Genomic DNA, 72,089 nt, shown 5'->3' with positions numbered 1-72,089 from the left:
TAGACATATATAAATATATTATATATAATATATAAATATATATTATTATATATATTTGACTTGATTCCATAAGATCCTAATTCTCCCCTTCATTTTGCTAGATCTAGCCTTTTGGGGTAGCGTGGAGGATCACAAAATTTTGAAAGAGAAGGAAATTTCTAATTAAGGAGGGAGCTGCCAGGTGGCCACTAGCAGAGGATAGAGTGTGTCACTGGAGCAGGAACATGTCCCTGCTGTCAGAGAGGTGGCACAAAGCTATGGTACCACACATGCTTTGTCCTGGGTCAGCCCACATTGAGGCTGGCAGGCAATGTGGCACTGGCTGATGAGTCTGAGGCTGGTGTCGGGAGTGGGCCTGGACTCAGGGTCCCAGACACCCCTTCTGGGCTACTCACTGACCCTTTACAGTGGGGGTAATCCTGGGTGGAGGTGAGGTGAGGTGCAATTGAGAGCCTTGGAAGATTAGCTGTTTACTGACTAGTACTGAAGTATTTCAGACTTTTTACAACCTGTTTGGTCATACCAGAGGACATAGGCAAACATCAGCCCTGATACCAAAGCTTCTGACCAGAATGACTTCTGGGTTTTAGAGAAGGACAGAAGAGGGCTCATTTGCATAGATGCTCTAAGAAGCCAGCTCCTAGATGGGGTTTGCAGTGGACTCCCTATCCCGTAGGTCTCTCTCTTCCTCTTTCCTGAATGTTGATCCTCTCTGGTCTCTGCTACTTGTTTGACTCTTATCAGGTATCACATGTTTTTTTTTCCTCTAAGTGTCCGGTCAACCTTCTCAACTAGACTGTACCCTTGTGTTGGTTATCTGTTGCGGCATAACAAATTACTCTAAATGTAGCAGCTTGAAACAGCAAGCATTTATTATCTCACATAGTTACTGAGGTTCAGGAGTCTTAGAGCAGCTTAGCTGGGTGGACCTGGCTGGGGGAATCCAAGCTGTCAGTCAAGGTTGCAGGCTTCTGAAAGCTCAGCTGGGGCTGGAGAATCTGCTTCCAAGCTCAATCACATGACTGTGCCAGGAGACCTCAGTTCCTCAGTTCCTGTCTGTTCCTCACCATTTGTGAGTCTCCACAGGGCATCATGGCAGCTGGCTTCTGTGAGTGAGTGACCTGAGAAGGGGGGCGCAGAAGATAACCTAGACTCTGAAGTGACACACAATCACTTCTTTCCGATTCTATCAGTCACCCAGACCAAATGTCTTAGTCCATTTTCTGTTGCTATCAGAATAGCACAGACTGGGTAATTTATAAAGAAAAGTTTATCTGCTCATGGTTCTGGAGGCTGGGAAGTGGTGCTGGTGTCTTGGGAGGACCTCCTTGCTGCATCATAACATGGCAGAGGGTATCATATGGTGAGAGGACAAGATTGTGCATGTCAGTTCAGATCTTTCTTCCTCTTTTTATAAAGCCACCAGTCCCAGCCTGGGGCCCACTCCGATGACCTTATCTAATCCTAATTACCTTGCAAAGGCCCCACCTCTATCAACATATGCATTTTGGGACTGAGGTTCCAACACACAAAATTTGGGGGATGTTCAAACCATAGCACCAACCCTGATACAGCATGGGGGCGGGTACCATGCAAGCATGTGGACATCGGGAGGTGGCATTCTGAGGCTTGTTGCAGAGGCTGGCTACCATAATGCTTCTCTGAAGGACGGCTGATTCTTACACACCATTTCATGGCCAATATTTGACATAATTCTGGGTAGGTAGGAGATACCCAGTGAGGTTCGTTGAAGGTAAAGAAATGCTGAGCACTCAGTAGAAGCTGGAATTAAAGGTAAAATACTTCTGAGGATGGGTCATTGTCAGAAATATTTCCTAATGAACACAATTGGTACCTCAGAGTATTTTTTTCTGAATATCTATTGTTTTCATTTGTATCAATGAAGTAAGCCTTGAGCTAAAACGGAATACAATTAAATGTCTGGGGAAGATCTGAAATGGGCTCTCACTGATTATTTCCTTTCTAACCACCACGGTAAGCAGTAATTTTATGAAAACCACCAGAAAGATAAGCCCTCATTAGAGAAAGGTGAACTTCATGCAATTCTTTTCTAAAGCATTTTTTGTTTGTTTTTTTACATTCTATATTATTCCAAATGGATTTAAAGAAAACCTTCACCATTTTTTATTCTCAGGAAACTAACGTTGGACTCCTAGAGAAGAATAATAAATCCAAATTCAACAGCAAATAACTAAGGATCTGTTTATTTACATAGACTTGAACGAAGAACAACATCTTCTTTCCTAACTTCTTTGTTCTTGATGAGTTCTTAATCTCCAAGACTAGAAATAAACTGAAATATTTTTAGGGTGAGGTTGGTATGAAAAATGCCCCATCATTTTTTCCACTGTTTTCCAATTTACAGAAAAAAAGCTGAAGTAGAAATAATGACAGCTACTGTTTATTGTGTGCTTGTAATATGCCCTGCACTGTGCTTTTTTTTCCTTCCATATTTTACAGTGAAGGGAACCCAAGACTAAGACAGGTAAAGTGATTTGCCTGAGGTCCTACATGTGTGTGCCATACCCAGGTCTCTTAGCTGCTGTGTTATCCATTACAGTCTACAAAAACATAAATCTTGCTTCAAGAACAAATGGCATTGAACCCTAGAGTTTATTAAAACTTTATATGAGAAATGACTGGAAGTTATTTTTTTTATTTTTATTTTTTTGTCTTTTTCATGACTGGTACTCAGCCAGTGAGCACACTGGCCATTCCTATATAGGATCCGAACCCACAGTGGGAGCGTTGCTGCGCTCCCAGCGCCACACTCTCCCGAGTGCGCCACTGGCTGGGCCCATGTTTTTAAGGATAACTTCTAGTATATTAGGTCTCACTATTCAATGTTTTAGAAAGGATAACCATACACTGGAGTTTCTCCTATTTAGTCCTTGGTTTACTTCCACAGAACATATTTAAAAAACAAGTTTGAGCAATATAGATTCTTATTTAACAAAAGCCTGCTCTCTTGATAAACTTGATGTTATTAGCTTGAACTATACTGAAACTCTAAAGCCAAAAAGACTGATTGTCACCAGAATTTGGCTTACAAGTGGGATTTTGGGTCAGTCTAAGTATATCAAAAGTAGACCTTGTGAAGAAAGACAAACAGAAATAAAAAAAGTGCATGTACTCGTCAGCTCCGTGTAAGCACAGCACAGCAGCAGAGCAGACACTATCTGATCTGATCATTTCCACTGTGTGACCGATGGCCGCTCAGTCAGCTTTTGACTGGCTGACCACTCATTCTTTCAGTCTTCAACAAGTATTTGTTGTCCGTGGTCTACTCAAATTACTTTGTCCCCGTAGAGCCTCTCACCTCCCAGCCACATGCACCAACACTCAGCAAAGAGTCTTTTACTGTAGGAGTCAGGGTTGGGTGTTCTTGTTGGGAAATGGCACCCCTAAGTTTAAGGAGCCAGTGGAAATGTCTAGAAGATGCTTCCCCCAAAAGTGTTCCTGCTTGACCTGCTGAGCTCTTCTGTGGTCATCTCTGAGCAGGAAACCAATTCCCTGAGCTGAAAAGAGATTGGACACTGCTTCCTCCTGCCCAGGACCTGTCTGTGACAGGGATAGTATATGGGAGGCAAGGGCCTCTTGGGGGGGTCCTCTCTCTGGCCTAGAACATGTTATCAGAGGCCCCTGAAGCTATTTCCATGGTCATGCTGATTTCTGGACTGGTGGCTCCTCAAGGTGAGAGGTGAAGAGCAAAAATACCTCTGGGTATACTGATTCTCATTATTTTGTGGCTATTCTAAGAAGTTCTCTGATTCTATAAAATAAACAGCAGTTTCCATCACTAGTGAGAGGCAGGCAGGTGGCGACCAAGGATGTGGGCCTAGGAAACAGAGTCACCACGTACTTAGTAGCTGTGCCTACTCATGCTAACGTGCCTCAGTTTCTCCATCTGCAAAGTGGAAAAGATACAACTACCTACCTCATTAGGTTATTGTGAGAATTAAATGGGATGATACATTTAAAAAACTTAGAACAGTGCCCAGCAAATACCTAGTGTTCAATCAATGCTAGTGGTTTCTTTTGTTTGTTTTTTCATGGTTGGCTAGTATAGGGATCCAAACCCTTGACTTTGGAGTAACAGTACCACACTCTAACCAGCTGAGCTAACCAGACAGCCAGTGTTAGGACTATTTATCCATGTGGCTGAGGGCATTTCATTTAATCCTCATGAGTTGGTGAGTTAGGTATTTTTATGGTTTCATTTTATAGATGACCAAACTGAATTCGGAAGGAATTCAGTCACTGGCCCAAAATCACGTGATGGTAGGAAGAAATTGAGAGCTTTGAATCCAGGGCTATCTGACTCCAGAAGCAAAGTTCTTTTTTTTTTAAAATTTATTTATTTATTTATTATTTTTTTTAAAAATTTTATTTTCTCGATATACATTGTGGCTGATTATTGCTCCCCATCACCCCAGAAGCAAAGTTCTTAATGGAGGTGACACCTTCCCTCCCAGTGATGTGACACAGCCATGGGATTATTAGGAGGCAGGACTCTATACTAGATCAAATGGACTTGATTTGTTCCTTCCTTTTGTTCATTCACTCATTCATTCATTTAGCATACATTAAGTATCTACTGTGTGCCAGATATTATAGTGGACACTGGGAAGTAATGGTGAATGATATGGACACACACATGCCCTCAGAGAGCTTACAGTTGGTCAGCAGAGACAGGTCACACATCTGTAATCACACACATCTGTAACTATCTAGATTCCCTTGATGAGGGAAGCAAAGGGGCGGGTGCTGACAGTGTGGAACTTGACCTAGCCTAAGGAGTTCCTTCCCTGTTTTATTTTTATTTTTATTTTTTTTGGCAGCTGGCTGGTAAGGGAAGGCATTCATTTCTTGAGGAGTGGTTTTTGAGCTTAATCCTAAGGAAGAGGAGTAAATAGGTGGCAGGGGATGCCTGAAGAGAAGAGGGATTTTGGGGCTAGGAGTCCCAGCAGCAGGGGGCATGCAGACTGTCCCAGGCACCAGGAGCAGGGCGGGAGGCTGCGGCTCAGAGACCCAGGGGAGAAGAAACTGGAGACGGGGCTGGAGAAGAGGCTGGAGATGGGGCTGGAGATGGGACCGGAGAAGAGGCTGGAGATGGGGCTGGAGATGGGGCTGGAGAAGAGGCTGGAGATGGGGCTGGAGATGGGGCTGGAGAAGAGGCTAGAGATGGGGCTGGAGATGGGGCCGGGAAGAGGCTGGAGATGGGGCTGGAGATGGGGCCAGAGAAGAGGCTGGAGATGGGGCTAGAGATGGGGCCGGAGAAGAGGCTGGAGATGGGGCTGGAGATGGGGCCGGAGAAGAGGCTGGAGATGGGGCTGGAGATGGGGCCGGAGAAGAGGCTGGAGATGGGGCCGGAGAAGAGGCTGGAGATGGGGCTGGAGAAGAGGCTGGAGATGGGGCTGGAGATGGGGCCGGAGAAGAGGCTGGAGATGGGGCTGGAGATGGGGCCGGAGAAGAGGCTGGAGATGGGGCCGGAGAAGAGGCTGGAGATGAGGCTGGCGATGAGGCTGGAGATGGGGCCGGAGAAGAGGCTGGAGATGAGGCTGGCGATGAGGCTGGAGATGGGGCCGGAGAAGAGGCTGGAGATGAGGCTGGAGATGGGGCTGGGATGGTGGCAGAGGCCAGGCCGGGGAGCGGGGGGGCCCTTCTCAACCTTGTTAAGGACTTTAGTCTTGAGGTGTTTTAGGTAGAAGGATGTAAGGATAACATTTGGGAGTTTTGTAGGATCACTCCAGCTGAAGTATGAACGGTTTGAGGGGTGCCCAGTACATGTTTTGAGACCAGCTCACATCTTCAGCTTTCTACTCATCAGAATCTTCGTCCCATGAGCTTCCAGCCTAGAGTAAAATCTCGTCCCCCAGTGCTCATCTTCAGGGTCACCGAAAATGCTCAAGGGGCTGTGAAGTGTGCACCTCTCCCTCAACTCTGGCAGGCGCCCCTCCCCATCCCGCCTCTCCCCTGCCACCCCTACTGTCCCCCACATCTCTCTCCTCACTTCTGCTCTTTTTTTAAAAAAAACTTATACAGCTTAGTCTTCCTGGCTACTCACATTCATCAATATGAAACTCATTGTCTCTATTTGATTTGTTAGAGGACTCATGCTCCATTTTAACATTTCTTGAATTAGAAGCATTTTAATAAATGATATTTAAAACACTAACACAATATAAAAATAATTCAATCTCTTAACACTAGTCTTTCATTTTTCTTTTAACATGAAATGGGAAGTATCCTCTACGAGAAGCCCCTGGTCCCGGGCTCACCCTCTTTCCAACCTGTAATCTCACTGTCATCACTATCATGGGTGACACTGCGATGCATTTTTTAGTGAGAAATGACAAAGTGCTTTTCAGTACTCCCCTCCTCCCTGACACAAGCAGGGGGCGGTGAGCCCTTCCCGCCCGTCTGTCCATCCTTCTGCTCCTCCAAACAGTCGCCCTTCCCGCTCCTGCCTCAGCCTGTGGTGTGGACCGTGAAGTAGGCCGGTCTCATGTTATTCCAGAAGAATGGCAAGGGGTTGTCCTCTGTTTTAAGATAAGCATCTGCTGAAAATACTGTTTCTTTTCTTGCAGTATATTGAGAAATAAGCATGTGTGTGTAAGTGTGTTTCATTATTTGGTCTGAACATTACATCTCAAGGTACTATTATGGGTTCCGTTATCCTGGAAACTGATGTCTGCTGAAAGTGACATTTCTGATGATCTGTCATTCCACTTTGAGGAATTCTGACACAGGGGCTCTGGCATGAAGTTCTAAAGCATTCCCACCTCTACCCCCACTCCCCAGACAGCACTGCCTGACCGTAACTGTATGGTGTCCTGGTGCAGGGCAGGACTTGGTTCCTTCTGCAGCAGGCAAGTAACCAAGGAAAAGATGTGGCCACCCTGTCCTGCCTGCCCTGGCTGGGGGCCACCAAGCCCATGAATGTGCTGTGTGCCCTGTGGCCACTGTCTAAGCAGCAGATGGCCCAGGTCTGTCTGCAGCTGTGCTTGTGACCCCTCGAAGGGTGATGGCTCTTTGCTCACTCGGCCCATGACTCTCACCTTGAGCCACCTCTGGTCTGTTGCATTTGGTGTTTGTCCAGGAGCTCCTGTGTCTGAACCTCCCCTGGGAACTTTGGCTTACCCTGGCTGGGCTCTGGCTGTCACATGCTAATTCTGGTAACATCTTGTTCCTGCTGGGAACAGAAACTTCTCCTCATCTCCCTCTACACACACACACACACACACACACACACACACACACACACACACACACACACACACACACACACACACACACACACACACACACACTGCTGGCCAACTGGTCACTCCACCGAACGAGGAGTCTGCACCTTCTTACGGGACTCTGAGCTCAACTTTCGTTGTTCCAACAGACTCGAGCAGGGCAGATGGTCATGCAGGGCATGGTATTACACATCGCAGATCTCAAACCTTAGTGTGTGCAAGAATTCCTTGGAGGGCTTGTGAAAACCCAGACTGCTGGGCCCCGGCCCCGAGTTTCTGACCCAGAAGGTCTGGGATGGGGTGAGAATTTGCATCTCTAACAAGTTCCCAAGTGCTGCTGCTGCTGCTGCTCAGGTGCTGGAGGTACAAGCAGGTAGCCAGTCAGTGGAGAGGAGAAGGCTGGCCACAGCCTCTGTGACCTTCAGTTGGAGCTGTTCACCTCCAGCGTGCAGACCCACCACCCGCCCTGGGCCACAGAGCACCTTTGAGCAACCAGCAAAAGACCTGTCCAAGATGTCATTCAGCACATGGGTGATGAGGTTGAAGCCTCTTGGGAGAGGAGGCTCTTTTGCTTGGCCCAAAGACAGAGCCACATTTACTGTATGGCCATGGAAAGAACACAGCCTTTGGAGGCGAACAAGCCTTGGTCAAAAGCCTGCCTCTGTGGTGTAAGATTTGTTTAGCTTCTCTGGACCCGCAGAATAGGATGAAAGTATCTGCCCCATAAGGTTGTTGCGGGGCTTGGATGAGACACATCCGGCTCATAGCACCAACTGGGGTGGAGAAGGTGCTCGTGGAAGGACAGCTGTTACTATTAACAGCCCCGCATGGACATGTCTTTCCAACCTGCCCTCTGTGAGTGCAGAGCTGGAGGCCTTGCACACAGGGTATTCCTCGTTACTCCTCCCCACCCAGCAATTTCCAGTAGAAAATTTTCCCTGATGGGCACTGAGGAGAAATAGAAACCATGTGACAGTAACACCCTCACAGTGCTGGGAGAGAGGGGAAAGGCAGCCATGCTAACTGGATGCCTACTGCTGAACGTTGTCCTATTGAGGGAGGCATTTTGTTTCCATTTTACAGATGAAGAAACTGATGTTAATGACTTGGCTCTAGGCAGAAGCAGAGCTCTTGGGTTAGCTCCAAGCCCCACGTTTTAGAGATGAGAAACCAAAGTTGAATGATTTGCTCAAGGACCCACAGCTGGTTTAGGAATAGAATTGGGGCAAGTTTCAGCTCCTAAAAACTGGGCTTGTCTCACTGTATTGGGGTCTCATCTTTCCTCTTTACCCGGAACAGTCAAACCAGGAGAAAAGTGAGCATTGGAGCTCTAAGGAAATTTTTGTTTTTGTTTCTGTTTCGTTTTTAACAAATTGAAGCTGGTGTTGGTTTTCTCTTTTAGGAAGAGTGGGGAATCTCTCTTGAGGAGAGACTTTTGAAGTGTAATCACTGTTACCCTGTGGTCATGCTACCTCTGAGGAACTATGACCGGCTAGGGACCCTTGCCCAAGGCAGCTAGCTGTTGCTTTCGAGAAATTTGGATCCCCAAAGCTTTGTGAGATACCCTGCCCCCAGAGACGTTGTTGTTATAGACCAAATGATGCATTATGCACGGCAACTCCAGTTCCCGGACAACGCTAGAGCTTGGTGGAAGGTCCACGTGATCGGCAGTTCGGGAAGAGAACTCGGCTCTGGAAATCAGACGTGCAGAGCAGCCTCAGCCTCCTTGTTAATACAGAGGGTTCTTCTTCTCAATTCTGCTCCAGCTGAATAACCCTCCCTTCTCTATTTCCTCTCTTTTTCTTTGCATCCTAAATAGAGTCCACATGATAAGGTTTCAGAATAAGTAAATTATTCTTAAAATAAGATAATTGAAGTGTGAGCCTGTGCAAATGTTCGGGTCTTTTATTTTTAAAAAATTTAGTAGAAAGGCGTCTTACCTAATTAAAAACCCCCATCACAATGTAATTTCATGTTTTCTCTGTTTGAAATTTATTGCACAAATATTCATTGAGTATCTTTTATGTCACAGGGGCAGATTTAGGTACTTAGTACACCCGTGAAAAGAACATTGACTCCTGTCCACCTTGTTTGAGCAGTGGGGAGAGACACAATAAGCAACAGGCTCAATAAATGAGTACAGTTTAAAAAAATGATGATACGTGCTAAAGAAAACGGAAAAGACAGAGCAGGGTAAGGGGGATCGGGAAGGCTGCAGGACATGTGTGTACGGATATGTGTGTATGGGGGTGTGTAGGGTGTGTACTGTGGTGTGTGTATGGGTGAGCATGCATGGGGGTGTGTGACCGTGTATGTGAGTGTGTGTAGGTGTGTATGTGTATGGGGGTGTGCACATGCGGATGTATATGGGTGTGGGGGGTGTGTATGGGCACTTTTAAGTAGGATGCTTAGGATAGGCCTCAGTAGGAGGAGATGCTTGAGCAGGGACCTGAAGGAGGTGACGAGGTGAGCTGTATGGAATATGACACTGGAAGGGGAACAGATTTCTGCCCAAGGGATTTCTGGTTCTCATTCCAAGTAGTAACTCTAGAAGTGGTGTTGGAATGAGGCTTCTTGCTCATGGAAGCACCTAAAAATTCTCCTGTTTTCTTGGTAGGCCTTGCTTCAACACATCAGCTGCTGATATTGAATGGGATTTAGAAACGTGACTTTTCAGAGGTGATCAGAGCCGTGCCCAAGTACCAATTTGGATGCACTATCTCAGGGTGGCTGTGCATGGAACTGGCCTCTGCAAAGGTGGTGCAGGCTCTGGGCTTGCAGGAGAAGCTGTTGCTGGGATGGCTTTAGTCTGGCTGGAGCAGACTCCCCGGTGGCTGCTTGTAGCCAACAAGGCCAGGGACAAGGACTGGATAAGGGCTGCAAACAGAACCGCTCCAGGGGGCATGGGATGGATGTGGAGGAGGGATTATACCAGCGCCTGATGGACAATAATATCCCTCTCCCTCCCCACTCCCTTGGAACCTCAGATTTGGCAGTTGTTGGGCTCCTGTGATCTCATCCTGTTCTGGAGAGGGTGACACAGCAGCCAATGTTTGCTTTTTGTGGGAGGAACTGCTTTGTGCATTGGATGTTGAAATACATGCAGATCCCCTGGGCCCGGCTCCTGCTGGGGGCAGGCCAGCTGCCAGGCCCAGCCCAGCTCTACCCTGTGGACATCACCCCTGGGAAGGGCGGCTCTCTATGGGTCCGTGCATGGGGAGGTAGGTGTCCTGCCTCAGGTGTGCAAATTCAGGGTTTAGTCAGCAAGTTTAATCGCGAGCCCTCCTTGCTGGGTGGCCAAAGAGCACAGCCGGATTCTTCATCTTGAATGATTCACAACTTGCTGCAGCACCCACAGACACTAGCGTGGCTGACACAAGGAGAGAGGCAACTTTACACATGGTGTTGGCAATGTATGTGTCTTTCTTCAGGGCTGTGGAAACCAGGAGCTGTTCTGTCAAGTTCCAATTACCACGGTCTTTAATGTCATCACTGGTGGAAAAATGGATCCTCTTAGCTTGACTCCCTGCTGTTCCTAACTTGAAAGATACGCTTTAAAAAATTCCTGCGGTGACTGAAAATTCCATAGTGCCTTACATACCATTAGAATAATCATCTTCAGCCAAAATGCACAGGGGATTCTTCAGAAACATCGCAGTGGTGCATGAGACAGGAAATGCCAGTGGATCACATCAAAGACACTCAACATGCACTTTGACAGCCACTGAAATCCTTTCTCTTTTGATATTCAATTCTGAGTTTAATTACTGCCCAGAGAGATGTTTCTGAAAAGTTGTGGGAATACAGAATGTTTCTACCTCCAATTCTTTTGCTACCTTGACTTATAAAATAGAGTCAGTATCCGCCTTTGTTCCAGGCAAGCGAGATCCTGCCTCTGCCCTGTCTCTGGTGGCTGGGAACGAGTTTTGTCAGGGTGTGGCACCCTGAGTCTGGCCTGAGACCATGTGGGTGTTCCAGTCCTCATTTCTCCCTTTTGGGATGGTTTCCAACCCACCACTCCCCACCCCCTGCATGTGGGGTCGACCAGATGGCCTGGAGTGCTGGGCCTTGCATAGTTGTGTCATCCTGAAGGGTTTGCCTGCAGGCAGATCACTCTCACTGCTGGCACAGTCCCTCTTTCGTGGGATTACATGAAACTGGGCAGTCAAGTCATTTCTGATGGGCTAATGTTAAGTGACTCAAATTGTTTATGTAGATAGGGACCCCACAAAAGACCGCCCTTCCCCCCAGTAGGTGTGCATAGGGCAAAATTTCTGATAATTTGGCCAGCCAGGTGACAGTTTGACATTTGCCTTTATACTATTAAATGTAAAAGTGGTTTGTTAAAAAAACGGTGCATTAAACACAATGATGGAGGAATGGTTGACAGACTAAAGAGAAAAAAAGTACTTTGAGAATCTTTGAAATTCCTGTCTACAAATGATTGATCTGAATTTTAATGGTTCCCATCAATTAATTATGGCATGTGCCACCATAAGCATTAGGCCTCACAGTCAGCTGAGCATAAGCACAACTGTGTTAACCACTTCCTCACCCTGCCTCCTGCCCCCGTTCCTTCTCTTAAGCAAAGTGCTTTCTGAGAAAAAGTGGATTTTATGCACAACAGAATCTTGGGCAAAACAGGAAAACCACAACGCTCTTGCAAAGTGCTGAATGCTCAGAATAGCTACCAAACCCCTTCCCCTAATTCAAACCCTTTAAAACCTCTATTAATCTGTACAGGGGTGGGAACTGATCTTTCAGTCTCTCCTCTAGGTTTGCTGGAAATAAATTCCCTGACGTGGTAAGCGTTTGGCTCAGAGTCCTTTGATCCCTTTGTCTCATTGACCTAACAATACGTAACTGTGTATATTTAAAAGTATGAACTTCATCCCTTTAAAATAATCCCTTTGGACTTTACCGACTTTTGTGTTGCCGTTCCCATACTGATATGTCAGTGAAATTGTGTTGAATTTTTAGTAATCCCCTCTCTTCAATTCTGATGGATTGCCAGATGTTACTGATATTTTTGCTTAATTTTTGTCTTCCCCTCCCACTCTCCCCAGTCTTTACAGACAGGCAGTATTGGAATATTAGCAAATGCTATAGATGGGATTAGAACCTGTGACTTCTACTTCTACCTCTTTATTTCTCTGTTCTTCAGTGTCCTTATCTGTGTAACAAATGATGTTACGGTGGGTCCACGGTTTCTGAAAATATTTTAGCCATAGAATCCTTTCTCCAAACCAACCTTACCTGCAAAGCCCAGTACAGATAACAGAGTGAGGCTGCTGATTTTTTGTTTTTGTTGTTGTTTTGTTTTCAGTAGTTTTTGAAGTAGGGGGTGGGGGGGGTATCTCTGCAGAGAACGCCCCCCCCCCCAGGCTCCATGGATCCCAGTTTAAAAACCACTGGACTGAATAAGGTCCTTCTCTCTCTTAATTCCTCTGATGGATTGAAAGCTGCTGAGGGAGGGAATTCTATGGTAAAGAATCCTCGATGCCTCCGAGGGAGTTATTATAAATTCAGCTTTTTATACATGAGTTTCTTTAAAATAAAGTACACTTGTGTAACTTTTGTTATAACATTTACTCTGCAATCATAAATCTTTCATTTACAGTGAGTAAAATGACTTTAGTGCTTGTGATGAAACAGTCAGCCTAGCTGGAAGAAATTTGCATAATGAAAATCCCTTACTGCAGCTGTGGAAGAGGACTCCTGGAACTCAGAGGTCAGGGGAGTGCCCCTGCAGCCAGCCCGTTCCCCACCAGGGCCCGAGTGCTTGGTGTGGGGTGCAATACTGAAGGAGCAGTCTGGTCCCTGTTCCCTAAAGGGATCAGGCTGGAGGAGGTCTCGAGCCTTCAGATTGCTCCTGAAAGTGTGAAAACGTGTAGCAGTATCAGCAAAAGTGAGTTAGCAGACACGGATCTGAGAAGTGAACAGATGCCTCTTGCAGATTTCTCTTATTCTGCTTCAGAGACCAGGATGGGGTGGAAATGGTGTCAGAACTGGTTGTATCTTATGAGGCCTGGGGTGAGCAAGGAACTCGAGGGGTCTTTGTATGACAGGGTGATGGCATGACAGAGGAAAAAAAGAAATACAGTAGGCAATAGAAAGAAATTAGACTCTGTCTCTCTCACAACAACTCTTCAAAGTATTTTTTATTATTTTTGTATTACAACAATAGAAGTAAGCTCAGCAGCGTGCTTGGCATGCAGTCAGACACTGATAGGTGTATTTTTCATTTCATTAGAAACAAGGCACATTCTCAGACTAGAGAAAGACAGATGGCCACGTGCATGATCCTCACAGCCCCGAGCTCGTTCTCTTCTTGGTCCCCACCTGTCCCAACCTGGCAACAGGCAAATCTGCTGACCCAACTTGCAGCTCTACCAGACCTACCAGACTCCCCAGACCTCACTTCGGAAGGTCCCCCAGTCCCACAAGCAGGTGGACCAAACCGTGAGAAGGAGGCTGGGGGCTGAGTCTCTGAGTGCAGTTTCTCAGACAGGATGTCAGGATGTCGGGAGGAGGGCGCTTGCTTCCCTACGCACCAGCCCCTGGGAGCAGGGTTTAACTGTGTGCCCCTGAGCTGAGGCAGGGACCTGGGGAACGTGGGGCTGTGGGAGCAGTTGAGCAGGAGTCCAGAGAGTGTGGATTCTGTGCTGACAGAGGCCGAGCCAGTGCTCAGCTTCGTTTCTTCAGGCTTGCCTTAAGGGAACCCACGGTGCAAAATCTATGGTGGTGCACACAGGGTCTTCGGGGTAGAAACCTTGTCTTCCCATAAGCTGTCACAGGGGCAAAATTCATTCAAAGATTGGATGGGCTCTCAGAGGTCCTATAGGTGTGCCTGGCCATTGAAAACTGGATGGATGGGTCCACTGGAGGTCACTCTCTGGGAAGAGTCTGGAGGGAGAGAAGAAAGTTCCCCACTGCCTGGATGTAGCCAAAGTGCAACGAGGAGCTTTCAGGGAAAAGAAATCGAGGCCCACAGGTTTAATAGGAAGCCACGCAGAAACAGGGGAAGGGGCGCCTCCCTCGACCCAGGAGACGTTCTGGTCAAGGCGCGCCAGGCCTCACAGTGTATACAAGCAGGAGCAGCTAGGTTGACATGCTCCGAGGGATGGGAGGCCACCTAGATCTGAGGCTTTCCTTCCTCGGGTGGACGCGGCCCACTTTTCCTGGGCACCTCAGCCAGGGAGAAGGACGCTGGGGGCGATGAGGAGGTTAGTGGCCGGAGGGGCTGTGTGCCTGCATTCCTGTGAGTGACAGAGGTGATGCAGGGCCACCGTCCAGACGGTGGTTGTCACATGGCGGCTGGTGAGCTCAGAGCGCGGTTGGCTCAGGCTGCACCCCATCCGTCCTTGTTACTCATGACGCTGGGATCCAGGTCCCCTCTCTCAGACCGGACTTCTCCCTTCACTGCAGGACACAGTTCCCACCCGGGGGCCCGTGCTCACACTGCCCACCCCCTCCCCAAGACTTGCCAGTGTGAGTCTGATGAAATGCTTGACTTCTCCCTCTGCCTCCTGAGACCCACACTTAGCAGAGTCTGGGCAGCAGGAGGCAGTTTACAAAGAGCGCTCATGGCCACATGCTCCTTACAACTGCTGGGCACGGAGGGCTCACGGATTCTCTGAATCACATGGCCTCATGTCTGCCCTTTAAGATTGTACTATCTTGTGCGATGGACTGATGCTTTCAGGTCTCTGTCTTATGTTTTCAACGGGACTGTAAGATCGCTGAGGGCAGAGCCTTGGGTATTTTTGCTAATTATGTTCATTATGAATCCTCAGGCATTTGTGAGCCTCCTCCACCTGCCCCAAAACAGTGATTCCTAGATGAAGTGAAGGAAATGAACTTTTCCAGATGGATGCCTGGCCTTAAATCTTCTCTTTCTTGGAATTCTATCTCTAAATTTGTATTCATATGTAATATTGTATACAATACATATTTAGTCATGAGAGCAGAAGAAATCAAAACAGGGATATGATGCAGAATAACGAGAGTTTGCAAATCCTTTAAAAATATAACAAATATCTGGTTTTTCAAAGTCTCCCAGTCTACAGTAGCAGTATTTTTCATGCCCAATTTGCTCAACCTTAAGTTTATTGTAATTATCTTGTGTTAGTCGCAGAGTTCTCCTCTGAGGATTTTCCTATATTTATGATTAAGCATTTTTTTTAAATTACAAAAATAATATATGCTACAAATCAGAACAATGGCTGCCTATAGGGGAGGATTGATTGGCACGAAGGAACTGGATTGCAGTGTGGCTTACCTTGGTGTAGATATTTGTCAAACCTCACGAAATTGTACACTTAGATCAGTGCATTGCCCTGTAGGTAATTTTACTTCAATAAAAAGAAGTAATATGTGTCTGGAAAACACAGAAACACACAAAGGAAATATTTGCATAGTATCCACATAAATGAAGACTTCTGCAGCTGAAATTGAAAAGTTCATTTTACTTTAAAAATATTTCTTTATTGTGCAAATACTTCATGTTCATTATTTTAAAAATAAAATAACTTTTTCCACTCAGTGTTTTATGTTACCTTTCCACATGCCTAGGTAAAGAACTACAGCATTATTTTTAGTGGCTAACATAATTTATTTAACCAACTCCCCCAAATTTATTGCTATTTCAAACAATGCTTTGATAAATATCCATGCATATAAGTCTTTACATACTTCCCTAATTATTTCTGTAGGCTAATTCTTAGAACTAGAATTGCTATGTCAAGTACTTTTTAAAAGGTTCATATATGTTAAGTTCCTTTAGTTTATACTACCCTCAGCAGATGTGTGGAGAGCTCTTACCCACAAGCAGACAAAACTGAACATTATAATCCTATTCAATATTTCCAAGGTGAGATTTCTTAGATTAATGAGGAGATGTATAATTCTTTAGTCTGTTTAATGGGGATTTGGGGTTTTTCCCAATTAACTGCCTTTTAAAATTCTTAGATTCTTTATTGTAATTTCCATTTTTTCTTATTGACTTGTAAGAACTCTTTATAGAGTAAGTATACATCTCTTTGTTGCCTGTGTATTCAGATACCTTAATTTCCCCCCAGGTTGTCATTTGTTCAACTTTGTAAGCCTTGGGTGGGTCAGTCACTGTTGGTTAGCTAACTCAACACCCACTGCCATCCCCTTGCCCACTGTCTGCCTTCCTCTCTGGAGACTGCAAAGGGAAATCCTAGTTTTTCCAGTTTTTCTTATATCTAGGAGAGGCCTTATGACACAGGCCTAGCCGTTGAGACATAAGCAGAAGTCAAGGCCAGAGAGGGTCCTAGAATGTTTTTTGCTCCTTATTAAAAAAAAGTTATGGCTGGTGCTGTTCCTTCCTACTTATTCCTACTTTGAATGTAGATTTAATGGCTGGGGCTGTGGCAGCCATCTTGCAACATGAGGTGACAAGCAGGAGTGTGAAATGATCACACGTACAGGATGGTGGAGAGGGAGATGGAAAGTGCAGTGTCCCCGATGGTGTCAGTCACTTGCTCCACCAAACCTGGGACCACGTGACTACAACTTTTTATTATGTGAGATAATGAAATATCATTACTACTTAAACCATGGGTTGTCCAGTAACTGTTACTTGTCATCAAAAGTGAGTTTGTTTTTTCTTTCATTGTTATATTTGGGGTGAAGGAAAAATGATTGGCATATATGATTTGAGAAATTTATGTAGCTAATCTGTTAATCTTGTCTCTGTGCTTTATAACAGAGAAAGTACTGTTGTAGCTTACCAGTTTTATGTTTAATTTATTGACCCATCTGGCATTTATTTTGATATGTGATAAAGAATCTAACTAAACTAAATGGGTTAAGCAGTTGTTTCCACCCTATTGAGAGGATATAATTTTTATTTATTAAACTCATCTTCATTTAGGTCTGATTCTGAATACCATTCCATTTCAAGATCATGCTGTCTTCATTATTGTAACCTTATAATGCAAGATCATCTCATTGCCTTTCAAAAAAAAAAAAAACTAAACTAAAAACTGAAAACCTAAGCTCTTTGAGTGCATTTAATTTTTAAGATAAACTTTACAAATTATTTAGTTAAGCTTCTGCAACTCCCTCTTTTTCTCATCACCAAAAAACAAAAACAAGACTTTCAAAACATCAAGATTTTGATTGGAGTTATATTAAATTTATGGGGAAAATTGATATATTTGCAGTCTTTGTTTCTAGGAATATTTTATCATTCAATTTATACATCTTTTTAAAAAACAACTCGGTAAAATTCTGTTATTTTCTTCACAAAGATTCTTATTTTTCTGATTAAATTTACTCTCATTTTATTTATCACTGGTCTATAGGAAAAGTATTGAAGTCACTTATTTATAAGTAGAAACAGTTTGTAAATTGATTCCATTAGGTTACCCAGGAGACAATTATTTCATTTGAAATAATGATGCATTTACCTCTCTCTTCCACTATTATCCCATTTCTTCTTGCTATCTTGAAGCATTAGTTAGTGTATTTAGGACGACCCTTTATCATAGTGCTGGTAGTAAGTGTCTTGCTTGCCCTTGACTTTACAGGGAGTGACTTATCTACAGGGAATAAGTTTCATGCTTCCTATTGATTTCAGATAAATAATCTGTATCATATTAAATAACTGCTATTTTACTCCTAGTTACTTACTAACAAAGTTTTAAATGTTCTGTTAATTATCAGCTATGGAGGTTGAATTTCTGCAAATAATGTAATGATTTACATTATCTTCTTCTTTGAGAATGACTTTTAACTTTTGTATTTGGGTTTATTTGGCATATCTGTATTTACAACATTTTTAGGCTTATCCCTATTTTAACTGATTTCAGTGTTCACTGCAAATCTTTTTGTATCCTCGTTCTTGAGCTTTTAATTTGACTTTATCTCTTACCTGGTTGAATACATAATGGTATATTCTACAAGCTGTGTATGTATGAGACTATCTTTCCACTGTCTTCCCATGAAACAATTTGACTGGGTGGGTAGTTCTTGGGTCATAAATGTACCTTTCAGAACTCTGTAGATGTTGCTTAACTTCTTTTAGTACATAGTATTTGTAGGTTCTGAGTCTAGACTGATTTTTCTCTAATTATATTTATATAGTTTTTTTTCTTCCTGCCAGAGAGACTATAGGACTCTTTTTTTTATTTTCGTTGTATAGTATTTTCCAGGACAGACGTGACTAGGTTTGGTCTACCCTACAAAATGATAGTCCTGATTACACCTCTATTAAAGACAACAGAGTTTTCTTCTGCTTAGTATCTCTCTCTCTCTCTCCTGTCCTGTTTCATTTGATCTGGTTTTTCCCTTAAAAATATGTACATTGGCTCGCTCTACATCTGCTTTCTCCATAAACATCATCTTATTTCATGTTTCCTCTCTTTGTCTTTTCCCTCCATGTTTAAAAACAGCTTGAGTTTGTCCACTGCCTCACTGATCTGATTTTTGGTGATATTGCTTATGCTTCCTACTGCCTCAGAAATCGATTCTACTTCTGCTCTTGTGGGTTTATCTCCTGTAACCCTTCCCAACTGCACCGTCTTCTTTTAACCTTCACCGGGAGTCTCCTGCTGTCTTTCTTTCCAGCCTGCATCCCCCTCACACATCTCTGCTGGTGTCGTACAGGTAATGCCTCTCTTTTTGAAGTTTGGGTCTGTTTTGTTTGTTTTAATCCTTTCTCATTGGGAGGCAATTTCCAGCTACAGACAAATTGATGCCCAATAATGTGGACTTTAGCCCTCCGTGTTAGAGTTTCTGATATTATTTTTTCTATCTTTTATGCATTTAGTAGTTCCTTAAGGTTGCAGAATCTCACAAAGTTGAACTTTATGGGGGATAAAATATGTAGAACCAGAAAGATGTGATGAAATAGCAAAGCCAGAATTACTTGGGGTCATTACTGAGCTGGCTACAGTTTTTCCTTATTGATATGTATCAGCAAATTACCCTATGATTTATCAGTGGGGAGTTTGTCTCTCTTACCCTAGAGAGTCTAATTTTTGTTTTGAAAACCTTGAGAGCATTTAAAATTTTTGGAAAAACTATGAGCCACATTTTTGGAAAAAAAAATATGTGAAATAAATTAGCTCTTGAATTTAAATCTTATCATTTACATCATATGAGGCTAATTTCTTGATTTCATAAGATGACATAATGCATTTTACCTTAATGTGCTGTTTAAACTGAAACTCACCTGGCTCTTCTAAGAAACATCATTACATAGGGGAAAATGCTAAGGAGGAAGCAAAAGAATGTGGATTGGCTCCTGCTGCCAATTCATAGCTGTGCAACTTTGGATGATCTCCCCCGCCATCTATGCAGCTCTGGTAATGCTTAGCTGATGTATCCTATGGTTTGGTGAGAATTAAATAAAATGACTGTGAAAGTTTTTATTAACTGGCAAGATCCGTGCCCATTTAATGGAGCATAACTGCCCTCACCATGTTGCTTCATTGTACTTTGAAAGGCCTCTAGCATGCGTCGTTATTCAGCAAGTGGCAGTTGGTAGAAATAATATAGAATTTTGAATTCAATGCAAGGAAAATGCACCGTCATCACAACTTATTCAAGATTTTTGATTCCTGTCCTTGTTTTGGAGGACAGTGGTAGTTGTGGACAGGTCCTCAATGTCATGAGCCTGTAGATGCAGGAAGAAAGCGTGCACTGATTTAGTGTCATTTGAATCATTGCAGACGTCCTTCCTTTTGCTTTTACTACTCACATGCAGTTTTTAAAAAAATCTTTTCATTATGTTTATCAAAGTAGCACAGCGTGGAAGAGTGTACTGTATCCCCATACACCCATAAGCTTTAAACATGATTAACTCATGAGCAATTTTGTTTCATTTTCTCCACCCCTTCATGCCCCCTCCTGTATTGATTTGAAGCAAATCCTAGAGACTTCATCATTTAATCTGCCAATATTTCAGTACATGTCACTAAAAGAAGACACACTGTCACTATGCCATTATTACACCTTTAAAAAATCAAAACAGTCCTCAACATATCATCAAATTCAAATTTACAGTCAACTGACAGTTGACTCATTCAGGTTGGTGAGTCCTCATGGTCTTTGACAGTGTCCTAGCTACCTGGACAGACAAAACGGTCCAGGCTCACCTTGTACATTCTCTGCTTCAGACCCTAGAGTCATCCATTTCTCCAAGGAGTCCCGTGGATTTGCCTTTCTTTGTGTTGTGGGGAGCAGTATTTCAAGACCAAGACCATAATCTGGGTGCTGGAGATACTCCTTGCTCTGGGTTGGGCATTGTTTCTGAAACATGTCAGTGCACAAAACTATATATATAATGTATAACAAATTGTTTAAAATGTATCATTTTAAAATTATTATTTAACAGACCAACTTAAGGCAAAGATAACAAGCTAGTAGTTATGTACCAAATCTTGTGAGGGTTTCTTCACAAAAACAAAAGCAGTTACAATTCTGATGCTCTGAAGCAGCAAACTTTGTAGCATTGTCTTTTTAAATTTTTACAGATAATATACATACCCTTGATTCCATCTCTACAGGAAGATCTTTAGTTTTTAGTTTTAGACATCCCTGACTTATTTGTCTCCCAGAGAAGAAAGGAATATAGATTCATACTCTCTATCCATGTGTTGAAATGAAGTTGCTTTGTTCAATGTGAGAGCACAGAAAAGTACATAAAAGAAAATGAGTGTTTGCTCCTGGAAGGTTTTCCCATGCTAATGAACAAGGTGATAAAATAAAAAAGAGATGAGCTTGGATTTTGGATCATTTTGTTGGAAAGAACATGGCCAGGCACTTGGATGTTTTACAGCTTTGTGTGGGCAAACATATTTTTACTAACTAGCTTTGCTCTATTAAATAGTCATTTTGCATTCCTATTAATGATGAAAAGACTGGTGATGACTACTTGTAATCCTTTTTGGTGTGTCCATAGTAGGACGGCACAACCCAAGAGAGAAAAGTTCAGGTGACCAACTTGTCATTAGTTACACCAAGTGGCAACTGTTGTACTTAATGACTTTCCAGAAACAGGGGCTCTGATTTGAATGACCACCTGGAAACAGCTCTCAAGGAATGTAGATAATCTCCCTCCAGCCTGGAAGGACTATGCACATACCACTTTCACCACGTGTACCACTAAACCCCTAACCACTCATTGTGGTTCTGAACTTTGGTTTTTCTCTGACAGAAGACTTTCTCCTCTGCTAAAATGAGGATAACTGGGATGCTGGAAAGATGAATGTACTGTTTCCACTTAGGTTAGAGGATTAAAAGCTGGCCTTTCTTCTGCCTTGTTCTAACGCCGGGCAGACAGTAGCTGTTCTCTCGAGAGTATGTGTCCTAGGAAGAGGGGAGACAGACACTGGCAGGAGGTTCAATTTTGTCTCTTCGATTTCTTTTTCTTCTTCATATTTCCACAGCCTTAGATGGCTACTCATTTGTTTTTCTCTGCTCGTGCTTTATTCTTTAAATGTATCCTTCTTTGGTGACCTGATATGTTTTAATGCCCAGAAGAAGTAAAAACATTTTATTTCTCTACTGTTCCCCACCCAGACTTAAATCTAAGACTATTAATTTAAATCACTGGCTCCTACAGGTAATGTAGAAAAAAATTCCTTCACAGATATTTACAGGAAAACATTCATTCATTCTACAAATATGTGCCAGGCCCTATTCTAATATCTGGAATTCATCATGAATAAAACAGAACAAAATCTCTAACCTCCTGGAGCTAACGTTCTAGTACAGGGAATTAGGGCCATAAACAATAAATATGATAAAGAAGTAAATTATGTTGTGTGTTAGAACAGTGCTTCTCAAACTTTAATATGCCCGTAGATACAGGCCCCCCCACCAACCGCCCTTAATAAAATGCGAATTCTGATTCAGTAGGTCTGGGGTGGGCCTGAGGTTCTGCTCCCAGGCCCCGGTGATGCTATCCTGCCTGCCTGTGCTAGAGCCACACTTCTAATAACGAAGGGCTGGAAAGTGTGCATGACAGGGAAGGGAGACTGCAAAGGATCAGAAAAGTGGCCTCACTCTAAGTGGAGGCCTCAATGAAAAGAGAATTTGAGAAGATTTGGAGAAGATAAGACATGAGAATATTCTGGGAGGGTGTCGGGGGCTTCCAGGCTGAAGGCACAGCCAGGGCAAAGACCCTGAGAGGAAGACATGCCTGACATGTTGGAGAAACAGCGAGGAGACCCTTGTGGCAGCCCTGAAAGATGTGTGCAATCCACACCAAGATATGTACATGATTGTCCACAGCAGCATTATTCATAATGACCCCAAACTTGAAACAATTCAATTGTTTATAAACTGGTGCACAGATACAATGTGATCTATCTACAGAGTGAAGTACTATTCAGCAGTAAAAAAGGAACAGACTAATAATCCATGCTGAACATTGTGCTATGTGGAAGTAGACAGACGAGAAAGACTACATATTGCACGATTTCATTTGTACGAAATGTCCAGAAAAGGCAAATTTATAGAGATGTACAGTGGATTAGTGGTTGCCTGTAGCTTGGGGGTGGGAGTAGGGATTAATCTGAAAGAGGCACAAGGGAATATTTTGGGGTGGTGGAAATGTGTGTGTTTTCTTATGATTGAAAAGAGAAACATTGGAAGAATAAGCCAGAAACAAAAGAAATTTCCTAAAATGTTAGAGATGGAGAATCAGGATATTAAGTTTAAGGATGAAAGCAAGACCTCTTTGAGTTTACCTTTTTTATATATCTTTTATTTTGAACCATGTATTCAAAAGCAAAAAAAAAGAACTATTTCTAAAATTAAAACAAATAGAAACAAATAAATCCTAATTGTATATCAAATTGATAACATAACTGGAAAAGAATGGTTTCAAGTGACTTGCACACAGTGATTGAATTTAAATAGAACATGCAAAGGAATATTAAACTTCATTCACTAGTCATACTGTTTGTAGGAATATATTTCAAGATTAAGCAAATAAGTAATTACAATATTTTTGGAACGAAGATTTTTCAGTTCAAAAGAAAAGAGGTGAAAGGATAAAATCAAATACGTTTTTAAAAAAGTTAAATTTGAATTAAATACACCAATATGAACTCATAATTAAAATTGTTTTGGCAGTATGTCAAATTTACAGAAAAGTTGCAAGTACAGAAAAAAAAAAAATTTTCCTAAACTTTTTGAGAGTAGGTTGCTGACATGATGTCCCATCACCCCTCCATATGTCAAACAAGGAAATTCTTTTACAAAACCACAGTATAGTAAAATCCATGAAATGAACACTGACACATTACTACTAATCTTCAAGTTCCACTCCGTTTGTTAATTATACCAGTGACATACTTTGTATCAAAGGATCAAGCTCCTGATCACATGTCACATTAAGTTGTCTCTTTAGTCTCTTTTGATCTAGGGCACTTCCTCAGTCTTTCCTTGATTTTATAACTGACGGTTTTGAAGATTAAAGACCAGTTATTTTGTAGAATGTTCCTCAATTTGTGTTTTCCTGTTGTTTCCTCATGATGAGCTTCAGATTATATATCTTTGGCAGGAATACCAATGGTATTTTTAAAATGTATTTTTAGAAATATTTTTCTAGCTCTATCCACTTGAAGAGCCAAGAAATGACACCTTAGCAACAATGAGTACATTTCACCCAGATTTTGTTATCCAATTGCTCACTATAAGAAATCAGGATTTCATGGAAAAGTAGCTAACTCCATGTCCAGGGAAGGAATTGTACAAAATGACACTGGGGCATCTTGTTGTACCAGAAAGTGGTATAGCTCTCAGAGAATATGGTTCTGTCAATAGGACTGAAGACCAGTCTGATGAGGTCAAAAGTTGTGACAATGTGAACAATAAAAAAAATAATTGCTGCAAATGAAGCACACTGAAAATATAAAATCCAAAAATTCATAATAATACTTAAAAACTAAACTGAAAAGAAAACAACACTATATTGTTTGTCTGGAAATGTCTTTATTTTTCTCTGGTTCTTAGAAGATAATATTGTTGGATAAAAAATTTTAGGATGGAGAGGAGTTCCAGTGAAGATGGCAGAATAGATGGTCCCCAGAGTCACACTGTCCCACAAATCAACCAATTTACAACTATAAAAATGTAACATCGGCCAAGCTGGGGCCACTGGAGCTCAGGGGAAGAGGAAGAGAGACCTACAGAGTTCATGAAGGCAGGAGAAACCAAGACAAGAGAAGGAAAAAACTGCTCTGAGCATTTTGGGCAGCCACTTTAATGCTGGAGCTGCTGAGAGCTTGGAGCAAGAGCCGGCAGAAGCTGCAGCTGTGCCCTTCAGATGGAGTTACTTGGAGGCAGCAGGGGACAAGAGGACCTTGGTGGCTCCCAGGACAGCAAGACGACTAATAGGGTTCCCGTGGACCCACACAAGAGTGAGGAACCAGAACAGCTAAAAAAAAAGGAGCCATTCAGAGGCCGGTGAGTCAATGTTAAGGACTGGAGGAGGTCCTGTCTCGTGGGAAGTGTTTGGAGCACAGGCAGTGGGGGAGACAGGCCCACCAGGAAAACACTGGGACACAGCAAGGACAGCCGATCTGCCCCCCAATCAGCACAGGACCACTCAGAGACTGGTCTTCCCAACAACAGAATTGCATGGGGTGCAGTTTGATGAAAAAACTCAGGCCAAGATCAGAGTTTCTACACAACCCAGGTGCACTGAGTCCCTGGGGAGCCGGAAGTACCTATAAGGTCAACTATTAAACCCTGAGGTGCACAAAAAGCCTTCCCTAGGGCAACAGCAGCAAAGCAGAAATTTAGCTCAACAGCACAGATCAAATACTGGTTCCCACAGGAAGTTCACCCATGTTAGAAGTAAGCAAAGGACAAAAAAATTAGTTCCAGTCCAGGCATACCACCAGTGCTTTAGGGCCTGCTAGGGGACATGAGGCATGGATCCAGGGATAGGACCCCCACCCACAACCACTCACACCACAAGCACCTTGGGGCCTTCCCAGGGACCCAAGGCATGGAGAAGGGGACTGGACCACCCTCCCACAACCAGGCACACTGTGCCAGTGCCTTGGGACCTGCCCAGGGACCTGACTCATTGATCTGGGGACCAGACACTCCCCACAACCTGGCACAGAGCCAGCACCAAGGAGCATGCCAAAAACATCACCTCCATGTGGGTGGCCCACCACAGCCAACACAATAATCATAGCTGCCATGAAAGTGGCTGGACACCACAACCACCATGCAGATGGTCTGCCAGCCACTGGAGTGCATTGACACAAAGAGAGTCACCAGCAGAGATAAAGGAAAGAAGAGGACATCTCTCTCCACAAAGCCCGTTTCAGAGTGACAGATGAAACATCTGCTCTATGATAATATTGGGGGACATGGCCATGCCTCTCAGCATTGGACAGATCATCTAGGCAACAAATCAAAAGAGTAATCAGTATTCTTTCAGAAGGAAAGAAGAAATCTAGGGTAATTAGAGGGGAGAGAAGGGAGGGAGAGGGAGATGGGGAGAGATTGGACAAGGGGCATAAAGAATAATTATGATTTGTAACAATATATATGCTAGTAATATTGATTTGATCAACATATCTCAATGTTGATCCCCAAAATATGTATCATCAATTTTGATTCAATAAAAATTAAACAAACAAACAAAAAATTTTAGGATGATGAGTCCTTTTCTCCTAGCACATGAAAGATATTATTTCATTGACTTCTATTTCCATTGTTCTTGTTGAAGTGTCAGCTGTCTATCAATGTATTCTGCCTTTTCTCTTAGGCTGTTTTGAATTCTTCTTTTTGGTTTTGGTATTCTGAAATTTTGCTATGATGTGCCTGTGTGTGTGTGTGTGTGTGTGTGTGTGTGTGTGTGTGTGTGTGTGTGTGTGTGGTGTTTGTGTGTGTGTGTGTGTGTGTATGTTTAATAATTATTCTGCTTGGAGTTTGTTGCAGTTCCTGCATCTGATGGTTATTATTGTTTATTCAATTTTGAAAATTTTCAGCTATTGATTCTTCAAATGTTGCCTCCTTCTCATTTTCTTTCATTTTTTTTTCCTTCTGGAATGTTGAGTAGACATTTTAAAATCCTTCTTCTTCCTTCTGTGTGGCTTAATTTTTTATATTTTTTCAGCTTTTAGGTATCAATGTTAAGAGGGATGATCTCCATATTTAACCTAAAATACAAGGGGTCTTCAAAAAGTTCGTGGAAAGATTTGTATGTATAATCTTTTGAAGTGCCCTCATATTACTGGAAACAGTTTTAAGATTTTTTTAATCCTTCGTATTCTAGATTTTCATTACATAATATCTACATGTAGAATTAGTTTTTTGTTTTTTTTTTTTTGTCTTTTTCGTGACCAGTACTCATCCAGTGAATGCACCAGCCATTCCTATATAGGATCCAAACCCGCAGCGGGAGCGACGCCGTGCTCCCAGCGCCGCACTCTCCTGAGTGCACCACAGGGCTGGCCCAGAATTAGTTTTATATATCCTGAGTGATACAGAAGACTTCTAATCAGAGGACTCATGTCTTTCTTTTGTTTTGGAAAAATTTCTGCCATGTTCTGTTTGAATATAACTTTTCCATCATTTCCTATATTTCCATTTTTTTTTTTTTAATTTCATTTATTTATTTTTTTTTAAATTTTATTTTGTCGATATACATTGTAGCTGATTATTGCTCCCCGTCACCAAAACCTCCCTCCCTTCTCCCTCCCCCCCTCCCCCCCAACAATGTCCTTTCTGTTTGCTTGTCGTATCAACTTCAAATAATTGTGGTTGTTATATCTTCTTCCCCCCCCCCCCGGTTTGTGTGTGTGTGTGTGTATGTGTGTGTGTGAATTTATATATTAATTTTTAGCTCCCTCCAATAAGTGAGAACATGTGGTATTTCTCTTTCTGTGCCTGACTTGTTTCACTTAATATAATTCTCTCAAGGTCCATCCATGTTGTTGCAAATGGCAGTATTTCATTCGTTTTTATAGCTGAGTAGTATTCCATTGTGTAGATGTACCACATTTTCCGTATCCACTCATCTGATGATGGGCATTTGGGCTGGTTCCAACTCTTGGCTATTGTAAAGAGTGCTGCGATGAACATTGGGGAACAGGTATACCTTCGACTTGATGATTTCCATTCCTCTGGGTATATTCCCAACAGTGGGATGGCTGGGTCGTATGGTAGATCTATCTGCAATTGTTTAAGGAACCTCCATACCATTTTCCATAGAGGCTGCACCATTTTGCAGTCCCACCAACAATGTATGAGAGTTCCTTTTTCTCCGCAGCCTCGCCAGCATTTATCGTTCATAGTCTTTTGGATTTTAGCCATCCTAACTGGGCTTAGATGGTATCTCAGTGTGGTTTTGATTTGCATTTCCCGGATGCTGAGTGATGTTGAGCATTTTCTCATATGTCTGTTGGCCATTTGGATATCTTCCTTAGAGAAATGCCTACTTAGCTCTTTTGCCCATTTTTTAATTGGGTTGCTTGTTTTCTTCTTGTAAAGTTGTTTGAGTTCCTTATATATTCTGGATATTAATCCTTTGTCAGATGTATATTTTGCAAATATTTTCTCCCACTCTGTTGGTTGTCTTTTAACTCTTTTAATTGTTTCTTTTGCTGTGCAGAAGCTTTTTAGTTTGATATAATCCCATTTGTTTATTTTTCCTTTGGTTGCCCGTGCTTTTGGGGTCGTATTCATGAAGTCTGTGCCCAGTCCTATTTCCTGAAGTGTTTCTCCTATGTTTTCTTTAAGAAGTTTTATTGTCTCAGGGTGTATATTTAAATCTTTAATCCATTTTGAGTTGATTTTAGTATACGGTGAGAGGTATGGATCTAGTTTCATTCCCCTGCATATGGATATCCAGTTATCCCAGCACCACTTGCTGAAGAGGCAGTCCCTTCCCCAGTGAATAGGCTTGGTGCCTTTGTCAAAGATCAGATGGCAGTAAGTGTGTGGGTTGATTTCTGGATTCTCTATTCTATTCCATTGGTCAGTGTGTCTGTTTTTATGCCAGTACCATACTGTTTTGGTTATTATAGCTTTGTAGTATAGCTTAAAGTCAGGTAGTTTTATGCCTCCAGCTTTATTTTTTTTGCTGAGCATTGCTTTGGCTATTCGTGGTCTTTTATTGTTCCATATAAATGTCTGAATAGTTTTTTCCATTTCTGAGAAAAATGTCTTTGGAATTTTGATGGGGATTGCATTGAATTTGTATATCACTTTGGGTAGTATGGACATTTTCACTATGTTGATTCTTCCAATCCAAGAGCATGGAATATCTTTCCATCTTCTTGTATCCTCTCTAATTTCTCTCAGCAGTGGTTTGTAGTTCTCATTATAGAGATTTTTCACCTCCTTGGTTAACTCAATTCCTAAGTATTTTATTTTTTTGGTGGCTATTGTAAATGGGCAGGCTTTCTTGATTTCTCCTTCTGCATGTTCACTATTGGAGAAAAGAAATGCTACTGATTTTTGTGTGTTGATTTTGTATCCTGCTACTGTGCTGAAATCATTTATCAATTCCAACAGTTTTTTTGTAGAGGTTTTAGGCTGTTCGATATATAGGATCATGTCATCTGCAAAGAGGGACAGTTTGACTTCATCTTTTCCAATCTGGATGCCCTTTATTTCCTTCTCTTCTCTGATTGCTCTGGCTAGTACTTCCAACACTATGTTGAATAGGAGTGGTGAGAGTGGGCATCCTTGTCTAGTGCCTGTTCTTAAAGGAAAAGCTTTCAGCTTTTCCCCATTCAGGATGATATTGGCTGTGGGTTTGGCATATATGGCTTTAATTATGTTGAGATACTTTCCCTCTATACCTAACTTATAGAGGGTCTTTGTCATGAATGAGTGCTGAACTTTATCAAATGCTTTTTCAGCATCTATAGAGATGATCATATGGTCCTTGTGTTTGAGTTTATTAATATGGTGTATCACATTTATTGATTTACGTATGTTGAACCAACCTTGCATCCCTGGGATGAATCCCACTTGATCGTGATGAATAATTTTTCGTATGTGTTGCTGTATTCTGTTTGCTAGTATTTTAGTGAGGATTTTTGCATCTATATTCATCAAGGATATCGGCCTGTAGTTTTCTTTTTTGGTTATATCTTTACCTGGTTTTGGTATCAGGATGATGTTTGCTTCATAGAATGAGTTTGGGAGATTTGCGTCCGTTTCAATCTTTTGGAATAGTTTGTAAAGAATCGGTGTCAATTCCTCTTTGAATGTTTGGTAAAATTCTGCTGTGAATCCATCTGGTCCTGGGCTTTTCTTTGTTGGGAGCCTTCTGATAACAGCTTCAATCTCCTTTATTGTTATTGGTCTGTTCAAATTTTCTACGTCTTCACGGTTCAGTTTTGGGAGCTTGTGTGTGTCCAGAAATTTATCCATTTCCTCCAGATTTTCAAATTTGTTGGCGTATAGTTGTTTATAGTAGTCTCGAATGTTTCCTTGTATTTCAGATGAATCAGTTGTAATATCGCCTTTTTCATTTCTAATTTTGGTTATTTGAGTCTTCTCTCTTCTTTTTTTTGTTAGCCATGCTAATGGTTTGTCAATTTTATTTATCTTTTCAAAAAACCAACTTTTTGATTCGTTGATCTTTTGAATTGTTTTTTGGTTTTCAATTTCATTCAGTTCTGCTCTGATCTTAATGATTTCTTTCCGTCTGCTAACTTTAGGTTTGGATTGTTCTTGTTTTTCTAGTTCTTTAAGGTGAAGTGTTAGGTTGTTCACTTGCCATCTTTCCATTCTTCTGAAGTGAGCATTTAATGCAATAAATTTTCCCCTCAATACTGCTTTTGCAGTATCCCACAGGTTTTGGTATGATGTATCATTGTTTTCATTAGTTTCAATAAACTTTTTGATTTCCTGCTTGATTTCTTCTTGGACCCATATGTCATTAAGTAGAATGCTGTTTAATTTCCATGTGTTTGTATAGTTTCCAGAGTTTTGTTTGTTATTAATTTCTAGTTTTAATCCATTGTGGTCTGAGAAGATACATGGGATAATTGCAATTTTTTTGAATTTATTGAGACTTGATTTGTGACCTAATATGTGATCTATCCTGGAGAATGATCCATGTGCTGATGAGAAGAATGAATATTCTGAGGTTGTTGGGTGGAATGTTCTGTAGATATCTGCCAATTCCAATTGGTCTAGAGTCTTGTTTAGATCTTGTGTTTCTCTACTGATTCTTTGCCTAGATGATCTGTCTAATATTGACAGTGGAGTGTTCAGGTCCCCTGCTATTATGGTATTAGTGTCTATTTCCTTCTTTAGGTCTAATAGAGTTTGTTTTATAAATCTGGCTGCTCCAACATTGGGTGCGTACATATTTATGATTGTTATGTCTTCTTGATGGATCAGTCCTTTTATCATTAAGTAGTGTCCCTCATTGTCTCTTTTTATGGTTTTTAGTTTAAAGTCTATTTTGTCAGATATAAGAATAGCCACTCCAGCTCGTTTTTCTTTTCTGTTTGCATGGTAAATCTTTTTCCATCCTTTCACTCTTAGTCTGTGTGAATCTTTATGGGTGAGGTGGGTCTCTTGTAGGCAGCATATAGTTGGGTCCTGCTTTTTGATCCAGTCAGCCAGTCTGTGTCTTTTAATTGGGGAATTTAAGCCTTTTACATTAAGAGTTGTTATTGAAAGGTGTTGATTTATTCCTAGCATTTTATTGGTTGTTTGGTTGTCTTAGGTGTCTTTTGTTCCTTGCTTTCTGATTTACTGTTTGGTTTCTTTGTTTGTTGGTTCCTTAGGTTGTAGATAGTGTTTTTGTTGGCTTGTTTTCTCTTCATGAATGCCATTTTTATTGTACTAGCGGGTTTAGATTTTTCTTAGGTTTTTATGGCAGTGGTAGTTATTTTTCAGGAACCAAACCCAGTACTCCCTTGAGGATTTCTTGTAAGGGTGGTCGTGTGGTAGTGAACTCCCGCAGTTTTTGTTTGTCTGAGAAATATACTATTTGCCCCTCATTTCGGAAGGATAGCCTTGCAGGGTAGAGTATTCTTGGCTGGCAATTTTTGTCTTTTAGTATTTTGAAAATATCATCCCATTCCTTTCTAGCTTTTAGGGTTTGTGATGAAAAGTCTGATGTTAACCTGATTGGGGCTCCCTTATAGGTGATTTGACGCTTCTCTCTTGCAGCTTTTAAGATTCTCTCTTTGTCTCTGAGTTTTGCCAATTTGACTATGACATGTCTTGGAGAAGGCCTTTTTGGGTTGAATACGATTGGAGATCGTTGAGCTTCCTGGATCTGAAGATCTGTGATTTTTCCTATACCTGGGAAGTTTTCTGCCACTATTTTGTTGAATATGTTTTCAATGGAATCTCCATTTTCCTCCCCTTCTGGAATACCCATGACTCGGATATTTGAGTGCTTGAGGTTGTCTGATATCTCTCTCAGATTTTCTTCCATGTCCTTGATTCTTTTTTCTTTCTTTTTGTCTGCTTGTGTTATTTCAAACAGCCCATCTTCAAGTTCAGAGGTTCTCTCTTCAACTTCGACAAGCCTGCTGGTTAAACTCTCCGTTGTGTTTTTTATTTCGCTGAATAACTTCTTCAGTTCAGCAAGTTCTGCTACATTTTTTTTCAGGACATTGATTTCCTTGTACATTTCCTCTTTCAGATCCTGTATACTTTTCCTCATTTCATCATGATGTCTAGCTGAGTTTTCTTGTATCTCATTCAGTTTCCTTAGAATTATCACTCGAAATTCCTTGTCAGTTATTTCAAGGGCTTCTTGTTCTACAGGATCTAGAGTATGAGATTTATTAACTTTTGGTGGTGTACTTTCTTGATTTTTTGTATTTCTGGTGTCTTTTTTTTGGTGTTTATTCATTGTGGCAGGGGGTTTCACAGTCCACCAGTTTGAGACTAATGACTAACTAGGATGTTGCTGTGGTTGCCAATTTGTTATGGCTCCCGCCGTGACTGCTCAGTTGGCCTCTAGTGTCTTGTGTGTGTGGTTGCCTCGGGTCTTGGGCTTCTCCGGGGATCCACCTTTCTGGTCAGCTTGTACTCTGCTGGGCTGGTGGATCACGTACCACAGGGTGTGTGATCTCTGTTGAGCTTTCACTTTCTGTACAGGACTTCTCCCCGTTCGGTGTGCTCTGGCCCAGGCTGTTAGATCGTGCAGTGGCGACCCCACCGGGTGTGTGGTTTCTGTCGAGTCTCCGCCTCCCTGGCCGCACGTCTCCCCCCTCTGTGCACACTGTGCTGGGCTGGGGTGTGTCTTCTGCACCCCTCATCTATCAGCTGGGCCTTCAAGACGCTGCTCAGCACCGCCTCGCCCAGGAAGTCTACCAGGTTTCTGCTAGGCACAGACGACCGGTCTCTCTGGGTGCCTTTGTAGCACTGTGTAGATCTTTCTCGGGTCTTGTTCACCTTTGTATCCCCCCGGTATAAACCGAGTCTAGTGCCCGCCTGCAGCCTGCTCTCCGGCAGGTTCAAGCGGACCTGGGAACTCTCCTACCACACTATTCCCAACCAGAAATAAGTTTGGCTTTTTTCCAAACTGGTGGTCGCAGAGATGGTATCTGCCTCCCAGTAACAGGAAGTTTACTGGGGCGGAGTCCAGGGTGTGGTGGAGTGACAGTCGGCCAGCCCGTACTTCCTAGCCCTCCCAACACTGGTCGGGACGCCCCACACCCCCAGCCCCGCCAGAGAACCGCGGAGGGAGTGGGAGAGGAGGCCGGTCCGCAGGGTCCGGAAAGCCCCGCGCCAGGCCAAGCAAATGGGCTCAGTGATGGCCGAGCAGGGCGGAGCTGCCCGCACCTGGGAAAATGGAGGCAGCACCGGGGCAGTGAGTGGCCTGGTGGTGCAGGCGGGAGCCGCGTGGGCATCCACCCCCCGAACAGAGCTGGGCCAGGGATCACTCACAGTGCTGTGCCAGGTCGGGCGCTCGCTCTGTCTCTGGTTTGTTGCCTTCCGTGTTCTCGGCGCTGCCGCCTCGGGCTGTTCAGTCGCGGCGCCGCTCCGGCGCTCCCAGGAATCTTCTTTAATGCCGGCCTGAAACCTCGAATCCTGAATAGGGCAGCTGGCCGCCTTCAGTGCGGCCCCAGCCTCCGGGATCCTGGCTGCATCCACAGCAGCCCTGGCGCCGTGTTCCCTGTTTCAAGACTCGCTTTTGCAGCTAAGAATCAGTTCTTTTCCTGCTCCACACTTCAAAGCTGTTGCCTGTAAATGAGGCAGCCTCTCCTGCTGGAGGCAAAGTGGCGTTGAGCCCCCACGACCGGCCAGCAGCAGCAGTCCTCCCTTAAGAGATGGCCAGAGGAAGGTCCACAAGCTTCCCGGCTGCCTGAGGCCCAGTGGCCACCTTTTCCACCTCAGCTACTCCGCGCCAGCCGCCACAGCCGCCGCCATCTTGAAACTCCCAAAATAGTTTCATTACAGCTAATTTTTAAAAATCACTTTAAGTTTAGATTGTTTCCTGTCAATACCTTATAAAGAAATGGAAATTAATCTTCTTAAGTATTTGAATTGGTAGAACTCATGGGCTTTTATGGAATTCTGCATTCCAGCGCCACCTCTGTCACTAACTTTGTATCTTGAACTCTATATTTCCATTTTTTGGAACACATATTAGATGTATACTCATGGTTCTTACACTATCTTCCATGTCTTTCAAAAGAAATTTCTCTACCTTTCTGCTGTGTGTTTGAGAGAATTCCTTAGAATTATATTCCAATTCACTAATTCTGTGTTTGCTGAGTTTGGTCTATAATTTACCCTTTCTGTTAATTTTGTTTTAATGTAAGTGACATTTCTTTTTTTATTTCTAGAATTTCTATTTGCTTAGTTTCCATAGCTTTCTATTTTTATTCCATTTTTTGCTTGTTTATGTTTTACAAATTCTTGTCTGTTGGTTGTCTACTGGATATTTTCCTTTCCTTTATCTTTTTTGAGGATTCTAAACATGCTTATTTAAAAATTATTTTGAGATTGCTCTATTTTTAAATTTAGAATTAATTCATCTCATGACTGCTAATTTTATTACTTGCTGTTCTTAGTGCTGGCTTTACTGCATGTCTGCCAGTTTGTCATGAACCCTTGTTTTTTCTGCTGGTTTTCTCTCTCTATGCTCACTTGTCTCACAAAGCTGAGCAGTTCTGTTCAGGGAGCCCCAGTTTTCCCTTCCTCCAGATCTTGGTGTGTGTGGTATTGGAGATAGAGGACCAGACCTGGCTTCAAGCTGCTTCTCACCTTCTTAGGAGGCAGGTTTGCATAGCCATAGACCTGGTGGCATTCACATTTTTAGCCTTCTTCATGGGAAAGACTGAGCTCAGGCTTTCATTCTCCATAGTGTGCCTGATTCTGTTCTCATTCTTTGAATGGAGGATTTCAGTCTGTGATATCCTTCCTGTGTGGAATGTCCAACTACCTTTACCTACTTTGGGATCCAGAGTTGATCAGCCTTTCACTGTAACCCCAACTATTGGTTCTATTTTTCTTCTGTTTCGGGTCTAGGAAAATGTTTTCTTGATTTTGAAAACTTGTGTCATTTTAACTTCCTTGGTTTTGCTTTGTCTATCATGGCTGTGTGTTTGGAGCCTAGGGGTCAAGACACACCTCAAGGAGGGAGCTCAGAATGCCTTCCGGACCAGACTTCTCCTTACCTCAGTCTACTTTTAAGCATTTAATTTTCCAAACACTATGATATTTATTTAACTAAAATCTACAATTCTGCAGTTTCTATCCACTGGTTTTAGTTGTACATCCTGGAACCACGTAAACATCTTGGAACTCAAAGGAAAGATGCTAAAGTGAAACATTAACATATTTCTACCAGTCAAATCAGAGAGTCACAGCATGTTAGGGCTGGAAGGATCTTAAAGATCACCTGTTTAAAACTTATTTCATCAATGAAGCATGAGAAAGGGGAAGTCACTTTTCTAAGATCATATAAGTAGTTAGGGAAAGAACCAGGACTAGAACTTAAACCCATTGCTTTGCACACTTGCTGTGGGTTTGCTGTTTGTCTCCTTGAAACTCATGTTAAAACTTAATCCTCAATGTAACAGTATTAAGAGGTGGGACCTTTAAGAATTGATTGAGTCGTGAGGGCTCTGCCCTCATAAATGGATTAATCCATTCACAGATTAGCAGATCGGTTATTAAGGGAGTGGGTTAGTTATCACAAGAGTGGGTCTGTTATAAAGACCAGTTTGGTTCTCTCTCATGCACCCTTTCACTGTGTGATGCCCTGAGCCACCTCAGAGCTCTGCAGAGTCTCCAGCAGCAAGAAAGCCCTCACCAGATGAGGACTCTCGACTTTGGACTTCTCAGCCTCCAGAACTATAAGACATAAATTTCTTTTCTTTATAGATTACCCAGTCACAGGTATTCAGTTATAGCAACAGACAAGGAGCTAAGGCACCACTCAACAGCTGGAAAGAGTCCTGACTCAGTGAGGGAGGGAGCCATTGTGACACACGAACAGCGCATATTAAAACCATACAATCACATGACCTGCCACACCACAGTGTCCTGCTGCTCTAACAGTCTGAAACACTACACATTTTATCATAGGCTTTACATGTTCTGTAAGCTGATTTTTCACTCTGTTAATGTTACAAGCAGAAAGAAATATTCCTATTTAAAAGTAAATCAGGGGCCGAGCCCGTGGCGCACTCGGTAGAGTGCTGCGCTGGGAGCGCGGCGACGCTCCCGCCGCGGGTTCGGATCCTATATAAGGATGACCAGTGCACTCACTGGCTGAGTGCCGGTCACGAAAAAACGGAAAAAAAAGAAAAAAAAAAAAAAATAAATAAATAAATAAAAAAATAAAAGTAAATCAGAGCTTTGCTTAGAAATTAACTCAGAAGGTAATAGCTGGGAAATTTCAAGTTAGGGAGCATACATTAAGATATTTAATTATTCCTTTAATTGAGTGAAATAGTTTGGAAAGTATTTGCCAGAAGAAAATTACTAATACCCACTAAGTTGGTGTTTCTAATTAATAAGTTGATATTAATTCAACTCAGTAAATTGCTCTGTGTAAAGAGGTATTCTTTATTATTGAACATAAAGATTATTAAGACATATATCTTATATTTGTGTGGCACTTTAAACTTTTTGGACCATTTTAAATTACATATTTTTAATCTTTCTTTAACCTTATAAAATCCTCTGGGATACTGTTTGTTTTATTATCCCCCATTCACCTAGTTGGTGGCAGAGTCAGCACAAATTGTCAGGTCTCTTAGCTCCTATCCATGCAGTCTTTCCTGAAGACTCAAGCTACGCAAGATCAGATCTTGTCCTACCTGTTTTAATGTTCTGCCTCTGATGCTGATACCAAAATGAGTGTTGTGTGAGACCATAAATACTTGCTTGATACCATGATTGGCAATGATGATTTTATAGCAAAGTATTTTGAGCTAGCTATTTATCATCTTGGATTGCTCATTTACCCCCTTAAATATTTTCTAAATATCCACTCAGTGTGAGCAACATATTTTTGTATCAGATCATTTTAGTAGCCCATGAAAGTCTTTCCTCAGGTGAATAAATTGAAGTTGCTATTGGTGTTAGGGTGGTGTACACTATTAGTCTGAATGGCAAAATAACCATGATGGAAATATCTCTGTTTTCCCTGCATCTTTATTTTGAAAATTTTCAAATCTAAAGGAAAGTCAAAAGAGGTGTACAATGAATACCCATACACCCTTTAATGTTGTAGGACATCTGCTTTATCTTTCTGCGTGCAGAGGTATTGTTGCAGCTGTTGCTGTCTTTGCTGAACCACCCATCAGCAGACAGCAGATATCACGGCATTCCACCCCATACACGGCCCCATGCCTCTCCAAAGAATGAGGACGTTCTCGTACATAGCCACATTGTCTCTGTTTTCAAAAGAAAACTTAGACGGTTTCAATCCTGAAAAGAAAATCTTTCCTTTCAGAGAGGCAGTCAAGCCAAGCAGATTAACTCTTCCTTCTAAATTTTCCCCTTGCAGAAACTTCTGGTCAAGATAGCAGAATAGATGGTCCCCAGCGTCACTCTCTCCCACAAATCAACTAATTTACAACTATTAAAAAGTAATGACAGCCAAGCTGGGGCCACTAGACCTCAGGGGAAGAGGAGGAGAGACCTACAGAGTGCATGAAGGTGTGAGAAGCCACAATGAGAGAAAGAAAAAACCTCTGCAATTGTTTTGAGCCCTGGCCGCTTCCAGGCTGGAACTGCTGAGTGCACAGAGCAGGAGTCAGCAAAAGCCACAACTGTGCCCTTTGGATGATGTAGCTTGGAGGTGGCAGGGAAAGAGAGAGCTTTCCTGGCCCCCAGGACGGCAAGACCACTAACAGGGCTCCTGTGGACCCACACAGGAGTGAAGAGCCACTCAGAGGCCAGTTAGTCATCACAAGGGACCGGCGCATGGCCCGTCCCATGGGAACTGTTTGGAGCACAGGCAGTGGGGGAGACGGGCCCACCAGGAGAACACTGGGGCACAGCAAGGACAGGTGATCTGCACCCCAATCAGCACAGGACCACTCAGTTGAGACTGGTCAGGAATATAGAATTGCATGGGTTGCAGTTTGATGAAGAGACTCAGGCCCAGAACAGTGTTTCTGCACAACCCAGTTGCATTGGATTTCACTAAACCTGGAAGTCCTGTAAAGTCAACCATTAAAACTTGAGCCGCACAAAAAGCCTTCCCCAGGGAATCAGCAGCAAAGCAGCAACTTAGCTCAACCACAGAGCTCAAGTACTGATCCCCACAGAAAGTTCCCCCATTTTAGAAGTAAGCAAAGGACAGCAAATTGGTTCTAGCACAGAGTTTAAGTGGTGAGAACGACAAATATACCAACCCAGAACTGAAAGAAAAATCAGAGTACCCACAACCAGAGACAAAGTTTGATATTAACTAGTAAAGGTCTCATTTCGCCAAAGAACACCTATAAAATCTAGAAGGACTGGAAGTTCCCTGGGCTACCAAGCCAGAAAGAGGGGACAACCAGGCACACTGCCAGCACCATGGGGCCCATCTGGGGTCCTGAGGCTTGGAGTTGGGAGCCAAACCCTTCACCCACAACCAGGCACACCACTATTGCCCCACCAACTAGGTAAGGAGCATGCCAAAAACATCACCTCCATGTGAGTGGCTCACCACAGCCACCACGATAACCACGGCTGCCACGAAAGTGGCTAGACACCACAACCACTGTGCAGATGGCCCCCTAGCCAGTGGAATGCATTGATATATGGAGAGTCACCAGCAGAGACCAAAGAAGAGGCTGTCTCTCTCCACAAAGCCCATTTCAGAGTGACAGAAGAAGCATCTGCTCTACAATAATATTGGGGGACCTGAACACACCTCTCAGCATTGGACAGATCATCTAGGCAACAAATCAACAGAGTAATCATTACTCTTTCAGAAGGAGAGAAGAAGTGGGGAAGTGGGGAGGGAGAGAGAGGTGGGGAGAGATTGGACAGGAGCATAAAGAATAAGTATGATTTGTAACAATATATATGGTAGTAGTATTGATTTGATCAACATATGTCAACATTGAACCCCCAAAATATGTATAATCAATTATGATTCAATAAAAATTTTTAAAAAAATTTTCCCCATTGCAAACACACACACATACCCCCCCCCCCACAGTATTAGCCCTGCTCCTCTTTATGGGTCTCCCTCTTTTTGAACCTGATTATGCAATACTGTTTTAGTGCCGGGCATCTATAATTAATAATAATTTACTGTATGTTCTCAATTGGCTAGAAGGAAGGAGGTAAAATGCTCTTGTCACAAAGAAATGATGAATTTTTGTGATGACAAATGTGCTAATTACCCTGATTTGATCATCACACATTGTATACATGTATTGAAACATAACTCTGTATCCCATAAATATGTACAATCAATATGTGTCAATTAAAAATAAAGAAATATAGAAAAAACAATCATGGAAAGACGTAGCAGAGGACAAGAGCTTGAATTAAAGACATGAGGGGTTTTAGTCACTGCAAATGATGGATGAATCTTTTCATGATCTCTGAATTGTGAAATGTGGTGTGAATTTGCACGGAGGCTCTCAGATTCCAGTGGCAGGTGGTCCTCTGACCAGCAGCCCCTCTTGCATTCCTCCTGCGTGCCTGATGGCCCATGCAGTCCTGAGAGTGATGCAGAATAAGGTTCCTGCAAATTATTATTTGATATCCTAAACTAGTTCTGAATAGATTGTTCTACAAAGATTTTAAATTTTATAAGCTCCAATTTTTTTCTGCCCTCTGGTTCTGAGTTTGGAAATATGCCCCGATACTTTCATAGAGGCCCCACATTTCTGAGCACCAGAAGAAGGTGTGATTGGATCTTCACTTGTGAAACTCTAACCTATGACTGACATTTTAAGGTCATGGATCAGGTAAGAAGCTGGAGGCATTAATCCAATCACATATCTGAAAGCAAAGAGAGTTTAACAAATGGTCCCAGTAATCTCTGGAAAATTTACAATCATTTCATGAGACCAAAAATCCCAAATCATATTGATAAAGTTATAGGACAGTGTTAAGTGTGGTCTGACACATTGAGTGCAGGGCCTGTTATTTTTCTCAGGTAGATGTATTGAGTTTATACAATAAACTGCATGTATTTAACGTGTGAAATTTGGGAAGTTTTGACCTGTGAATGCACGCACAGAATCATGACCACAATTAAGATAATGAACATATTATATTCATCATCCCCCAAATTTCCTCATTTCTAGTTATATAAATGAAATCACATGGTGTGTAACCTTCTTTACGGCTGAGTAATATTCCATGGCATACCATGATTTGTTTATCCACTCAACTGTTGAGAACTAAGGTTGTTTTCAGTTTTTGACTGTTACAAAGAAAACTGCTGTGAACATTTGTGTACAAGTCTTTGTTTGAGCACATGTTTTAATTTCTCTGAAGAGAATTTACATTATGGCTGGTCATAAGGTAAAAAGGACCATATTTAGTTTTTTAAGTAACTGACAAACTGTTTTCCACGGTGGTTGCACCATTTCCCATCGCCGGCAGCAGTGTGAGCATTCTGGTTCCTTCATATGCTCTCCTACACCTGGCGTGATCAGTCTTCAATTTTAGCCATTCTAATAGGTGTGTAGTGGTATCTGTACAATGGTTTTATTTTATGTATGGGGCTTGTCTTGGTTTGAATGTCCCCTGAAAACTTAATCCCCACTGTAACTGTGGAGGGTGGAAAATCTCATTATGGTAATTGAAAGGTGGGGCCTTGAAGAGGTGATTAGATTGTAGGACCGTGCCGTAGTGAATGGATTAATAATGGTGGTCAGGGCGTGGTTCTGAGGGCTTTAAAAGAAGAGTGCATGGGGAGGTAGGTCACCTGCTGTCTCTGCTCCACCATTTTCACAATGTGATAACCTGCCATTACTGTCACCACCAACAAGACCTTCACCACAGGTGTTCTCTGGACTTTGGACTTCCCAGCCTCAGAAACTGTTAGAAATAAATTTTGTTTTCTTTATAAATCACCCAGTTTCAAGTATTTTGTTATAAGCCACAGAAACTGACTAATACAGGGCTGTATTTTAAAACGTACTTTCGAACACAAATTCTAGGATTTTCATCCATACTACAATATCTCTCTATTTAGGTCACTCTGTTTTGCAATTCTGTTTTGTCATCTAAGACTTAAAGATAGGAATACTCTATGTCTTCTGTGGACAGCAGAGGTACTGTAAGTGTGAAATAGTTGGCAGTCACCTGATCTGTGTGCAGGGACTATTACTTCTCCTGCCTTCCTGCCCCTACCCCCATCCTCACCCCCACCACCAGGTAATTATCATTTCTGTGGGTCTGTCTCATGTGTGCTCCTGCAACTTTTGCTGGGTGCAGCTGCCTTTCAAGCTGCTCCACCAGGTGCAACAGACTTGCTCAGTGCTCTGCTGGGCACCAGCACTTCTGGGGCCCACTGATGCACGAAGAGCACTGGGGTTTTGCCACCTGGTACCCTTGACCCCATTGTTTCTCTTAATTCTTTATGGGCTGTTGTGGTCCCTCACTGGTGGCTGCTGCTGGTATCCTAGCCCCACCACTGGTGTCCTGCACCCTGGAAACTGCAGGGAAGTCTGGGGGGTGGGGTGATTGGCTGCTTCCCCATTTGTTGTACCTTATTAGAAGGGACTTTAAGCAGAGCTTCGAGAAATCTCTATTTCTACCTACAGCCCTTCTCCCTTGAAAATACACACTTCTTATTTTGCTTATAATGAAAATCGAGTTTTAGGTTAAGAGATTCACCCCAGATTCCCTCTTGAGAAGATGAAACTCACTCTACAAACCAGCACTGCTTCTATTCCACGTTTGTTCATGAATGCATATAAATATATTCATAGATTTATTTAAAATTTGTGTAAAAGGTCAGGTACATTAGTGGTAGCAGTTGGTGTTCGTGTAACATGTTATAACACAAGGCAGCCAAGGTGATTTTAATGCCATTTGGTTCAAACCAAAACTGTTTAAAAGGTGATTCCATTTCATCACGCTGATTAGCAATCATTTGTAGAAACTGCTGAAGACAAATCATGGGAAATAAAATGAAAATTTAATTAGCAACAGAGTCAAAGATAAAAGAACAATTAATATTAAACAATAATGTTAGGAAATATTGTTCTTTTGTTTTTATTATTCAATACCACACTGAGCAGGTCTTGACTGGTTTCTCTTTTTCTTCCTGAGAAAATAAAGGGCCTTTTTATTATACTTAATACTAGCTATACTTGCTATAAATGATGAAAATAAAAAAGCTTTATTTTTGTTGTTGAGAAACCTAACGGTACAATAATAGTACTGTGAGCTCACGTAGCAATTTTCAATTTTGAAAATATTTTGGCAACAGAAATTACCTGAAACCTTAAATGAAATAATTGTATGTCTTGCAGAGCTCTGAGACTTCTGAGTTTAACAAAGAGGACAATTGAAACAAAGTTAATTTTCCAGAGCTGGGAAGGACAGTTTTATTGGAACATGGGCTTTTGAAGTGCACATTACATCCTCACATGGGATTGTTAGTAGAATTTAAAGAGAAGGTGTAGCCTAGAGATTAAAGAATAGAATCAAGAAACACAATGCTTTCTTTCTCATGTGTAGAACCTTTGTAGTATTCACTGACTATGCTTTCTCAATGTGTGGCCCATGGGCTATCTAAATCAGAACTTCCTAGACAGTGTGAGAATTCAGATTGTTGGCCCATAAAGCCACTGAATCAGCCTCTGGTAAGGTCAGAGTAAAAACCATTTATGGTGCTTCTCATCCATTCTGGAGTGTAAGAACTCCCATCACAGAAGGCATTCTTGCTCAAAATGTCAGAGAAACCCATGGGTGAGATGTAGTCGCAGCTGAAGGAGTCAGGGTTACGGTTTTAGGCAGACATTGCAGAACACCTACTGTATGTTCTAGAATAATCTGATGCTGAGTCTCAGATGTGCACACCGTCCAGCAGTCTGTGATACTGGGTCATCACTTTTACACAGTTCTCCACAGTGCAACTTCTCCATCTGGAAACCAAAGCTGTATACACGAGTAATACAATTCAGGCCCGGAACTCCTCAGACAGAACACACCATACAGTCACTGAGGACTGTGCTATCAGCACACCCCGTGAGCTTTGAGAAAGCCTCTGATAGACTCATCAGATGTCCAGGTCAACAAGTCAGGGTGGATTGGCCTTGTGGAGGTGTAGAAAGCTGTATCAGTGATGCTATGTTCTGAATGTGTCCCCCAAAGTTTACATGTTGGGAACTTAATCCTCAGTGCAACAGTGTTGGGAGGTGTGGCTTTTAAGAGCCTTCATGAATGGGTTAATGTCACTATCACTAAAGTGGGATTGTTATAAAAGCAAGTTTGACCCTTTCTTTCTCTCTCTTTTGTGCTTTCTTGCCCTTCCACCTTCCACCATGGGGTGATACAGCAAGAAGTTCCTCACAAGGTGCCGGTTCCTCAGTCTTGGACTTCCCAGCCTCTAGAGTGGTAAGAAATAAATCTTTGTCTTTATAAATTACCAGTCTTAGGTATTCTCTTATAGCAGCACAAAACAGACTAAGACAAGGAAGAAATTTTCATTCTCCTTTTTTTGTTTCTTTTAGGCTGAGAAATTAATTAAATTCAACTTAGTATCCACTAATAGTTTAGCACATAATTTAAATTTTTATTTGTCTTATTCAAGAGACAATAGCTGATAATAACAATAATGACGGCAAACATTGTTTGCATACTGGACACTGGGTTGACTATTTTGCTTACTCTGTCTTTAATAATCTTCACAAACCATGGGGACGTTTCCATAATTAATCTCATTTTGAGATAAGGAAATGGGGCCTTGAGAAGTTCCACACCGAGGCCATAGATCTTGTAAGTCACAGAACCAAGCCTTAAACCCACACCTGTCTGACTTCAAAGCTTGCACTCATTGCACTGCCTCTGAAACGAACTACGAGTGACAGAGCCCACCAGGTCCTTCCATGAGATTCCATCTGTAGAGTGAATTTCCCATTCAGCACACATTTACTGAGAATCTATAATGTGCAAGCATGTGGTAAGGCCAACACATGGTGATCAAACTGAATGGGGCTGAATTGCATTTCAGGAATCCAGAAGTCAACCCTTGCCCCAAGCAAAGAAAGAAAGGAGAAATATTGTACATAAGCAGCTCTAACTCAAGGTTGAAGCCTGTTGCAAAAATGTTAAATAAATACACTATGAGAGTCTGATAAAGTGAGAAATTAAGTCTGACCCACAGACTATGTTTGAGACTATGACAAACCCAAGGATGTTCTGTTGGCAACACTGCCGTAAGCTGCTTAAGTGTCTAACGATAGGAGACAATTAGATAAATTGTTGTGAATCCATACACCATACTATTAGGCAGCTATTAAAAATGCTGCTGCTGCAGATAAAGGTCTGTTGGTGTGGAAAGATGTCCTCCATGCAAAAGTGAAAAACAAAACAAAACAAAGTGGAAAAAGTCAGGTTATAGTAGACTAGGTTAAACATCATCATATTTTTGAAAAAAAACAGCAGATACACACATATAAAGGCATGGATGATATAAATGTGTGTTTATATGTGCATAAAACACAGAAGGAAGTACATGTGTGCTTTATGCATATGAAAGACACATGTGGTGTGCATATGTGTTTGTGTACATACGAATGAAACATGATATACCTTTGTGTGCACATGGTAGACATATTTGATATGCATATATGTTTGTGTGCATATAGAAACACATGGTGTATGCATGTGTTTATGCACATATGAAAGCTACATCTGCGTACATATATGCATATGGAAGATTCACATGGCATATATATTTTTCTATAGGACACATACGATGTGCATATATATTGACATGCATGGGGGAGACACATATGATGTGCATGCATGTGTGTACGCATATCCAAGCACTTAGAGCAAATACACCACGTGGCCATCAGTGACCATTTCTAGGTGACTGGAATCATAGCTGCTTGATGTGGTTCGTTCGCTCATCTACATTTTCTGATGTCACTGTAATGTGTATGTAATTTCTTTTGTAATAAGAGGTAACGATATACAAAACTTCATTATCAAAAGCACTTAATATTTCATAGGTTCAATATCTTCTAGGGCTAGGACATGTGTTTGGTTTTAAAAGAAAATTAGACACACCGTTATAGTCCAATGGCCAAAACCTTCAAGAGCTGAGGCATGGATTTTTTTTTATTATAGTCCCCTCCTAAAAAATAATGCTTCATTTTGAATAAATGAGAGCATTTATTTAGGGGATATTTAAAAGTTAAGGAGAACTTTAAATATGACATTAGACAGAACACTGCATCAATTCCCACAAGCGCCTTTCAGGAGGGTCTGATATAACAACAACGTTTCAATCCTCAAGGCTTGGGGTTGGGGGGGTTGTAGAGGAAATATTATTGCCTGGTTGCTATCAGGTTTCTGTTTTAACTCAACTGTTCATCATTTTACATGTCTATTTAATTTCAGCTTTTGTTTTAGTAGTGTTTTTTGTATTTAGCAGTCTGTCTTTCAAAGAAAGTTGACTGACTTTAATAAAACTTGGCTTATTGCCAAATGGTATCCACGTGCATCTTAAGGTCAATTGAGGTAAATCTTAAAACAATGAACTGGCTGATGCCAGTGTCCAAAGGCATCTACTTTCTCTCATTTTTAACAGAGCTTAGTGCCACTTGGCACATGTACAGGCTATAAAAATGAGTAATTTCACAGAGTGAGAATTACAGTTTCAGGAAAGACGAATACACATAATTACAAAGAAAAGAGAAAGAGGAAGACGCCTGCTGGAGAGCCAGGGGAGGATTCCCCAGTCCCTCCTTATTTTCTTGTGCTCCTTGGATGGGGACACATTTCTCCTGTTGTGACTGCATGCTGGTGTCCGATGACATGGATTTGCTGAGCGTGGATGATGCTACAGTGGCCTCGGGGCTCTGGAGCATCGTCATCATGCCAAGAACAGCATCTGTGATGTAGAATTTACAGGTCTTACAGAGAGAAATAGCTACACAGTGTAACTGAATCTCTGAAACAGCAAAATGTTGTATAGCAGGATTGTACTGTATGCTTACGTTTAATTTCTATTTTCTGGCTGCCAGACAAATGGAAGAATCCCATGAATAGGGCCCCAACATCTCCTGCACCTTGAAGTGGAGCTTTCGAGAGGTTTGCTTTCCTGATAATAGAAATGTGTCTCCTAGTGTAACAATGTCCTCTGACTACAATCACTTTTCCAGAAGTTGTCCTTACCTCCAGAGACCAAGAATGGAGAGAGCTTTAAGAAAAGCTTCCAGGGGCAGGGCACCTGTGGCAATCAACATTAATCCTGTCTTTTTCTGGGTGGCAGCTTTCCTGAAGCAGTCCTGGGAGGTTTCTATTGGGATGCTGCTGTCACCCTGGCAGGAAGGGCAGGTAGAAAGGGGGATGGAGAAGTTAAAGCTTCCAGAGCCACCATTTCCCATGGAGACTTCAGGGGGAAAAGACCGAAGGCAGGATGAGTCGCCTTGAACCATGAACTTACTGTCAAAACGCCAGTGGGGTATTAGTGGCTTCCGTGAAGATCTAACGAAGGGGGCACATTTTATGGCTCTTGGTAATCTTACAAAAAGCTACTATTTATCAAGGGCCTAATTCTGCGTCAGGCACCATGCTAAACACGTTAAACACTGTGGGGTAGCTGTCATACTCATTTTGCAAACGTGTAAACTGAGGCTCAGAGAGGCCACCTAACTTGTCCAGGGTCACACAATCATTAAATGACAAAGCCAGGATTTAGCTCAGTCTGTCTGACTTAAAAGTCTGTGTTTATGAACATGCTGTTGTAAGGAGACTTGAGCGTTTTTTGGAGGTACAAACTCCATGAGAAATGTGCCTTGCAGAATGAGCTCCTGGAACTATATCCCAGCTCTGCAGCTCGGCTTTAATTTTCTGTTTCTCTTGAAGTTTGCAAAGATGGTTAATTTTAGCATCCAACTGACTAGGCTATGGTGCCCTGTTGTTTCGTCAACTGTGATGGTTAATTTTAGTGTCAGCTTGACTAGGTTATGGTGCCCAGTTTTTTGATCAAATGCCAGTCTACATGTTGCTATGAAAATATTTTTTATATGAGATTAACATTGAAATCAGTATACTTTGAGTAAAGCAAATAACTCTCCATGATGTGGGTGGTCCTTATCCGATCAGTTGAAGGCCTCAATAACAAAGACTGAGGTTTCCCAAAGAAGAAGGTATTAGGCCTCAAGGCTGCAGCACAGAAACCCTGCCTGGGTTCCCACCTGCCTGGTTTTCCCTGAGGAGTTCAGACTCAAGACTGCAGCATTAACTCTTACCTGAATTTCCAGCCTATTGGCTTGCCTGTGAATTCTGGACTCGATAGCCCCACAACTAACTGTGTGAGCCAGTTTTTCAAACTAAATCAGTCTCTCTCTCTCTCTCGCTCGCTCTCTCTCTCTCGCTCGCTCTCGCTCTCTCGCTCGCTCTCGCTCTCCCCCCCACCCCCCACCAACCCTGACTAATACAGTACCAAAGAAGACACAGAGGACTCTCTTTACAAGATCCTTCTTGCAGGGCCGACCCCGTGGCTCACTCGGGAGAGTGCGGCACTGGGAGCGCACGTAGGGGTGGCTGGTGCGCTCACTGGCTGAGCGCGGGAGGGTTGCGATTCCCTTACCGGTCACAAAAAAAAAAAAAAAAAAAAAGATCCTTCTTCCAGAACAAGTAAAAGCACATAAGCAAAGAGTGGGCTATATTTAACCAGTTGCTGCTTGCCTCGGTGTGTAGGATTCATCTAGAATCACTGCTCCCTCTGACCCAGTTGTTCTCATTATTTTCTCTGCCCCAACATGCTTAAAAGATGCACCTCACCTTCTGCCCAGCACATCTCACCTCTGTAGGCTTCTGCGTGTGCCAGGATATTTTTTGCATATTAATATGTGCGGTGTTTCTACATTTTCTCCTCTCCTTCCTCTTCCAAGCTAGAAGCCAGGTCTTTAATGACCCCTTTAATAGTCCCCAAGCAGAACCCTCTTTGCCCTCTGGGTTTTTAAAAAAGATTTTAGTGATTTTAAAAAAGCCCAGTGTAAAGGGACACAGCTGTGCTGGTCCTGCAAGCAGCGGGGCTGGCACCTGCCCTCTGCTCTGTCCTTTGCTACACTCACCAGGAGGCTGGACTCTTGACATCTAATGGCCACAGCTTGCAAGGGGTCCAGCCCACGTAGGCAGGGGAAGCGGAAGTCCTGGAGAGGGTGGGAGCAAGGCAGAGAGAGGCGAGGGCATGTCGGGGTAGCCAGAAAGGATGGATGGAAGGCAGGAGCCTTCTGATTCTTGTTACTGCAGAAGCCCCCAAGACCTCTCATAATCCTAAAAATAATGAGCTTGAATATCCAGAAACTGATACTGAGGATATCAATATCACTGAGGTTGGGGTAAGAGTTGGATTGGAGTCAATGTAAAGAATATACATACACACACACACACACACACACACACACACACACAGACATATGCACACATACATATACACACATGCACACACAGACATATGCACACATACATACACACACACATATATACATACACATACAAACACACATATAGACACATACATATACATGCACACACATATATACACACATGCATATATATACAGACATACACATACACATGCATATATACACACATGTATACACACATATCTATATATACACATAAACACACACATATATACACATATACTATGTATATACACACATATGCATGTATACATGCATATACATGCACCCATATACACACATACACACATATATACAAATACATATATACACACACACTACATATACACACATAACACATACATATATACACACATATACAATACACATATACACAATACATGTATACACATACATACACATATAAACATACATATAAACACATATACACACACATGTATATACACATACATATATACACACATATATACACATACATACACACATACACATATCTATAGTATACAATAGTAGTATGTATGGCAAAGACTGAGGTTCACTGCTCCTGCACTGGCAAGGATGGTGGGAGCAGAGAAGCAGAAGGTTGTGAGAGTGTGACTGGGTGCTTTTAACTTATTTTATTTTGATTTGTCTGTATTAAAATTTTTTTAATTTTTCTGAAATAAAAACATATTATTTTGTGGCATAACTATCATTTTAAACATTTGTTTTAAAGTATTCTGTTACAATATATATAGGTCCTTATAATATGAATTGAGAGAAAGATATGGAATTTTAAGTGGTGTATACAACGTAAGAGCTACTTTTTAAAAAAAGCAAAATAAAAATACCTCCATCTGAAACAGACAGACAAAAAAGCCCATATAACCAATTATAGAGAAAAGACTGGAATGAAAGAGACAAAAAATATATTACTAGCTGGGAGGGAGAATCAAGGTGGTGGAATAGACGGTCCCCAGCGTCACTCTCTCCGACAATCAACCAATTTACAACTATTGAAAAGTAACGACTGCCAAGCTGGGGCCACTAGAGCTCAGGGGAAGAGGAGGAGAGACCTACAGAGTGCATGAAGGCAGAAGAAGCCATGATGAGAGAAAGAAAGGACTGCTCCAACTGTTTCGAGCCCTGAGCACTTCAAGGCTGGAGCTGGCGAGCACACAGAGCAGGAGCTGACAAAAGCTGCAGCAATGCCGTTCCTATGAAGTTGCTTGGAGGCGGCAGGGGAGGAGAGGGCCTTGATGGCCCCCAGGCCAGCAAGACCACTAACAGGGCTCCCATGGACCCATACAGGAGTGAGAGACCACAGACAACTGAAAAAAGGAGCCACTCAGAGGCCAGTGAGTAATTGCAAGAGACCAGTGCACAGACCGCCCGACAGGAAGTGTTTGGGGTGCAGGGGGTGAGGGACACTGGCCCACCAGGACACTCTGATCTGCCCCCCAATCAGCACAGGCCCACTCAGTGGAGACTGGTCAGGAATATAGAACTTCAAGGGGGTTCAGTTTGCTGAAAAGTCCCAAGCCCAGACCAGAGTTTCCACACAACCCAAGTGTATGGGACCTCACAAGACCTGAAAATGCTTACAAAGTCAACGATTAAAAACTGAGCTGCACAAAAAGCCTTACCCAGAGACTCAGCAGCAAAGCAGCATTTTAGCTCAACCACAGGGCTCAGGTGTTGGTCCCCACAGGAAGTTCCCCCATTTCAAAAGTAAGCAAAGTACAACAAACTAGTTCCAATGCAGAGTTTAAGTGGTGGAGGTAGCTAGTAATCCAACACAGAACTGAAAGAATAAACAAGAAACCCACAGATCAAAGTTCTGATATTAACCAGTAAAGGTCTAACAGCACCAAAGAACACCCATAAAACCTAGAAGGAGCGGAAGCCCCCCACGCTCATGGGTTGAAGGAGAGCTCAGCCCTGGCCCCCTGATGTCTGCATCCAGCCCAGCGATGCCTGAGCCACAGCTGGAAGCTCTCGAGGCTCCCAGACTGGGGTGGTGGAGGGCCTGAGGGCCTCAGTCATGCCACCCCATTGTCCACATCCTGCTCAGTGATGACCACTGAGCTGCCACTGGAAGCTCCCAGGGCTCCCTTGCCTGAATAAGGGGTGTGCCACAGGCCTCAGCCATGCGCTCCCACTGTCCTTCCCCCTCCTGCCACCTTATGCCCCTCTCTTTTCTCCTCTTCCCCTCCCCCCAACTGCTCCACAACATCTTAGAATGTAAAAAAAAAAAAATTTAAATAAATAAATAAATTATATTACTAGCAATCATCTTTAGAACTATATTTTACTTTTCTGAAATTTAAAAAAAAAAATGTAGCGAGCATGTATTACTTTTTAAAAGATATACTTTGCAGGGAATTTAACTATTTTAATAGATCCTGGATACAAATACTGCTCCACAAAAAACAGTTTTAAAATATTGCTTCTCAGGTTAATTGTTTTCTGTTTGGATTGTAAGTCCCTGGAAAAGTGTAGAATTTTCCATTTCTATCTGATCTTTTCTAAATAAAAATTTAGTCAGAAGAAGTTTTTTTAAGTTTCTTTCTCTTCATGCCTGTCCCTCCCCCTCCCCATACTCATAGCCTGACCAAAAAAAAAAAAATACTGAGTTGGGATGCTGAGGGCAGGGAATTCCTGTGATTTTTACAGGCTGGGTTAGGCCTCTGGGTTACTGAACAGACAGACTAATTCAGAGAAGAAGGAGCCTGGCCTGTGGTTGGCCACATGTGAGTCTTGCAGTGTAGAACTCTCCAGGGCTGGTGATCCTAAAGAGGTCCCAGGTGGGACGAGGCTTGGGGGCTGCCAGGCAAGCAGTCTCCTGGACAGTCTCACCCCTGCCCCTGTGAGCTGAGACTGGGACGGTTAGGGATTACCTGCTTTGACGCCCTGTCCTCCCCTCACTTCCTCTTTGTGGGTCTGTTAGGCACTGGCATTGGTTCTGGGGGAGGCTCTGCAGTTTGTCATCATCTGTTCTGGCCAACAGGGCTCTGGTCACCTGTGCCTTTTCTATCACAACTACAGGAGCCATGGACACCTTACCCTGGACTTGTCCTGGTCAAGCTAGGAGAGGCTGAGGTGATGCAGACGACTGTTTTTGGCTTTCTTATAGTGGAAAGCTTACTCTCCTTTCTGGTGCTCTTTATTTCCGCAGATCTGGACTTCCACCTGGTCCCATTTCCCTGGAGCCTGATGAGCTTACTTGAGCATTCCCCACTGTGCAAGTTTGCTGGAGACAAATCATCCACTCTTGTCTGTTTAAAATGTCTTTGTTTTGCTATCAATTTTGAAAGATATGTTCTCTGGAAACAAAATTCTAGATCTTTCAGTATCTTAAAGCTGTTATTTTTTTTATTTTCTGGCCCTCATTGTTTTTATGAAAAGTCAATATCTTTATTATTATTCCCTGTACATGAAGTGTCTTTTTTCTCTTTTGGCTGCTTTTAAGATTTTTCTCTTGATCTTTGGTGTTCAGTGATTCCACCCCAATATGCCTAGGGGTGTGTTTTTATCCCAACTTATGATTTACTAACCTTGGACCTTTTGGTAGATATTCCACCAATTCTAGAAAATTCTTACCTGTTATCTCTTCAAATATTTATTCTGCACCATTTCTATATCCCCTCTTCTTCAGGGACTTCCATGACCTGTATTTTAGATCATTTGATACTTTTATCTCACAGATATTGTACATTCTGTTCCCTTTTTCTCCTTTCTTTACAGTTTGGATAACTTCTATTAATCAGTCTTGCTACATCCAATCTGTTGTAAAGCCCATAGACTGAATTCTTCATTTGTACTACTGTATTTTCCATACCTAACATTTCCATTTGGCTCTTTTTTTTGTAGTTCCCAGCTCTATGGTGAAATTCCCCATCTGTTCACACATATTGCTCACCTTTTCCATTGGATCCTTTAACATACTTATCATAGTTAAAGTCCCTCTTATTTTAAAGCCCAACATCTCAATAAGTCTAGGTATAATTATACTTACTGTTTTGTCTCTTGACCAAGGGTCTTCCTATGTTGCACATATTGTAATTTTTTTGTGTGTGTGCTAGACATTGTGTAAAAGCATAGTAGAGACTGAAGTGAATAAAATTTACCCCCAGAAAAGGACACACCTCTTCTATGTCAGGTGGCAATATGGGAAACTAAACTAGTCTAATCTGTAGTTGAGCTGGGTCTAGGCTTTACTGAAGCTTTAGTTACATTCAGCTCGCCACTAGCTTCAAACGTTTTTGAGGAGAGGGTCATGCCTTTCTTACCAGCATGACTCAGCAACTGAGTGCCAGGAAGACTCTGGGATCTTTATACTATGCAGCTCAGCCACCAGTCATGTAAGTTGTGGAAGATTTCCCTCTGTCTGCTCTTTGGATCACTGGGAATTTTTCTTCGGCCTCTGGTTCCACTCTCACCCTTCTGTTCTGCAGCATATCTTTCTCCACCCTGCTGTCTTGTCACCAACCTTTGGAAGTTCATGGCAGGGTAAAGGCTTGCAGGGTCTTGCAGGGATTTCTCTCAGCTCTCCTGCCCAATCTATGGCATTAGACTGCTTCTTTGTACTTGGGGACAGGTTCATGGGTGTGTGATTTATGCAGTCACACAGGAAGAGCCCAGTATCTGGTTTAATGCTCTGCTGGAACTGATCTGAATTTTTAAATATTTTTATCTTTATACTCATATTTTGTAAATAAGTCTGATGGGAAGTAGAACATGCACATGAGCTGTGGAAGGATGCTAGGCGGCTGCATGCACACAGCGGGCTCAGGCCTGTGGGCATAGGGGGAAGCACAGGCATTGAGCAATTGGCCTGGTGGCCCAGCCACTGGTGCAGGTGCATGCCTTGGGCTGTCCAGGGCAATGCAGGGCCCCTAGGTTGCGGGGCCAGAACTTGGCCCAGACTGGCAGTGGAAATGTGGCAGTAACAGCAGAAGCAGCAGCAGCAGAGGCAGTAGGAGTGGCTGTAGGGGAGGGAAGTGCTCTGCATAGGGGCGGCACTGGGATCCGAGGTGGAAGGCTGCTGGTCTGTCAATCTCCAACCCCATCCTGGTGCTGCCTGCACAGATATTAACTCTCTGGCCTGAATGCAGGGGATAGGAAGTGTCCACACTCAGGTAGTAAACTTGTCAGTAAATTATTACAAAACTATTACACATGAACACTGCAATCAAGCATGTCAGGGAGTTAATTCAGCAACTTCCACCCAGGAAGACGTCCAGCTGGGCAACCTGGTCATAAATCAAACACTAATGCAGAGCATCAGCACTTTCCTAGTTCAGCCTAAATACACAGCCATAAGCCTCCCCACCGTGATCTTCCCTCATCCGCTTTTGCAGTCTGTGCCCTCCCTGGCTCCCTCCCTGTCCTCCCCTCGTTTTCTGAACGTGCCACAATGTTTTCAAAAGTGCTGTGACTGCCAGGCTGGGAGCTTTCTGATTCTCACTCACAGTCTCCCCGAGAGCACAGGACATTGGGGAACACTGTGCTCAGTCTTCCATGTTGGGATCCCTCATCCTAGGCTGTGTTGAGGGGGGTGGGGAGGGGCACAGACATGGGCCACAGTAAAAGAAGGAGGTCACCCGATGAAAAGAACCTTAAAGAGACCAGAGTTCACGTACTTGAGACTCGTGCAGTTACCCCTCCACCAACACCAACGCAGGGAGTGCGCACACCCCCTGTAACCCCACCGCTGCCTCTGCACTCCCTGGTTTTCTGCTTTGAATCTACCCTAGTGCTTATTTTGGCCCATTGAAAGTGTTGGTGGCTAGGATAGGTGGGAAAGGCACAGATGTCCGGCAAAATCCAGTTCATCCTTCAAGACCTAGCTGAGATGCCACCCTCCTGATCCCAGGCCCAACTAGATATCCCTGTATTGTGATCCCATAGCCCCTTATACCTACTTCAGTTCCTAATGCTTATGATACCTGTGGCAGGATAGGAGCCTTCTACAGCTTTCAAAGAGGAGTTTAACTGCTTATGCCTCCCCCATTTCCCCCACTTCCTTTCTGAGAAAGGTTTGAAAGGGGCACTTCTGGTCTTCAGGGACAGGGGAACCAGTTTTCAGTCCCTTGGCTTGATATTATCTTGTTCTTGTGAAAGAACAGGAGGGGAAAGGAAATCTTTGCTGGAAGTTAAAAGGAAGTTGTCAAGGGTAAAGAAAAGATTTACATGAACAAGAAAAGAATGTTTTGTTTTGTTTTGTTTCAGAAAAAATGTTTTGCTAAAAATAAGAATGAGACATTTTCTGAAAGTGAGTATTTTTAGCAATCAGTTTGATGTAAGACTAAGACAATGGTGAAAAGATGTTAGTGGGAGACAGGTAGAAGCTAGAGGATAGAGAAGGCTGTCAAAAGATGGCCCCTTTCTGGACAGGCACCAAGCCACCGACACCGCATGGCCTGGTCCACCCCTCCTGGCCCCCAGGCCCAGCCACTCCTCCTGGCTATTCCTATGCTGGAAATACAGACAACTTCTCCCAAAGACTCTCTTGCCCCACACCTGGCTCCAATGTCTGTGGAGGCACAGTGTGGAGGGTGAGTCACCCTGGGCTTCCCACTGAGCCCTGTCGCAAGGTAGGCATCCTGAATTGCCTGGGCCCTGGCACCATCCTAGGGCCACTCCTCTCTGGGAAGAGGGAGGCCATCTAATCTATCAGCAGCCAACTAATTTTCCAACCCCAGCTCACAGGATCTATTCCTGTTTTGTGCCCTGAAATGTTGCTTGGTTCCTGCTGATTAACCACACGTGGGCAATGCCTTGCTATGCTCTGAGACATCTCTGAGCCCATCAGAAGGCAGGGTCCTGGGGTTGCGATGGTTGGAGGATGTGCAACACTGCTGTCCACCCGGTGAGCCCTTCAAGGGCCGCGGTTGTGTGTTCTGTCTGTGTGTCTCCCACACCTTCCACGATGCCTGAAACAGCAGGTGCTCGATAATGAGGATGGAGGAGAGGAATCAAAGGGCTGAAGGAGCTTCGGACCTGGGGTAGCGGTGTTCTTGCTGCTCATGAGCAAGGCTTGTGGAGGGTGAGCCTGAGTTCCCAGCTCCTGCCAGATGGTTTCCTCCAGCGCCATCACCAGGGTGGACTTCTTTCTCTGCATACAGGTTCCCACAACATTTAATTCTGCTTCCCTTTGCCTGGCACAGGCTCCAGCTCAGACTCGCCCTTGTCCCTCGGGCAGCAAGGCAGGCCATGAGTAATCACGGTAATAATGCCACGTAAACACTTTCGCTGGGGAAGAGCGAGGCACTCATTTTGAATCGCCAGGATGCAGAAGATTATCCACAAGTGGTGATGCATGCTCTGCAGCAGCCCCAAGAGGAGAAACCACTTCGCCTGCTCCCTGACTGGAGGAGTGGAGCGGACAGCTGGTTTCCCAAATGCTGCCTTAAAGAGAGTCCATTTACTTTCTGAGGTTGAAGTAACTAACTTGGAGACTATTTGATTCAGTTTTGATCCTTTCTCTTGATCGTGAAATGCCTTAAACTTTCTTCTTAGTATTAGACAATCCATTCTGTGAGGGCAGAGATCATGCCAGTTTTGTTTAGTATTAAATCCAGCCATGTAGTAGATGCTCAGGAAGGAAGAAATCTTGAATGTTGTAGAAAAGTTCTAACTCATTAAACAAACCAAAAAAAGGGCATAGATAAACCAAGTGATTCAGCAAAAGGGGTTGAGTGTCAAATTCTCAGGCCTGAGACTGAACCTTACTCCCCTCTCTGAGCTCGGACTCCCCCTCGCTGAGCCCGTCCGCAGCTATGTTGGAGAAACTTTTTTTTCCTGCCTCGAATACACGGGACAGGCAGAGAAGGCAATCCAAATCAGGATGCGTGCGCTCCCCTCATCACGACACACGCACTGATGAGGGACGAGGAGAGTGTGTGAGAACTCCAGAAGTGCAACCCTTCCTGCTTCCACGGCACTGTCATCCAAAGAGTTCAAAGTGCCCCTTAGTCACAATCATGTTTTCATGATGAGACTTCCTACTGCTGATGCAGAACTCGACCTTTGCACGGGCTGCTCCACAGTCACCTCTCATTGAACATACTCCTGGTGAAAGTAACTATCTTTTCCCAAAACAACTTCCTTTCTCTGGATTCCCCTTTTTGGCAAATGACATCTTTATCTTCCTGGTCCCCAAGCCTGACGGGACAGCATTCCAAGCTTCCAGCTGTCCCTCACTTCCTTATTGGTTCCACCCCCGAAATCCCTTCCCAACCCCTCCTGGGGTCCATTCTCCACTCTAGCCCTTGGATGTCTTCCTTAAAGGCACATTGGATCATGGCAATTTCTCACTTCAAATCCTTCAAAAGTCCTCCATTCTCTAGAGAATAAATTCAAACCCCTTACTGTGGCATACGAGTCCTTCGTGATCTGTCTCTGCCTACTTCGTCGTCATCTGCTGCCACATCATGCCTCAGCTGCTCTCCCACAGCACATGTTTGCAAATGTGTGCGAAGGTGCATGCATGCACATACGTGCACACACACACACCTGCACCAGCAGTTGCAGACCTGCAGTCCCCTAACCTTGTCATGCTGTTTCAGACCTCCATGCCTTTGTCCCCACATTCCCCCGCTCTTTCCCCATCTTGTAGGACAAGCTCAAGTGAAACTTTCTCTATGCAGCCTCCTGTCTTACTAGGAAGAATGGGTCATTTTCCTGTGACCGTCCATATAATTTGAGCTTCTTTCACTTCTGCTGCTCACCATAGTGTGTGGCAGTGGTTGGCTATAGCTTTGTCAGACTGAAATGTCCTTTGAGAGCAAGGCTTGTGTATTACTCCTCTTTATATCCCCAGCACCTGGTGCAATTCCACAGAGCAGGGGCTCCATGGATGTCTAATGAATGATCAACAGATGAGGGAGACCCTTCCAGAGCCAAGGCTAAGGGAGATTAAACACCTCACTTCAAGGACAGAGACAGATGGATGGTTTGCAGCTGAGAGTAATAAACCATGCCCTGAGTTTAGCCTATTCAGACAATTATTGAAAGATGAAAATCTTGTCTTTATTTAACTACTTCATACCAGCACTTGCAGGAATTATGGCCAAGAAGACTTACACCAAACCCAATAACAATTTCTAGAAATGTGGGAAGGGGAAGGTTTCAGGAAAATCTTATGTGTCACTGGGCCTTTAAAGTATCTCTTGACAAAGGAAGATACCAAAATATTTATAAACCTGTACGTTATGCTCTGGTCTTACAACTAGCAACTTGTGAAAATAGATGACTCCTCAACAGGAAACCGTAATGGCATAGACTGAATTTACTACCAGCTGAGACAGAGTGATGAGCAGTAATGGCAGATTATACCTGCTGGCTAGTAACAGGGATTAGCAATCAGGGAAGCAAAATGTTGCTCTTTGTATTGGCTGACAGGCAAACTAGAGAAATAAGAAACTTCTTTGATTCTAGTTTTAGAGCTGGAAGAAACAGAGAAGATGATATATTTCAGCAGTTCTCACTAGGGTGTTGGAATGCACTGGAATTCTCGATCAGTTATGAGAAAGGTCTATGGCTATCTTCAACTACAGCTAGAAACTGCACTTTCTTACTGGAAGATTAAATCACCCATTCTGTCAACACTGGGATGCGTCATTGGAAGTATTTCCAGTGTCAACATGGGTCATCGCAGAAGAAACATGGCAAACCACAGATTTAGTTCAATTACTTCATTCTGAGAAGGAAAAATTAAGAGACATATCAGAAGTGGCTTATCCACTGTCACTGTCCTCCACCATCACAGAGCAGAGACCAGGACCCAGGTGTCCTGACTTGTGGTCCAGTGCTCTTTTGGCTCCTCTGGGCTCATCTTTGCACTATTTTTTCTCCATCCCACAGCTGTGATATGACCTACCTTGAATTTTAACAGTGTTCCAAAGGCTTGGGAATGGGAGGGTCGGGTTGGAATCTTGAAGTTCCTCTGGAGCCCAGCCACTTTCTGTGCTAATTTTATAACATTAATAACATTAATTGTGGTTGTTTGTGTAATTATTGTTGCTAGGATAACCTATAATACATCTAAAACAGTGGTTCTCAGCTGAGTGTGATTTTGCCCACTGTTCCCCCCTTCCTCCACTGGGAACATCTGTCAATATCATCGGGAGACATTTTTGGGTGTCACATCTTGGTGGAGAAGTGCTCTTGATATCTAAGGGGTACAGACCAGGAATGGTACTAAACATCCTACAGTGCTCAGGACAACCCTACAACAATGAATGATCCAGATCCAAATGTCAATAGTGCCAAGACTGAAGAATCCTCATCTAAAACAAACACCCCGTATTAAAGCAGAGCTCTCCTGGGTGGTTCAGTTAGTTTAAGTAAGAGTTCTTTCTCTGAACAGACCCAACCTTTGAGTCACATTGACCACAGGAAGGCATTTCAGGGAAGGCTTCCTTCAGTATAAATGCTCCCAAACTGCAGGCTCAGTCTGAGGTTCACAGAGAGGAGCAAAGGCAATGGCGGTACCTGTCTTTGGTGACAAATCCCCACATCACCCAGATGAACCAAGACCAGCTGGAGTAACTTCAGTACAGCAAGAGATGAGACTGTACTGAAGGAGAGAAACCAGCTCTTCCAGCCTCAGAGAAGTCCTGACCTACCCCTGGGCCAGGGCCTGGAAGGCAAGAGTGTGGCTGGGAAAGGGGCTGAGTTTGGGATATTTCCTGGACGCAGACTTTGGTCCTGTGAGAACTGTTACTTTGACCAAATCTCCTTGCTGTGGCCCCTCCAGACTGGAGTGCCACGGGACCCTGAGATTCCCAGGATGTAAGACTGCACTGTGTTAATACAGAAGCTGCTGATACAACGTGGGTGATGTCATACACAGCATTTATTGCACAACTAATGGTATCCCATGTAATTTCCCCTTTACCTCTCAGCATTATTTTCCTTAGGTTTTGCAATCCCAGACTCAAAGACCATGACAATTAGTTCATCTGGCGGAGCTCATGGCAAAGTCCTGCTCACACACGTATTAAATGTGTGCTGATGCTGAAGATGCACAGAAAGGCTCCTCACCGGAGTGCCTGTTGCGGAACAGCTGTCTCACCTGGCAAGTTCCTCGTAGCAGCAAGTTCCCTATGAGTCTCTACTTGTTAAGGGAGGAGAAAAGCAAAACATTGATTGTTCCTTCTTGCTCTTTTAACAAGAAGACAGAGTTCCAGGCTTCTCACCCTTAAACAGCAAAAAATTACATGAGCTTCTTCCTTCAAATGTCAGAATGCCATTTCGCCTGACAGTTCTCTCATTATTATGCACCATGAGCTGCTCTAATCAAACCTGTCAAAAATTTCTAACAGGCAGGAGCCTTGCAAAGCTGGAGCCGATGTCTACCTTGTGTCAGCAAGTTCAGGGGAGAGAAGCTCACTTGGGTACCAGGAGACCCTGGAGGGTGGAAGAGGAAGGAGCTGGGCTAACATGGGAGGGGGCTTCAAGGGACACATTCAAGTGACTGCTTTGTTTCATTTTTATGTACTTATTTGGGTGGTTGGCCAGTAACAGGGGTTGAACCCTGGACCTTGGTGTTATCAACATCACAGTCTAAACAACTGACTAACCTGCCAGCCCTCACGTGACAGCTTTGGAGACGACCTCAGGCCCTTCTTCTATAGTCGGTTCAGAGACAGAACATGGGGCCGTCCAGCGGTGAGTGTCCGGGGTCCTGCTCCATAAGCGGTGCTCAGACCTCACTGGGTAAGTTGGAATTCTGGTGCTGTGTAACTCAGCTTTCCACGCTGACTCTTCCATAACCTGTGATGGAACATCGAGTCTGCTGCTGAAGAGGGTGCTGTGATGGATGGAAAGTCTCCAGCAGATGCAGGCACAGGACACAGGTGACTTCGTGTTGGAGAAGTCCATGCCTTTTCTATCCACTGAGGCTATGCAAAACCAGGGGCACGAGGACTCCCTCAGCCAGAGACTTCTGTGGAGGCCCCCAAGCTGCCACTGGTACTGATGGTGCAGGGAAGAGTCTACCTGATCAATCAAGAAGCTCTTTTGCCACTTTCCCAGGAGTTTAAGACCCTCCTGCCCCCTCCCCCAGCCCTTCTTAGTTCCAGTCTGTGTGCCTACCTGCCCTCCAGGTGCAGGTGACCAGTGAAAACTTCAGCACTTGCCAAAGTTGACAGTGACACTGAGTGCCTCCAAAGCCCTTCCCCGCGGCGCAGGTGCTGCGCTTGAAGAGGCTGGTGCTGGTTGCCATGGGACCGGGACCACTGTCTGTTGAGTGATTGGGCGGAGCTGCAAGCCCCGCCTCCAACACCCAGATCAGGCAGCGGGCGTCTCCTAAAACCAACAGTCAGAGTCAGCTAAAATCTTGAAAACGATGAAGACACAGCATCGTGCTGTTTATTGGAAATGCAATAATAAAATAGATTTATTTTATTATCCACACTTTGAGCAGTTTAACTTGTTTATGGCTGCTGATAAATTGTGCGGTTTGGAAAATGATGTCTAGTGAATGCATCTCATAAATGCTCTCATTTTGGAAATTATATATATAATTTATATATATATATATATATATATAAAATGCCACCTGTACTAGATCAATGTTGAGTTATTGTTTAAAGAATATTGGTCTGAAAGGGGCCCAAATTATTCTCAGTGTTCCCGTATGTCTTGGTCCTGTCCTGGGGGCAGGGACAGTGGAGCTCATCATTTGGGAAAAGCTGTTTAAACCTCAGCCACCCTTCAGAAACGATGACCATGTCCCTGTCTGCTACTTGTACGGTGGGGCAAGGAAGGGACTGAGACGGGGAGAGAGGAGGAGGCACAAACCCTGTGCCTAGGACCGACACAGTCATGTACAATCCCTGGGGAATCCAGCTCCACAAAGGACCCAGGGAGAAGAATGGGGTGTGTGTGGTGGTCCCCACCCTCCTGGAGACTGAGAAACCCTGGCCTGGTGTGACAGTTCCTGGATCTGGTGCCCTGCTTTCCGAGCGAGGTCAGTGATGATTCTGGCGTGGGTCAGCACCTCACCCTCACTTCTGATGTCAGTCTCTGAACAGACTTTCCATCTTGGAACACAGATGCTCGTTTCTGGGATGGGCCTCAAATTGCAGAGGTGGCATGCTGGGTCTCGGGATTCACACTCCTCAAGCAGGTGCCTGGAAAATGTGAAGGCCCCTCACCCCACCCTCCCTTGGGTTACTGGGGAAGAAGAGGGAATGCCTAAGGCATGTGTCATACTGGGCAGTTTGGGCCAGGGCCAAACCATCTCTGGGGTGGTGCAGGGAAACTGAGGCTGGCCTTCATAACTCAACCTTGATCCTCCCACCGTGGCAAGGGTGGAAGAATCCCTGTGGGGCCCAGCTCATATCCTGAAAGCGGCAATTGGTCTCAGTCTAGTGTGCAGGCTCCCATGGCTATTGGTGACTCTGTGCAGGGCTGTGTTGAAAAGGGTCATAACCCGAAGGCCTCAGCCCAACAAATTGGAGGCCATGATTGATCGGTGATGTCTGCTGAGAGTGCAGGTGGAGGAGGCAGAGGTGGTGGTGATATTCACACCTCACTTACCAGCCCCAACCTGAAGACAAGATCTTTTTTTTTTTTTTTAACTCCTTCATCCAGCTAATTCAAGGCTGGCGAGCATTATAACATTCAGTTTTATTGGGAGCTTGGGAATAGCAAAAGGGAAATAACCCTACTGCTACAGCTGGATGTCTGGCCTTACAGCAGTGAGAGCTGGGCCTGCTTCCTCCTTGGTCCTAGTGTGCTTCCAGCTGGCTGGTGTCACCATAGCAATGCAGGTCAGGGAGACATGGGGCTCCCTCCTGGCCAAATGTTTCTTCCAAATTCTGGTTTCTGGAACCAGGTGAAGAGACTGTTCTTTCAGTGGATTATTCACTTTGGAAATGTGTAACTCTTTTAAAGGGGACCAGATTTGCAGATAGGAGAGTGGAGAATAATCGTGCCAGCACACCAGCAAGGGCCTGGCAGGTGGGGACAGGGGCTGCGGGGCTGCGTCTGTCCCACTTGCCATCGGCAGGCTGCTTGGGACTCCAGTTCTCTCATGGAGTCTGGAGCTCAGCTCACAACCAAACCCATAGAATACAGGGGCCAGGGGAGGAGAAACTGGGGCAATAAGAAGGAGGAAAGGGAGGTCAAACTACAGAGTTTTTCATGCTGGGCATAGTGTTGGATTACTTCTCAGGCTCTATTTTACTTAACTTTCACTACGGTCCTATGAGGTCATGTATTAGCACTCTAGGGCTGCCGTCACCAGTACTACAGACTTCAGGGGGGAGGGCATTCAATGGCAGAAATGTACCGTCACACAGCTCTGGAGTCTGGAATATTGAGGTGTGGGCAGGGCTGGTTTCTCCTGAAGCCTCTCTCCTTGGCTTGCACATGGCCGTCTTCTCCCTGTGTCTTCATGTGGTCATCCCTCTGTGCGTGTCTGTGTCCTCATCTCTTCTTATAAGGACACCAATTATCTTGGATCAAGGCAAGTCAGAGTGGCTTCATTTTAACTTAATTACCTCTTCAAAGGCCCTATCTCCAAATACAGTTACACTTTGAGGTCCCGGGGGTTGGGATTTCAGCATATGAATTTAGCGAGAGGAGACACAATTCAGCCCATGACAGGCAGCAGGACGTCCCCACCTCCCAGCGGCAGAGCCTGCCGTCACTGGCTGGTAAATGGCCGCGCTCCAGCGCAGCATGGGGCCCGCGCCCTCTCCTCTGTGGTGGGCCCCCTCTCCTCTGTGGTGGGCACCCTCTCCTCTATGGTGGGCCCCCTCTCCAAGTTCTGGGGCTCTAATACGAACATTGCAGTTCATGTCTGCACAGCCACAGCCCTGCCTGCATCGCAGTTTTGGTGTCAAAACGTAATGGGAAGGCCAGTGAGAGCTCTGGAAAGGTGAAGGCGCTGATCGTGATCGAGCACAGCCCTGATTTTAGTGTTGGAGAGGAAAGAGCAGGAGGTGGGGAGCCTGGTGTGAGCAGTAAAGGGCTGCTCGTTCTGCATGCGTTAGAGAAAAAGATAACAACATAGAGTTGCTTTCCAAACCACCCTCTCCCTGCTTTCCCAGCCCCATCCCGCCAGCTGCCCAGCCCACCACCTCCCAGCCCACCACCTCCCAGCCTGCCTTGTCCCAGCCTGCCTTGTCCCAGCCGGCCATGAGCCCCGGCTGGCATTTGAGTGAGTGAATCTCTCCCTCCACCACTCCCCCAGGTCTGGGATCTGCTGCCCCCAAGTCCCACTAAGAGCTTCTCACGAGCTGCCACTTTCTTCAGTGCCCCTTCCTCCCATCACGGTTCATCTGTTCCACCCAGCCTCATGTCACGGCTTCGGTGGCCAATGCCAGCTGGAAACTTCTGGGTCACATGGACAGTAGTCCTGAGGGAAGAGAGGAGTCAGAAAGCAGGAAGTCTGCGGGTTCAAATAGCGCTGCAGACTTGAAAGCAGAGAGATTTTTTTTCCCGAACAAAAATGCCTAAAACTGCATCATTTGACTTAAATACAGTCATTTTTCTACCACCACAGAGCAGACAGGAGGCATCCCCTGGCAAGAGGTTTTGAAGTCTAAACAGATTGTGTTCTCTTAATGGAGCAGAAACACAAGGACAACGACCAGCAAAAGACCTGCAGGACGGAAAGGGGCACTGGCATCTTGGCAGCCACATGAGTCTCTCCCTGCCTCCCTCCACCTGGGTGAGCTGAGGAGAAAGGAGCACTCTCTAGTTTGGGCACATTGCACGTCCACCGGTCTTGCTGGTTTTACTGTTGTCTGTTTCCAAAGATGTTTAAGCGAATAAACAAATCTGAGCAGTTTGACCACTGGAAGGGAATGTCTGGGTGGGCGGGAGCAGGTCAGGGCCTGAGCACTGCTGTCAGAAGGTGGGCAGCTACACCGACCTCATTTTCCATAGGCTCCTGCCCCCGACCAAATGGGACTGTCCCTCAGCTCCTCCGGCCACATGGAATGTGGGTCACAGCTTTCCAACTCCCTGAACTGCAACCATTGTAAGAAAGACGGTGCACATTGGAACACAGTAAACATGCACACCACACACGTGTACACATATGTACTTATCACACACACACAATGCATACACACAAACACACCTCCCCACACATATACACATGCATACACACATGCCATACATACACAAGCACATGCACACACACGGACACACACCCAACACACACACACACATACCACATGCTTATACACACAACATAATCAGAAGTGCAGTGCACCCCAACATTTCCTATTCTATTTTTCTCTCCTCCCAGCCTTTAAGTGCTGGTCACAATCCACTACGTTGATTTCAAAAGCTGCTAAAGGTCACAACCCACAGTGTGGAAAACATGACTCTAGGCCCTACCAGGATCATCACAGAATGGAGCTCAAGCCATTCCCTGAAGTCGGAACTCCAGGACTTCTCGGCCCCTGCAGGTGGCAATGTCTTTCCCTCAGACAGAGGGTCCTCAGCCTGTCCTCCTGGGCAGGGCTCGCTTCTCTGTTCCTTATGGGCTTGCCCTCTGTGGGGCTCCTGCTCGCCTCACCTGCATGGCCTGCACTTTCTCTGACAGCTTCCTTCCTTTCTTTCATCATCTCCTCTCGCTCAGGACACACCTCCACACAGCTCTGAGACCCGTGAAAAATATCACTCAGTCCTGATTTAAAACCTGGATTCCTAAAATCCGTTTGTGGGCTGAGAATTTTGCCTCTGCCACAGTTAAACTTTAAGACACATACGCCTTTCCTTCACACCATTATGGAATTTAGTATATAGTGTAGTGTATAGAATTAAAAATAATAAATAAAAAATAGTATATAGAATTAAAAATAATACATGTAGGCCACTGCTTGGCTCTTGAATGGCTGTAAATGGAGCGTCTTCCTAAACAGGTGTGCTCGTGGCCTGGATCCATTGCTCTGAAATTCACGTTCTGCTGTAAGAACCCAAAGGTCCTGGCTTGCTTGGCAAATTGCTTTGAAGTCTCCTATTCTATCCAGAAATTCATGCAAGATTTGCTTTCTTCTCTGTAAAGCATCTGTTGGTGACAGTACACTATTTTATTTATTTATTTTGCCAACTTTTGATGTAGAAATGGTACCCAGTCTGATGTATCCCAGCCAAAACAACACCTTGGACGGGGGCATTTTATTGCTTTGCACACAACAGAAGCCCTGGGGTGGGACACCTGCAGGGGTGGGACACCTGCAGGGTCAGCGCTCTCAGCCATTCAAAGCCTGGGACATTTCTGACCTTCCAGGTGGCCCCTCTGGGTCCAGCTTTATTCTCCATCTGGTTCCCTAGGGGCTGTGGGGTTGTCAGCCGCAGTTACAGGCTTCATGACCTTGTTTGTTACTTGAGTCTTTTTTTTAAGAGCTGAGATACGTTTCCAGAAGCCACTCTCCAGCTCTCCCCTTCAGTCTCACTGACCAGAACAGAGCCAAGGGCCCATGGAGAATGGCCTAGAGGGAGGGACTGGCTTCCTCCAACCAGGAACCCCCAAGCCCCAACCACCCACCCACGATGATGGGCTTATTTTAACAAGACCCTACCCCACCACTACCTTGACTGACTTATACTACTCAGGACCCCCTACCATTATAACCAGCTTTACTTTAAGCTGTGCTCACCCAACACCATGACCATGTTAACCTCACTGCGCCCTCCCTCCCCCAGACTTCTCTGGGTGGAGGAGACTGAACACCTGAACTGGGTGGAGTCCTGTCAGCAAGGAGGCAAGCTATGGGGATTTTGAAGAGGAAACAGAAGACTTCCGCTTCAAAACCTCACGTTCTTAATGCTTTGAGCCACTACCCAAGTCCTCAGCTATAGAAGGAGGTGATGCTACCTCCAGGGCAGAGCTTCCCGGTTGTGGCTGAGATCAGCTGAGCATGGACCGTGTAAGTACACAGCAGCAGGTGTCGGTCAGCGTTCTCACAGGGACAGAACCAGGTGTTCTGGTCCATAGCGTGCTTTTTCACCTTCAGCTTCTTCTGGGATAGTTGTTTACCATGCAGATCCCGCATCTCACTCTCTCAGTCTGACAAGACAGTTCTTGCTGTTTAACTCTTTCACGTTCTCATGGCTCACAGAGCAAAGACATGGCGCAATTCTCAAATGGGAGTCACAAGGCATCTATTAGTTTCTAGTCTAGGGACCTTGACAGGCTTATGTCGCTTAGCATAATGTCCTCAAGGTTCATCCATAATGTGCATGTGTCAGGATTTCCTTCCTGTTTAAGGCTGAATAACACCCCATTGTACAGATGCTCCAGTCAGTCCAGTCATCTGTCAGTGGTCACTGGGTTGCTCCCACCTGTGGCTGCTGTGAACAGGAGTCAGTATTTTAAGAGGCATCTCGGGGACTCCAGTGTATGCTGTTCAGAGAGAAGTCCTGGTATGGCAGGAAAATTTTAAAAGGTTTAAATGTCTGGAACGCCATCTAATGTGTCGTGGAATAAGGCTTAGTTGTTTCAAACACCGCATTCTGCTCCCGCTCCTCTCCTCAGGCCTCGTCCTCCCGTCCGGGCGCCGCGGTGCTCCTCCACGCCCCTGCGCTTGTGTTAGGGCCGCTCCAGCGGGGAAGGAAGAGGGGAAATGCAGCTGATATTCAGTGTTTGCATTTCAGGAGAGACTTTTTAAGCCTACAATAGAGGCAATAGGTTAGAAAAAAGGTTTTTTGAGTTGCAAGAGCCTAAGCTTCTTTTTTTCCCAAAAGCACAGACTCAGAAGGACCAAGGCCATTATGATGCCATAAATGACTTGGGAAAATCAGACACATGGACACAGATGCTACTAGGCCCACACCCACCCCAGACTGGTTACACGGCCTGCGGTGGCTGGTGACGGGGGCAGGGTGACACTGAGGGGGCACAACAGTGTCAGTCAGCAGCACGGGGCTGCAGGTAGGAGTTGTTCCCTTGGTCCCTGTCCCCAGCCCCGGGTGGGAGAACTACAGACCCCACATATACCAGGGACTCTAGAGCAGAGAAGATTATGCCTCACTTTCTGGGTGTAGCCAAGGGCAGCTGCAGGCTCAGAAGAAGCCCCCCAAGACAGCCTGGTGGGGCACCAGCGGGAAGGCAGGCCCAGGACAGCCTCAAATATCCTATGGTCCCAGAGAAAATGGGGAGGCATCCAAGATGTCCCCTAGTGAATGGCTCAGGAGGAGATGAGATGAGCTGGGGGAGCTGGAGGAGCCTCAAGGTCAGGATGAGGAGAAGTGGCGCGTCCTCCAGGGCTGATGACAGGACCCGGGCATGGCATGTGCCTGTTTCAGAGATGCCCGCAGGAGAGGATGCCATGGCAGGGCCTGTGGGTGTGCACAGATGGCAACTCTCCCCACTCCGTGCGTCCGCGTCTGTATAGCCCCTGAACTGTCACCCAGCCCCTGTGACAAAAGGGAGATGCAGACCCTGCATGCTCTAGAAAATGGATTTGTTTGCATTTACCCTGAACTGATGAAGATTTATTTTTTGAAAGGTAGAAATTAAGTTGTTAGAGAAAAATTTCGTTCTTCCTCCTCCTCCTCTTTCTTCTTTGCCAAGACAAGTTACCCACATGTGACTTGGTGTATTCATCTGAATATGGGAATTGAAACACCCGGTCACTTTTCCACTCAGTGGATTGTGAAGGTTACATGAGATGGGAAAGCTGAAAGGAAGGTAAGGATTTCATTTCTCCTGGTACAGTATTTAAATTCTGGGATTCAAGTTGGACCTTTTCCCGGATGGCTGTTCTGCTTGGCTGTTAAATGACATGTGACTGAGTCCCCGAAGGCTCTTTGTTCCTTTATTTTCAGGGTGCCTTGAGTGACCCTGCCCCTTTGCTTCCACTAAGCCTGTATAAGTTTGCCAGGGCTGCCGCACAAAATAGCACAGATTACGGGCCCGAACAACAGTTTATTTCCCCACCATGCTGGAGGCTGGAAGCCCAAGGCCATGGTGTGACAGGGCTGGTTTCCCCTGTGGCCTCTCCCTTGGCTTGTAGACTGCTGTCTTCTTCAGGTGGACTCACGTGGTCTTCCCTCTGTGTGTGTCTCTGAAGACTACTAGGACTTCAGTGCATGGATGTGGGAGTGCGGGGTGAGAAGGGGACACGGATCCGCCCATTGCAGGAGCCAGGTGTGAGTTGAGGCTGTGTGGATCGGGCCGTTGTCCTGCTTCAGGTCTAACCAGCTGCAGTGAACATCCCCTGGGAGCTGGATAGAAACACAGAACTTTAGGCCCCACCCCAGACCTGCTGAACTGGAATGTGCATTTTAACAAGGCCCCCAGGTGACACACACACAATTAAAATTCAAGGAGCACCTTGAATTTTAAACAACTCTCCCACGCAGCAGCCTGAAGGAATTTCACAATTCCATGCAAGCAAATCAGCATCTAAATCACTACTCACTGAAAACCAGCCACTATCAAGCTGCAAGGGCACAGGAGCCTCTGACTCAGTGGAGACGCAGCCCTGGACGCTGGGATGCAGAGCAGGCCAGGAGGCCTCGCACCCGGGAAGCTGTGAGGGGCAGTGGTTACCCCAAAAAAGGTGGAAGAAGTGTACTGATGACACAATAGGTCTCTAGACGTGGCACACGAGAGGGTGCACAACATTTGGGACATGCTGAATATTTTACTAAAAATCCATTTGCCGTGTATCCGCAATTCAGATGTCACGGGGCGTCCGTCCTGCGTGCAATGCAGACTCTCCCTTGTTTCCTGGCCCGTGCTGCCTCTGCCCTGCAATCCTCCATAAAAATGGACGGAGACGGGAGCCCACAGGGCAGGGGAGCGCGGGTGGTGGCCCTGGGGCACTGGCGTGCTGGCTCCTCCTGTCCTTCTCGCTGGTCTGGAGCAAAGTGCAGGGCACCAGGCAGGGGTGGAGAAACCGGCCGCCCCAGCCGCCTCCTCAGTTCTCTCCATCCTGGGGACGCTCTCTGACCCGCGCCAGCCTGCTAACTGTCCCCCACCTTTCCAACTAGCCCCACCCCCCACCCCAGTGCACCTGGATCCAAGAAAGGCAGCAGCTCCATGTGGCCCTGAACACAGTTCTCCCAGACTGTCCCTCCGGGCTCGGCAGAGGCTTCCCTGCAATTACCAAAGAGCTTGCAGCAGCGAGAGCCACCGCCACATGTGGGGACAGGTGCTTTCTCACGGAAGACTTACGTCTCTTAGTGAGCACACCACTGAGGCGGGCAGGAGGAGGGAATTCCTGACGCTTCAGTAAAGCCCTGGAACATGAGGGGGTCCCCAGGGCCAGTGTAATTGCACGTGCAGGGGTCCCGTATCAGGGGGAGGGGACCAAAGGCCCTCCTGGGGCACATCCAGCCTGGCTGCCTGATTTTGGTTGTCACGTTACCGTGGTGCTCCACACTACCCACCATGTGACAGGCCATCCCATTCCCAGGGCTGCCCCATCAGTCCTGGGAGCCAGGTTAAGGGAGAAACCCAGCAAAGTGCCTTGAGAGGGAAAAGCGAGGAGCTAGGGATATTTCACAAAAGAGGCAAGTGGCTGACCCAACAAGTCATTTTAAATGCTTATATATTCACCAGTCTTCTGGGTGCTGCAGAGTTTATAGAAAGTTTTTATTTTTAATGGTTCCTCTCCTTAAAAAAGGCCTACTCACATTGCTAAATCAGGTGCTCAGTCCACAGCTGTCATGTGGCACTCCTTCCAACGCCAGATGCGGGGATGCGGGCGGCTTGCTGCTGTGTGGGACGGGTTCCTGTGATGGACACCGCCTGGCTAGCTCTAGTCACTGCTTTGACTCAGATCAAAGAACCTTCTTCTTGACAGGACATCCACTTATTCCTGCAGTAGCAAAAATGGATTTCTTTTTCCTTTGAATATGGGCACGTGCAGTGCCTAGTAATGCTGTTCATGTTCTGCCTAGAGCCTTTAGCATGGGTTATATTTCATTCTGTCTGAACATTCTGTAAAATACAACTGTGCCCTTCTTTATACATTCTGCACATTAAAATAAATGAATAAATAAGTTAATTAAACTAAACCCATTTCCCACCGTGCACCGCACTCCCGTGCATGTGCATGTACTATATTTGTTCACCCTGGTAGAATGTGTGGAGGAATCGGCAGATGACCAGTCCCTGAGGAACACGGATCCACCCTTCGGAGCTGGGTGAGGGAGGAGGAGTCAGGGAATAAAATACAGGGAGAGGGTGGGGTCACAACTGACGAACCAAGACAGGGTTTGCCGTTGTGGAGACACTGTCACCCGACAGTCGTGGGTTTGGGAGTCAGATGGCCTGGGTTCTAATGCCCACACTGTAATCTTGCATGAGTCACTTTGTCCCCATTTGCCTCAGCTTTCTCTGAGGGTATGAGGACAGTGACAGTACCCATCATCCCAAAAGGTTATGGAGAAGACTCCATGAGCCATCAGGTGTGAACTGTTTCGTTCACACACGGGAAGTGCTCCTGCCTTCACTCTGGAGGAGGGGGTTCTCAGCAAGCCCGACACGCAGTGGGTGACGGGGGTAATACTGGCCACACTGTAACCGAGTCTGTGTTCCCAAGCCCATCTCCATCATTGGAATGTGAGCTTCAGGCAGACACGGACAAGAGGGCAGACACAACGCCTCATTCATACATAATTGGCACTTCATTAACGTTTATTGAAGGCATAGCTGAATAGATGAGTGAATGAATAATTAATAACAAGGACTACGGCAGCTGGGTGTTGGTTTTGTTCGCAAATTGGATACACATGGAAATAAAAAGAGACCCTCATTTGTTTGATGATTATCTAAATATTTGTCTCTTCCGGAGGGTTCCAGGAAGCAGCTTGAAAAGGGAGACAGCAACAATACCGGGACTGTGTTCCGAGGACAGGTACAGTCAGGTGTCAGAAAAAGAACCACAGGACAGATGGGGCATTCACACAAAGGAAAGGGCAATGTGAACTTGGCAATGCCAATAATATTTTTTTAATCCAGAAATATTTAGAGAAGGATTCTCTCTTCCTGCTTTTAAAGTCACTTGTTGTTGAATACAGAAGTAAAAATACCCACTGGCATATCTGCTCAAACTGCCAAGCCAAGGCTAAGAAGAAAACATGAGTGGGTGTGAGTGTGGCTTATGCTGAGCTACTGCACCGTGGCCAGGCACCCCCACCCCCGCCTGCTGGGCTCCAGCTCAGGGACAGCAAGACCACGCCCAACTTTCTGCTTTGCTCTGCTTTGCGGGGGACTGGGGGCCACGCAGTTTCCTGCCTCTTATTCAGAGTTGGATTTCCTTTATGAAAAGAGGTGCATAGGCCAAGAATGCCTACAATGTATTTAAACAAAAATCATAAACATCTCAAGTTGCATGTGAAAGAGGAAGATTAGAAGCAAGGGGAGCACAAGCGAGTGACAAACATGAGTCCCGTGGGCTTGCCAGCGCTGGAGAGGACAATGAGCCAGTGGCACTGGACTGTCAAGTGGCAGCTCAGATGGTGCCTCTGAGAGTGGAGCCAGGCTGTCTTCCCAGTCCAGTGCCTGCACACGTCTCACTTGCAAGTGTCATCAGCACACAGTAGAGGGATCTCCCCTTAATATCCCTTTCTCTGAGGGGCAGGTAGGGAGTCGCATGTGCTGGAGAACGACTTCCCTAATGCCCCCAATGTCACTCTCTTGAAACCTGTGTCTGCTGACAAGGACCTTGCAACTGTGGCGTTGCTCAGTGCTCTCTCACACGTTATTAGTGCGTGATTTCCCATCAGTAAGTTCAAACGCAGCTTCTTAAAACAGAGGTTAAACCCAACGGAATCTGCTCATTTTTATTTTGCCTTGAAAGTTCAGTCACTCTCCATT

Source organism: Cynocephalus volans, chromosome 5 (genome assembly GCF_027409185.1).
Source record: "Cynocephalus volans isolate mCynVol1 chromosome 5, mCynVol1.pri, whole genome shotgun sequence".
In the NCBI taxonomy this organism is placed as follows: Eukaryota; Metazoa; Chordata; class Mammalia; order Dermoptera; family Cynocephalidae; genus Cynocephalus; species Cynocephalus volans.
This window is presented reverse-complemented; position numbering follows the sequence as displayed.